Source organism: Oryctolagus cuniculus, chromosome 20, assembly GCF_051225735.1.
Source record: "Oryctolagus cuniculus isolate XC-2025 breed Fujian yellow rabbit chromosome 20, ASM5122573v1, whole genome shotgun sequence".
Taxonomy (NCBI): Eukaryota; Metazoa; Chordata; class Mammalia; order Lagomorpha; family Leporidae; genus Oryctolagus; species Oryctolagus cuniculus.
In genome coordinates, this window is record NC_142886.1 from 1,709,036 (window position 1) to 1,769,983 (window position 60,948).

A 60,948-nucleotide genomic window follows, 5' to 3' on the forward strand; every position below is an offset into this window, starting at 1 on the left:
CAATTAAGGATAGGGGAAATAAAAATTTATTTTTACTCTCATTTATTTCCTCCTTGACACTGTTCATTATGTAAATCTTTGCTTTATGAACTATACTATTTTTCTTTTCTATGAATAATTTATTTTATGATAAACCTCCTCTACTTTCTTGTCATATGTCTTTTTTCTACTTCCTGAAGAATAATTTCATTATCCATAAATTTCTAAGTCTGTTTTTCTTTCAATAGATTAAATATTTCACTCCTTGCTTACATGGCTTCTGAAGAGAAATCCAATACATTCCTTCCCCTCCCTCTCCTTTAAGGTTAATGTAATCATTTTCTTCCAGTTTATTTCATTTCAAGATTTTCACTTTAGGGTTTTTTCCAGTTTAATATAATTTGACCTTGTGTTAATTTGCATACCTTTTATCCTGAATGCTGTTCTGTAAGCTTCTGGGATCCATAGTTCAGAATCTATCTCTAATTTGGGAAAACATCCATTTTCAGTCTTTGGGATGTTTCTGTTGGCATGTCTCAAACTCACTGATATTTTTCACCACTTGACTGAGTGCAGTCTACTGATAAGCCTAAAAAAGGCATTGTTTTTTCATTTGTGTACAGTTATTTAGATGTTCAGTATTTTCTGCTGATTCTTTGTTAACATTATCATATCTCTGCTTACGTTACCCACTATATTTGCATTTGTAAACATGTTTTCATTTCAGTCCTTACCATGTAGTTGTATTTATTACATATTTCTTATCTACTAATTTCCAAAAACACATCCTGTCTAGATCTGATCCTTTTTCTTACTTGATCTTTTCAAACTAAGATTTCTCTTGGCTTCTAATATGGCTTACAGTTTTTGTTAATATGTGGAACTAATGTGTAAATTTTTTTCTTACTTTACATTATTCATTGGTTTTGTTTCCCATTTTTCCTGATTAATCCTTTTTTTTTCTTCCCAAGAATTTTTCTTAAATACAGTATCTGTTTTATAGCTCTTTCCATTTTTACTCATTACTGCTCTACTGGAGGAGTCCTGTTGATGTGACATAAAATATGGCTGAGCAAAGTATTCCATGATGTTACTGAATTCTGGGGATTTGATCTTTGTAGTTGTTAGATTCTTTTGCTTATCTTTCTGGGTGACACAGTAAGACTAAAGAGATTTGGAATTGTCTCATTGCCATTCTCCAGGTTCATGAGGTCCTGATAAACTTATTTTCTCTTGGGAAGGAGGAGCTTGTCATGAAGAAACTTTGGAGCATATTTCAAAATGGTTGTTTCCCTCTTCCTGCTGCTTGAATAAAGACCTTTCTCATCTCTTTACTGTGAGAAATTGATGTGGTTCCTGGAACTGAAATTCACAAAAAATGTGGAGTACCCCAAGACTGTGGCTCAAAGGAGTTTTCAGTCTCAAGCCAATCTACACTTAGCTTCCATCAATTCACTAAAACTGTCATAAAGTGTCCTTATCAGTGTAAATCTCCAGTATCTTTTTCCTCAGATAAACATCTCAGTGGTTGTTTTCAGTATGCTCTGTCTCTTGAGATTTCGAGAAGCACGTTTGTCCTGTGATCTCTGTTCTCTGATGGTTATCAGAAAAGTTGTTGGTTTTCAATTTATTCCAAATCTCTCTTCTCAGAAAATCAGGAATGTCAGTTTTTAAGCTCATACATGTCATAGCCAAAACAAGGATTCTATCTTCTTTCCTATGTTGTCACATTTAAAAAGCCTGAATTTTAGATACTATATTTCCTGAAAAACATTAATTGGTAAAGTGCATCTCCTTATGAAAAACTAGCCAACATGGTAATTCATGCCTTTAAAAGTCATGAAATGTACAGCAATAATGTCACCGTTTAGTCTTATAGAATATGATAAAAAATAGCCAATACATGCCATCTTGACAACAATTCTATCTGTTATTGTCAATGCTGTTCTTTATTCTATATAATTTATTCTTTAGAATATGCACATATTTCATTAATCAATTTTTGTTCATTATATTATGAACAATTACAACCACTCATACTTAATATATGCTTTACTGCTATATCAGAAGTTTTCATAACTTTCTCCTCCCTTTACGCCTTCAAAATAAAAATTGAAATAAAGTCAAATGGAAACCCACATCTCTTTATTATCTATCTTGCCTCAAAGTTTCAGTTTTTTGTATATTTGTCCTCAACACACTCAATTCTCCCATGTTCCTATATTTTTGGACATCCTCTACTCTTTTCTATATTACAGGTGTATAATTTCTCTGTTATTCCAAGCAAACACAGAGACCATAAAGACCATAAGCAATATAATTGTTGTCCAACACATCTATCCTGTTCAATAATAGCAGGCAGCCTGATTTTATTTAAAATAAATATATCTTGATATTCAAAAATCTTTAATAGCATCTCATCACACCTGAAAAGTCCAAGACTCCTTTCCCTGTCCTATGGTGTTCTCCTTGAAGAAGTTCAAATTTTTATTCTCTATCATGTCTACTACTTCAGAGCATTTTTATTGTTTTTTCAGTGCTGTTTAGCAGGAGAATCCAGGCAGTTGGCTGGCTTAGGATAGAAAATATAAAGGGCATAAAAAAAGGGCCATGTGAGTTTTGGAGGTGCAAAATATGGGGACAAAATAGGTGAAGCATCTATTGTATCTATATGATGCTGTGAGAAAACATGACACTTCATGGAGGTACTGACCCCCCAAAAAATTTAAAATTAAGGAAAAGTTCAGGCTCCTGTCACATGGAACCAAATATCAAAATATATACTCTGATTTCCTTTTCTAATTTCTATAGATTAACTGAGTAGATTTTTGCAGTTGTTCTTTCTCCCTATATCCATGGATTTCCTCTTTCTTTCTTTTCTATGAAATACACAAATTAGCACAAACTTAGAAGCTTAAATTTATAATTTTTTATTTAATAAATTCTTTGTGTCAGCACATCAGGGTATGAGGGAGCTGGCCATTTGCAAAGCAGCAATCAAGATGCTGGCCATGGCAGGGTTCTCATCTAAGTGCTCACCTCAGGATCAGTCTATTTAAAAGTCCACTAGGGTATCTGGGTGACTTTAGAAAGAATCTGTAAGCAATAGAGTCTTTTATAATACGAGGTAATAAGGTGAGCGACAACCCCTCACTTTCACCATAACTATAACTTTGAAGTAATTCACAAGCATTAGGAGAGGTTTATACAGTGGTATAAATATCAGGAACTGTGTGTCATGAGGGTCTCTTTAAAAATTTGTCCATGACATCCATTAATACTTTTTGTACTAATTTCATTTCTCTACTTCCTTCACAACAGATTAGCTGGAAATGTTTTAACTTGCTGGATTTGATTCCACACTTTCTTTGCAAGTATTCAAGTCATATGCTTCTCCATCATTCTACCAAAGTTGTACTATTCCAGGTCACCAATTATCTACCTAACCATGCAGAGTCAAATTGGCAATTATCAGCTCTCTTTTTTCAGCCTAACAGTGAAATCAGCTAATAATTATATCTCCCTGAAATATCCTCTGAACCTAACATCTGGAATATCCATATTCACTTATTTTTTCTCTTTCTTTAGCTATCTCCAATCTCATTTTCTGCTTATTCTTATTCTATAAAATCCATTTCCCTTGAAAAAACTCCTGCCTTTATTTTTTTTCCTCTCTGTACTCAATTAAGTGCATGGATAATATCTTCAATTCCATGGTTTTATATATCATCTATAAGGTTAGACATTATGGTAAAGTGGGTATGCCATCACTTGGGATGCCTGCATGTGATATTGTAGTGCCTGGTTTGAAATTAGGCTACTTCACACGTTTGACTCAGCTTTCTGGTTTTGTGCCTGGAAAGTTGCAGTTGACAACCCAGTGTTTGGGTTCCTGCTACACATGTGAGAACCTTGATGGAATTCTTGACTTCTGACTTCTTACTGGCCTAAAACTGCTATTGTGGACATTTGTGAGTGAACCAAGAGGTAGACACACTCTCTGATGTGCCCTCTTTATGTCTTTCTTGGCCATTGCCTTTCAAATAAATGCATTTTAAAAATAATATATATAGATGAGGAAAGGTTATTTAATGGATGCAAAGACAAAGATAGGATTAAGAAGTTCTGATATTCTATTGCACAGCAAGGTCACCCTAGGTAATGATTATTTACTGCACTTTTTAAAATTTTTAAAATTTTTTTAGATTTATTTATTTGTTCAAAAGTCAGAGTTACATAGAGAGGAGAGACACAGAGAGAGAGAGGTCTTCCATTGGATGGTTCACACCCCAGATGGCTGTGATGGATAGAGGTGCACCGATCTGTAGCCAGGAGCCAGGAGCTTCTTCCAGGTCTCCCATGTGGGAGCAGGGGCCCAAGGACTTGGGCCATCTTCTACTGTTATCCCAGGCCAAAGCAGAGAGCTGGATCAGAAGAGGAGCAGCCAGACTAGAACCAGTGCCCATATGGGGTGCTGGCGCTTCAGGCGAGGGCATTAACCAGTTGTGCCACAGTGCCGACTCCATACTGCACATTTTTCTATAAAAACACTATAAGAAATGATTTTAAACATTTCTATCAAAGTAAATGATAATGTTTAAAAAGATAGATATATTTAGCCTGATTGGGCATTAAATAATTTACGTGTATGTTGAAATAAATATATCTGATGGATACTTACAATTTTTATTTAATTTTTTTAAATAATGAAAATAGGGGCCAGTGTTATGTTGTGACACAATATGGTAAGCTGCTATTTGTAATACCCTCATCCTATGTTAGAGTGCTGATTTGAATCCCTGCTGCTCTGATTCAAACACATCTCCCTGCTAATGCACCTGGATAGACAGTGGAAAATGGCCCAAATTCTTGGGCCCCCACTATGCATGTGGGACATCAGGATGCAATTCCTGTCTTTTGGCTTCAGCCTAGCCCAAACCTAACTCTTGTGGCTATTTGGGAAATAAATCAGCAGATTAAAGACCTTTCTCAGGGTGTTTGGGTGCTGTGGTGTAGCAGGTAAAGCTGCCGCCTGCAGTGCCAGCATCCTATATGGGCGCCGGTTCGAATCCCTGCTGCTCCACTTCTGATCCAGCTCTCTGCTATGGCCTGGGAAAGCAGTATAAGATGATCCCTGTACCCATTTGGGAGACCTGGAAGAAGCTCCTGGCTCCTGGCTTCAGATGAGCACTGCTCCAGCCATTGTGGCCCATTGGGAATGAACCAGCAGATGGAAGACTTCTGTCTCTCTCTCTTTCTCTCTCCTTCTACTCACTCTCTGTGTAACTCTTTCAAATAAATAAATAAATCTTTTAAAAAGAGACCTCACTCTCTCTCCCTCATTTTCTGTCTCTTTCTCTGTCACTCTGCCTTTCAAATAAATAAATATATAAATAAATACTTAATAAAATTAAACAAAAGTTAGCTATGTACCAATGAATCCTAAATTTATATATTTATTCTGGACCTCTTCTTTTTACTCACTTCTATTAATCTGCTGTACAATAACCCATTTAAATGTTTAGTAAGAACATTCTCTAATCTGACATTCATCTCAATAGCTGAGAATTTCAATTTTCAATTGTTCAACTGCAAATAATCATAGTGATGCTCATCAACTCATCAATCATCTTCTCTCTCTTTTCCTTTCACATAAACTAATTAATACATAAAAACCTCCCTGTTACTGTCTTTGAAATATTTCCCTTATATGACAATTTTTGACCCTATCCTTTCCTAGCACTCTGGTCCATGTAATTACCATTTTTATTATGGGTTATTGAAACAGGCAGCTCTATTGTCTTTACTTCAATTGCATAGTTTTCCATTTTCAATACTCTCTATCTGGTTTTATTATTAATTTAGAAAATAGAGTAATTTACTTTCAAATGAAATTAAAGCATGTCATTCCACTTACAGAATTCTCAGATTGCCATTATTTCAGAACTAAACTTAAATCCTTTACCATGATCTAGAAGACATTCTCAAACTTACTTCCTGCTGTATTTTTATTGCTTTTATGCTAATGATGAAATTGGGTACTTTGAATTGGTCCTCTGGACCCAGTTCAGATGATTTCAATTTTGCTATAAAATCCAAGCAGCATAATCCAGAGCCATTTCATTAAATGCTTTCTTCTCTCCAGCAGCCTGATCAGGATGTTCACCTTGGCCACATCTAAGTCGGAGTTGCTTCACAGCTTGTCTGATCTGGTGTTAGCTGGCCTTGACATCCTCAAGCAATGCAAGTGTGTGTGGCCTTCCATCTTCCTCATGGAAGCTCTGCTGTCAGGGGAATTGATGGCATGCTAATCTAACTTGTTTCTCCTGGAGGTGCACTTTTAGGGATCTTTGGGCTTCATCCAGAGTTACACTGTTTTATTTGTTTTTCTTCATTCCTTTCTTCCTTCTTCCCTCCCTATTTTTTTTCCTTATCCTCCTCTTCCTCTTTGTCCACCCCGACTTCTACTACTACTACTGCTACTACTACTTCTCCTTCCTTCTCTTTTGCTCTTTCTCCCTTCTTCCCTCCCTCTATCTCTCTCTCTCTCCCTTTCTCTCCCTCTCTCCCTGTCTCTCTATTATAGGTGGCTGTGGATAGCTTTCAGTGCTGTTTTCTTGTCCTCAGCATTTGCCTTGACATCCACTTTGGAAGGGGCAGGAGCTTCTTTGTTTTGGTGCCATCTTGTTCAAAAAGGCCATATTTTCTCACTTTGTTTAAATATAATTTATGAGTCACTTTGTTTCAGAATTACACTGAAGGAGGAAAATCTAGTCACTCTGTATTTTTTTTTGAAGATTTTCTTATGTATTGGAAAGGCAGAAGATTAGTTTAGCATATATTAAGTAAAGATTTCAACAGTTTGCACCCACATAGAAACACAAAGTGAAAAATACTATTTGAGTACTAGTTATAGCATTAAATCACACTGTACAGCACATTAAGGACAGAGATCCTACATGAGGAGTAAGTGCACAGTGACTCCTGCTGTTGACTTAACAAATTGACACTCTTGTTTATGGCATCAGTACTCAACTCTTATCATGAGTTGCCAAGGCTATGGAAGCCTTTTGAGTTCACCGACTTTGATCATATTTAGGCAAGGTCATAGTCAGAATGGAAGTTCTCTCCTCCCTTCAGAGAAAGGTACCTCCTTCTTTGATGACCTGTTCTTTCCACTGGGATCTCACTCGCAGAGATCTTTCATTTAGGTCATTTTTTTCCCAGAGTGTCTTGGCTTTCCATGCCTGAAATACTCTCATGGGCTCTTCAGCCAGATCCGCATGCCTTAAGGGCTGATTCTGAGGCCAGAGTGCTGTTTAGGACATCTGCCATTCTATGGGTCTGCTGTGTATCTCGCTTCCCATGTAGGATCGTTCGCTCCCTTTTTTTTTTTTTCTATCAGTTAGTATTTGCAGACTAGTCTTGTTTATGTAATCCCTTTGGCTCTTAGTCCTATCATTATGATCAATTGTGAACAGAAATTGATCACTTGGACTAGTTAGATGGCATTGGTACATGCCACCTTGATAGGATTGAATTCGAATCCCTTGGTATGTTTCTAACTCTACCGTTTGGGGCAAGTCAGCATGAGCATGTCCCGAGTTGCACATCTCTTCCCTCTCTTATTCCCACTCTTATATTTACCAGCAATCACTTTTCAGTTAAGTTTCAACACTTAAGAATAACTGTGTATTGATTACAGTATTCAACTAAAAGTATTAAGTAGAACAAACAAAAAAATACTAAGAGGGGTAACGTATTAAGTTGTTCATCAACAGTCAGGGTGAGGGCTGATCAAGTCACCATTTCTCATAGTGTTCATTTCACTTTAACAGGTTTCCTTTTTGGTGCTCGGTTAGTTGTCGCCGATCAGGGAGAACATATGATATTTGTCCCTTTGTGACTGGCTTATTTCACTCAGCATAATGTTTTCCAAATTCCTAACAGGGATCACTTTTCACTTGAACTTTAAACACCTAAGAATAATTGTGTGTTAATTACAGAGTTCGACCAATAGTACTATAACAAAAAAAATACTAACATGGATAAAGTATTACATTGTACATCAACAGTCAGGACAAGAGCTGATGAAGTCACTGTTTCTCATAGTGTCCATTTCACTTCAACAGGTTTCCCCTTTGGTGCTTAGTTAGTTGTCGCCAATCAGGGAGAACATATGATATTTGTCCCTTTGGGACTGGCTTAGTTCACTCAGCATGATATTTTCCAGACTCCTCCATCTTGTTGCAAATGACTGGGTTTCATTGTTTTTGACTGCTGTATAGTATTCAATAGAGTACATGTCCCATAATTTCTTTATCCAGTCTACTGTTGATGGGCATTTGGGTTGGTTCCAGGTCTTAGCTATTGTGAATTGAGCTGCAATAAACATTAATGTGCAGACTGCTTTTTTGTTTGCCAATTTCATTTACTTTGGGTAAATTCCAAGGAATGGGATGGCTGGGTCAAACGGTAGGGTTATCTTCAGATATCTGAGGAATCTCCAGGCTGACTTCCATAGTGACTTCATCAGTTTGCATTCCCACCAACAGTGGGTTAGTGTCCCTTTTGCCCCACATCCTCGCCAGCATCTGTTGTTGGTAGATTTCTGAATGTGAGCCATTCTAACCGGGGTGAGGTGAAACCTCGTTGTGGTTTTGGTTTGCATTTCCCTAATGGCGAGTGATCTTGAACATTTTTTCATGTGTCTGTTGGCCATTTGGATTTCCTCTTTTGAAAAATGTCTATTGAGGTCCTTGGCCCATCTCTTAAGTGGGTTGTTTGTTTTGATGTTGTGGAGTTTCTTGATCTCATTGTAGATTCTGGTTATCAACCCTTTATCTGTTGCATAGTTTGCAAATATATTTTCCCATTCTGTCAGTTGTCTCTTCACTTTCCTGACTGTTTCTTTTGAAGTACAGAAACTTCTCAATTTGATGAAATCCCAAATGTTAATTTTGGCTTTGACTGCCTGTGCTTCTGGGGTATTTTCCAAGAAGTCTTTGCCAGTACCTATATCTTGCAGGGTTTCTCCAATGCTCTCTAATAATTTGATGGTGTCGGGTCATTTAAGTCTTTAATCAATGTGGAGTGAATTTTTGTGTAAGGTGCAAGGTAGGGGTCTTGCTTCGTGATTGTGCATGTGGAAATCAAATTTTCCCAGCACCATTTATTGAATAGACTTTCCTTACTCCAGGGATTGGTTCTGGATCCTTGATCAAATTTAAGTTGGCTGTAGATGTTTGGCTTGATTTCTGGTGTTTCAATTCTGTTCCATTGGTCTATGCATCTGTTTCTGTACCAGTACCTTGCTGTTTTTATTACAACTGCCCTGTAGTATGTCCTGAAATCTGGTATTGTGATGCCTCCTGCTTTGTTTTTGTTGTACAAGATTGCTTTAGCTATTCGAGGTCTCTTGTGTCTCCATATGAATTTCAGCATAATTTTTTCTAGATCTGAGAAGGTCTTCGGTATCTTGATTGCTATTGCATTGAATCTGTAAATTGCTTTTGGGAGAATGGACATTTTGATGACGTTGATTCTTCCAATCCATGCGCATGGAAGATTTTTCCATTCTTTGGTATCCTCTTCTATTTCTTTCTTTAACGTTTTGTAATTTTCATCGTAGAGATCTTTAACGTCCTTGGTTAAGTTTATTCCAAGGTATTTGATTGTTTTTGTAGCTATTGTGAATGGGATTGATCTTAGCAGTTCTTCCTGAGCCGTGGCATTGCCTGTGTATGCAAACGCTGTTGATTTTTGTGCATGGATTTTATATCCTGCTGCTTTGCCAAACTCTTCTATGAGTTCCAATAGTCTCTTAGTAGAGTTCTTTGGATCCGCTAAATAAAGAATCATATCATCTGCAAAGAAGGATAGTTTGAGTTCTTCCTTCCCAATTTGTATCCCTTTAATTTCTTTTTCTTGCCTAATAGCTCTGGCTAAAACTTCCAGAACTATATTGACTTGCAGTGGTGAGAGTGGGCATCCCTGTCTGGTACCAGATCTCAGTGGAAATGCTTCCAACTTTTCCCTATTCACTAGGATGTTGGCTGTGGGTTTTTAATAAATTGTTTTGATTGTATTGAGGAATGTTCCTTCCAAACCCAGTTTGCTTAGAGTTGTCATCATGAATGGGTGTTGTATTTTATCAAATGCTTTCTTGGCGTCTATTGAGATAATCATATGGTTTTTCTTCTGCAGTCTGTTAATGTGGTGTATCACATTGATTGTTTTGCACACATTGAACCATCCCTGCATATCAGGGATAAATCCCACTTGGTCTGGGTGGATGATCTTTCTGATGTGTTGTTGCATTCTATTGGCCAGAATTTTATTGAGGATTTTTGCATCTATATTCATCAGGGATATTGTTCTGTAATTTTCTTTCAGTGCTGCATCTTTCTCTGGCTTAGGAATTAAGGTGATGCTGGCTTCATAGAAAGAATTTGGAAGGATTCCCTCTTTTTTGATGGTTCTGCATAGTTTGGAAGACTTGGTGTTAGTTCTTCTTTAAATGTCTGGTAGAATTCAGCAGTGAATCCATCTGGTCCTGGGCTTTTCTTTTTTGGGAGGGCTTTTATTACTGTTTCAATTTCTGTCTCAGTTATGGGTCTGTTTAGGTTTTCTATGTCTTCCTGGTTAATTTAGGTAGGTTGCGTGAGTCCAGGAATCTATCCATTTCTGATAGGTTTCCTTGTTTGCTGGCATACAGGTCCTTGTTGTAATTTCTGGTGATTCCTTTTTTTTTCTGTGGTGTCTGTTGTTACGTTTCCTTTTTCATCTCTGATTTTATTGATTTGGGTCTTTTCTCTTCTTTTTTTAGTTAGTTGGGCCAATGGGTTGTCAATTTTGTTTATTTTTTCAAAAAACCATCTCCTCATTTGGCTGATTTTTTGTAATTTTTTTTTATTCAATCCTGTTAATTTCTTCTCTGGTTTTAATTATTTCTCTTCTCCTACTAGATTTGGGTCTGGTTTGCTGCAGGTTTTCTAGATCCTTGAGATGCATTGAAAGCTCATCTATTTGGTGCCTTTCCAATTTCTTGATGTAGGCACCTATTGATATAAACTTTCCTCTTAACACTGCTTTTGCTGTATCCCATAAGTTTTTATATGTTGTGCTGTCATCCTCATTTACTTCCAGAAAATTTTTGATTTCTCTTTTGATTTCTTCTATGACCCATTGTTCATTCAGGAGCATGTTGTTCAATCTCCATGTATTTGCATATGCTCTAGGGATTCCTGAGTTGCTAATTTCCACCTTTATTCCTTTATGGTCTGAGAAGCTGCATGGTATGATTCTAATTCTTTTGAATTTGCTGAGACTTGCTTTATGACCTAGTATGTGGTCAGTCCTAGAGAAGGGTCCATGTACTGCTGAGAAGAATGTAAATGCTTTCTGTGTAGGATGAAAAGTTCTGTAGATATCTGTTAGATTCATTTGGGGTATAGTGTCATTTAAATCTACTGTCTCCTTGTTGATCTTCTGTCCTGTTGATCTGTCTATTTCTGAGAGTGCAGTATTGAAATCCCCCAGTACTATTGTATTGGAGTCTAAGTCTCCCTTTAAGTCCCTTAACAAATCTTTTAAATAAACCGGTGCCCTGTAATTAGGTGTATATACATTGATAATTGTTATATTTTCCTGTTGAATTGATCCGTTGATCATTATATGGTGCCCCTCTTTTTCTCTCTTAACAGTTTTTGTGGTAAAGTTTATGTTGTCTGATATTAAGATGGCTACGCCCACTCTTTTTTCATTTCTGTTGGCATGGTATATCTTTTTCCATCCTTTCACTTTCAGTCTGTATGCATCTTTGCTGGAAAGATGTGTTTCTTGTAAGCAGCAAATAGATGGGTTTTGTTCCTTAACCCAGTCAGCCAATTGGTGTCTTTTAACTGGACAGTTCAGGCCATTCACGTTCAATGTGACTATTGATAAGTAGTAACTTTGCCCTGCCTTTTGCCAAAGATATGTTTTGAACTTCCTGTGATCTTTTGCTGTGAGGTTTCCTTCATTTACCTTCTTTCATATTGATGACCGTGTTTCTGTGTTTCTGTGTGTAACACATCTTTAAGCATCTTTTGCAGGGCTGGACGAGTGGCAACAAATTCTTTCAATTTCTGTTTTGTGAAAGGTCTTTATTTCACCTTCATTCACAAATGAGAGCTTTGCAGGGTATAATATTCTGGGCTGGCAATTTTTCTCTCTTAGTACCTGGGCTATGTCTTGCCATTCCCTTTTAGCTTGTAAGGTTTCTGATGATAAGTCAGCTGTGAGTCTAATTGGAGATCCTCTGAGAGTAATCTGACGTTTCTCTCTTGCACATTTTAGGATCTTTTCTTTATATTTCACTGCGGTGAGTTTAATTACAACGTGACATGGTGAGGATCTCTTTTGGTCATGTTTATTAGGGGTTCTATGAGCTTCCTGTACTAGGATGTCTCTGTCCTTCTCCAAACCTGGGAAATTTTCTGCTAGTATCTCACTAAAAAGGCCTTCTAATCCTTTCTCCCTCTCCATGCCTTCAGGAACTCCTAGAACCCGAATGTTGGGTTTTTTAATAGTATCCTGAAGATTCCCGACAATATTTTTTAGATTTCTAATTTCCTCTTCTTTTCTTTGATTTGACTGTATCCTTTCCTGTTCTCTGTCTTCCAAGTCCGATATTCCCTCTTCTGCTTCACTCATTCTGTTTTGAAGGCTCTCTAATGTGTTTGTCATTTGATCAATTGAATTCTTCATTTCATTATGATTTCTCATCACTATCACAGTTTCTTGTTCCACTAGTTGTTTCATTTCATTTTGATTCCTCCTTAATATTTCATTTTCACGAGAGAGATTTTCTATCTTGTCCATTAAGGATTTCTGTAGTTTAACAATTTGTTTTTGAGAACTTCTTAATGTTCTTATCAATGTTTTGAGATCCTCTTCTTGCATTTCTTCTATCTCATCATCTTCATAATCTTGAATTGGGGTGTCTATTTCATTTGGGGGTGTCATAGTGTCTTTCTTGTTCTTGTTACCTCGGTTTCTGCGTTTGTTGTTTGGCATATTGGAGATATTCTTTGGTTTCTTCTCGTTATACTGTGACTCTAGATTAAGTGGACTGTCTGCTTTTGATGGATCCTTAGAGGCTTTGATGGGTGTGGCCAGAGAGCTCTGTTTGGTTCTTCAGGGTTAAGGGTGTGCCAAAGGTGACTCACCCAGATTGTTCTCTCACTTGCTTGCTCTCTCTCTCTTTTTTTTCTGACTCAGTTGGGAAGTAATTCCACACAGCTGAGTGGAATTGAGGGTAGTTGATGTATTAAATCTGGCCCCTGTGGGTATTTGTCTGTTTACCCTTGGGACCACACAGAGTTTATGCAGCCCTCAATGTTGTCTCAAATTTCTCAACAGTCTCACCAGTTTGCCCAAGTTACTGAGTTTGTGTACTCGGCGAGTTCTCTCGCCAGCCCCTCAGATTTTCACAGTCTCAGTTCATTAGCTCCTCACTTTCACTAACTAGGTCTTAACCTCCTGTTATTTCTCCCCACCGGAGTCAGGTTTTTCTGCTTGGCTAATGGCGGGCACTGCTTTACATACACAAAATGGCACCTGCTCTTTGTCTTGCTCGGCTTTGTAAGGTGAGTGGAGAGAGAGGCTAATGTCCATGCCGGTTTCCCTTAAGTTCATTTTTTCTCTCCTCCAGTCCACCTGATGAACTTTTCCCAGTGGGGCTTTCATTCCCTCTAGGCTCTTTCTGCCTTTCCCCGCCAATGTCTTGGGTTACCGAAGTTTTTATCTCACCTCCCCTTCCAGCACTGGCTGCCAGACTCTGCTGCACGGCTTCCACGGTGCTGTGGCTCCTGCTGCTCAGCTTCCACGTGGTGGGTGACCTTGCTCTCCCCGTAGGTCCTCTGTTTCACATCCACTAGATCCAGAAGAGTTTCCTCTGCAATTTTTTTGCTGAGCCTTTTCTTGTGGCTACAGTAACTCCACTTTTATTAAACTATCTTTTCCCAGACTATCAGTGCGTGCCCTCACTGTTCCACCATCTTGGCTCCACCTCCACTATCTCATAGTTTTAAATAAAAATACCAGCTGGCGCCGTGGCTCAGCAGGCTAATCCTTCACCTGCGGTGCCAGCACACCGGGTTATAGTCCCGGTCAGGGCACCAGATTCTATCCTGGTTGCTCCTCTTCCAGTCCAACTCTCTGCTGTGGCCCGGGAGTGCAGTGGAGGATGCCCCAGGTCCTTGGATCAGCGCAGTGCACTGGCTGCAGCGCGCCGGCCGCAGTGGCCATTGGAGGTGAACCAACGACAAAGGAAGACCTTCCTCTCTGGCTCTCTCTCTCACTGTCCAGTCTGCCTGTCAAAAAAAAAAAACTATAAAAAAAATAAAAATACCATGTTATGTTGAAAGAATCACATCACCTCCTAAGTTATAATAGGAAAATAAACAATGCAATATTAAAATAAACTTGTATATGCTCCAAAAACATATTTAACCTCTCTTAATGGCATAAATAGTAATTAAAACATTAAACATTGATACACATATATATGTAAAAAATTTACTCATAACAGAAGATAAATAGTATAAATGGTATAGAATATTAGCAATGGGTTTCCATCCTCAAGCAAGTTTAATTGTTTGGTAGTGACTAGTTCAAACATGTTGATTGTGAGTAATGACTTCTCAGGAATGATTGCTATGGAGTTCAGAGGGAAGAACTGAATTAAAGATAGTGTGCTTCACTGTGTGTCTTATCAGTCATGGTAGAGGGACCTAACATTATTTTTCCCTCAGACATGTAGTTTACCTATTTTCCAGTTGAAAACACATAGATATGAATACAAAAAGGATAGTAACAAATATATAATATAGGCATTATGTATATTAAATTTCATGTACTGGTATTAAAATGAATAGGTATCATTAAAAAGTGAGTATGACTCCGAAGATTATGCAATGCTAATTTGTGTTTTTTGATACTGATCTTCTGTAATTTGAATCTTGCTTCTACAACATACCAAATACATGATACCAGTAAATATTCTTAACAAAATATGAATAACAACTCACTTCATAGGGTTATGTTAGGAAAAAATCACCTTAATGCAATAAGTAAAATCAACATTGTTATGAAAATTAAAGTGTATTTTAAAGGCATCTGCCTAAATAACCTGGCTATTTTGCTACCAGTTACAATGAAAGTGGATATAGAACTTGTTAGCTTCCAAGATGTCTTATTAATTGCAAAGGGGGACCCTAGATTTTATCTTTTTCTAATTTTTTAAAATTTAAAGTAAACAACATTAATGTATTTAATATATACAGATTTAGGGACATAGTGATACTTTCTACCCTACCCTCCCTCTGACCAACACCTCCATCCTTCCTCATTCTTCCTCTCTCATTCCCTCTCAATTTTTACAATGATATATTTTCAGTTTTTGTTATGCTCATAAGATTAACTTTTTCATATGCTGATTTCATTTCCCTTGGGTAAATTTTCAAGAGTGAGAATGCTCATCTTATAGTATATCTATTTTTATCTTTCCAAGGTATCTCCATTCTTTTGAATTCCTTTTCAGGCATTTCATCAATCTCTTGATCTTCACATTTTTTTAATTAATTAATTTTTTTTGACAGGCAGAGTGGACAGTGAGAGAGACAGAGAGAAAGGTCTTCCTTTGCCGTTGGTTCACCCCCCAATGGCTGCTGCGGCCGGCAGGCTGCGGTTGGTGCAACACGCTCATCTGAAGCCAGGAGCCAGGTGCTTCTCCTGGTCTACCATGTGGCCACAGGGCCCAAAGGCCTGGGCCATCCTCCACTGCACTCCTGGGCCACAGCAGAGAGCTGGCCTGGAAGAGGAGCAACCAGGATGGAATCCAGCACACCAATTGGGACTGGAACCCAGAGGATTAGCCTATTGAGCCGCGGTGCTGGCCTTCATCTTCACATTCTAATATTGATATGTTGTCGTGTTTCTTTGGGGAAATCATGCTTTCTTTCTTATTCTGATTTCCTGCCTTTCTGCATTTATTTTTAGTCTTTTGTAAAAATACTTGGTGTTCTCTGATGGATTTCATCTTTAAACCATGCCTCTGTGGCTTAGTTAATTGTCTGCTCTTTCAGATGCTTCTCCCAAACCGGTACTAGAACCCCAGGGTACTGGCATTGCAGCCGGAGGATTAACCTAGTGAGCCGTGGCCCCAGCCCAATATGATGTTCTAATACATGAATACCATTTGCAATGATCAAATCAGAATATTTAGCACACCCATGAACTCAGATATTTATTTCTCCATTGTGGTGAGTACAATAAAAATTATGTTAATTTTTACAAGATCATTTTGATTTGAATGTCAATGCTTAACATAAGGTTAAGTTACAGCTATGCAAAACAAGGAGGATATTATTGCACCAATGAAAGAGATAATTGGGAGGTTGTTACAGTACTAAGTTCATTTTCTGTTGCTGTAACTGGGTAATTTATAATGAGGTTGATTTTGGCTGCTGATTCTGGAAGCCAGTGGGTTCTAGAGCAAGGCCACAGCATCTGGCAGATAGGTAACTATATGCATACAGGAGACAAAGCATGTAGAGTTCCCAGGCTTCAAAGCAACTTGTCCTTGAAGTAACTAATCCAGTGTTGCAAGAGCAATAACTCACACACCTCTGAGAAGAAACCCAGTCCTGCCAGGACAACATGAATCCTAAATGACCTAATGACCCCTGAAAGTCCTCACTTCCTGATACCATCTAAAAGACAATCATATTTCAACATGTGTTATGGAGAAAACCATATTCAAACCTAGCATAGTGCAGAGAAACTAACAAATTATAAAGGAAAAATGATTTTGAAAGGTAGGAAGTTTCTGATTGGATGCTGGAGATGAATCAGACTCTACAAAAAGGATTAATGAATATAAATCGTATTTAGGGCATAATAAGAGATGCTAGGGAAGAAAGTAAGATAAATGAGAAATATCCAAATGAGAACTTTTCAGTTTTAGTCCTTTCCAAAAACATGACCACATATCTAGGAATAGTTCCAATTCTTTGAAAACCTGAAAGTCACATTTGAAGAATGCTTAATGAATATGAAAGTAATTTATCACAAAAGACAAAGGATCTTTTAGGTAGTAAAGTAGCTGTTAGATTGATGTGAGATATTTTTTCAAATTGGACAATGAGTAGATATCATAGGTAAAGACTTCTGAATCCAACTTAATAATAATCAAACATAAAATAAATTTACATTTGATTTTTGTATATAAAATCAACAACTAAAAATACATGATAGTGGCTGGCATTATGACACAGTTGGTTATGTCAGCTTGCTGCTCTACTTCTCATTCAGCTCCCTGCTGATGCACCTGGGAAAGAAGTACAATGGAGCTTGAATGCTTGGCCCTTGCCACCTATGTGGGAAATCCAGATGTTTTTCAAGTTTCTTGGCTTCAGGCTGTCCCAGAGTTGTCCCTTGCAGCTATTTGAGTAGTGAACCAGCAGATTGAATATCTCTGTCTGTCCCTCTGTCTCTGTAAACTCTGACTTTTAAGTAAATAAATAAATAAAATATTTTAAAAAGCATGTGAAATAAATCACATATTGCTGCTTATCCCTTATCTTAGAAAAATACTGTTCACAATTTTGTAATTTAGTTCATTCAGATGAAATCTTAGTAATTACCATCAAAGTTTCTATTATCCAGTCAAGGCTTCTCCCACTTTTCAGAATTGCATGGTGTTATTAATTTATTATTTTTGATTTATGTTTATTCTTTCAATAGAACATATTACTCTCAAGCTTTACTATGAACAGAGAGAGTGCTTAGCAATAAAGAATATACAAATTTCTGCTCTAAATAAGATTACATTATACATTTGATTTTGCAAATCAGCTAATATTAAAGAAACTGGTAAATAATTCATATTATGCATAAATGCTTCTTATTAACATTTCTATGGTCCTGTTTCTAAGAGGAACTATAAATAATTAGAATTTGCAGACACTAAACACACAAAATATGTCATTAAAACAAAAATTATTTTAACACCCATTATAAATTAAACCTGTTTTATTTAAAATGACCAAAAACTCACAATTGTAGCCAAATTTACATACACACAGATTTTATTTGCTTTTCATATCCAATGTAGTGCACCTCACTATAGTATGCTACTTCAAGACCAAAGATGCTTCTATCTTATAAGTTCACCTAGGCAGAATACATTGGTTTCATTTGCGCAGGCCAAAATGAGAAATTTTGGAAAGCATGAAAGTAATTTCTTAACAGTCTTATAGAAATAGGCATATGATATTTTGATGTTTCTACTGGAAGTCAAGATTGTCCAGTTGAGCTACTTAGTGCCATAGGGGCTATATAATATGAATCATGTGAATATTTAGAAAGTATAAGTCTTCTAGTCACCAAATAGCTTTTTGATTCTTTTAATGTAAAACGATTCTCATAATGTAAAAAGACAAATTGTATAATCAACTTTAAATATGAAATGAGAAAAAATTGTAGAGTCACTAACATACATGTACACATGTTTCAAAATGTCTGTAGGCTATTAATATAAAAGTTGTTGCAAAAAATTAAATTCATGCATTATGAGAAGTCTTATAAAGTTCAGAAAAAATACTTATTATGAAAAAATTGCATGGAATTCAAAGTTTTCAACAAAATAGATATCTTTTAGTTTCATTTACTCATGATTTTTAAAATTAGTCTCATATATAATATATGCATCAAAACCATATATGGTGGAAAAACCTTCATGTATTTATTTTTCTAGATACATACATGCATACTCTAACATTAGTACAGGATAATGATAGGAGTCAGTAATCTGGAGGAATACAAATGTTCTCAGGAAGTCATGAGTAGAAGCTCTCAGAGTTTACAATAATTGGTAGGAACTTTCTTCATTAGATCCCCTGATCTGGCTTCTAAAAGTGGCTTCCTAGACTTTACCTAGTCCCTCAGATAATTTTTTAAATATCTGGAATCTTCCTTTTTTCCTGATCAAATATAGCAGTCTGAAATTATTGTTGGACCTCATACTCCTTGAGGGTCTACATAGCCTTGCAAGCATGCTTTATGGACGTGAGTGAGAAGACACATAGCATTGTTTTAAACAGTTTCTTTTTTAATGATATATATTCATTTGAAAGTCAAATTTAGAGACAGAGGGAGAGACAGATCTTCCATCCACTGTTTCACTTCCCATATGGGCACAGTAGTCAACTGGCTGGATCAGACTAAAGCCAGGATCCAGGAACTCCATCCATGTCTCCCAAGGTATGCAAAGGCCCAAGTACTTAAGCCACCTTTGGTTTCTCTCCCAGGTGTATTAGCAGGGAGCTTGATTGAAGTGGAGCAACTGTGCCACAGAAAAGTACCCATACAGGATATCTGCATTGCAGGTGTTGGCTTAATCTTTTGTGCCAAAGTGCCAGTCCCAGATACTGTGATAGTTCACAATATGTGCTACTCAAACTGTGTCAATTTTCTTATTGTTTTGTATTGAATTATCACATTGTAAATATAGATATATTTTAATATATAGTAAGTATATAGAGATTTCTCAAATCTCTATAATTTTTGAGTCCTCATATATCCATCTCTTTCATCCTCCTCTTTCCCTCACTCTACATTATTATTGTCAATGTTTAATTATATGAGAAACAAGTGAAATGCCAGATACCAAAGCAAATTTAATTCTTGAATTATTACCTTGAGTTGGGGTTTTCTTGTGGCAACTATTTATTTTGAGGTTTTGGTTTTTTAAATTTAAGAATAGACTTAGCAATCTCTACACATGATTACCTAAGTGTGTCAATTGTTTCCATTTTGCAGCTTTGGCAGCATGTGTGTATGTATTTTTCCCAAACCATTGAAGAGAAGTGAAGACTACCCTTTTACTATCAAGTAGTTCTGTGCCTAGTTTCTAAGAAAAATATGCCTTTTTAAAGTAATATCCATATAATAATGATTATGAAAGCCAAAAAACTTAATATTCATGCAACATTATTACCTAATTCAAAGTAATCTCTTCTAAAGCATAGCCATATGAATACTAATGTGGTAACTCTACAAAAGCACAAGGACATCCTTCTTGAGTATTTGTGGAAAATTATGTAGTTAAAAGTGATTGTGGGTGACTTTTGACAATTCTTTATCTAATCATATAACTGCATGCACACACCAATATATGTAAAATATTATCAATATAAAAATTTGGAAAGTTCAGAAAAATTAAAAAAGAAACTATATCATTTGAGATAAACCTTTGTGCCTTTACACACATATATATTTCAGTGTGAATATAATATATAATAGACTTTTGATATTTTTATTTTTGTTTACATATAGTTTATTTATATAGTGTATATTTGATGAGAGCAGTATTTTTATTTCATATTATATATTCAACAGGCAGAGAGATGGTAGGATGGATGACATAAAGACAGACAGAACTCTCACTGTCTGGTTTGTTCCCCAAATGCTTGCAAATTCTGGGGTTGACCTGGGACCAAAACCAGAGCCATGAGCCCAGCCTATGTCTCCATTGTGAGTGGCAATAACTCAGCTACTTGAATTATCACCTGCTACCTCCAAGTATGCATACTAGTAGGGAGCCTGAAATGGCAATAGAACTGAGACTCAAAGCCAGCCGCACTGACATGGGATACAAGCACCCAGATAGGCATCTAAATGGCTAAGCTACAGGCCTGACCCTGAGAACAGTATTTTAATATGTTGCAACATATCATAAAATATTTAACCAGTCCATACCACACTATTCAGCAATATATATTTCGAGGTTTTAAAACAATGAAGACATTTATACATATGCATTTTTAGCTCTTAATGCTTCCTTAGGTTAATTATTAAAAATATAATTTGATTTTAATTTCACTGATTGCTAGTGGTCTTGAACATATTTTCATGCATCTGTTGGCCATTTGGATTTCCTTTTTTGAAAAATGTCTATTGGCTGGCGTCACAGCTCAATAAGCTAATCCTCCACCTTGCAGCGCTGGCACACTGGGTTCTAGTCCTGGTTGGGGTGCTTGATTCTGTCCCGGTTGCCCCTCTTCCAGGTCAGCTCTCTGCTATGGCCCGGGAGTGCAGTGGAGAATGGCCCAGGTCCTTGGGCCCTGCACCCGCATGGGAGACCAGGTGAAGCACCTGGCTCCTGGCTTCAGATCAGTGCCATGCGCCAGCCACAGCGCGCTGGCTGCGGTGGCCATTGGAGGGTAAACCAACGGCAAAGGAAGACCTTTCTCTCCGTCTCTCTCTCTCTCACTGTCCACTCTGCCTGTCAAAAAAATTAATTAAAAAAAAGAAAAATGTTTATTTAGGTCCTTGGCCCATCTCTTAAGTGGGTTGTTTGTTTTGTTATTGTGGAGTTTCTTGATCTCTTTGTAGATTCTGGTTATTAATCCTTTGTTGGTTGCATAATTTGCAAATATTTCTCCCATTCTGTTGGTTGCCTCTTCACTTTCCTGACTGTTTCCTTTGAAGTACAGAAACTTCTCAATTTGATGCAATTAACTCCAAATGTTAATTTTGGCTTTCACTGCCTGTGCCTTTCGGGTCTTTTCCAAAAAGTCTTTGCTTGTGCCTATATCTTACAGGGTTTCTCTGATGTTCTCTAATAATTTGATGTAGTCAAGTCATAGATTTAGATCTTTAATCCATGTTGAGTGAATTTTTGTGTAAGGTGAAAGGTAGGGGTCTTGCTTCATGCTTCTGCATGTGGAGCTCCAGTTTTCCTAAGACCATTTGTTGAAGAGACTGTCCTTGCTCCAGGAATTGGTTTTAGGTCCTTGCCAAATATAAGTTGGCTGTAGATGTTTGGATTGATTTCTGGTGTTTCTATTCTGTTCTATTGGCCTATCCATCTGTTTCTGCACCAATACAATGCTGTTTTGATTATAATGAATGGCTTACAGAAAGAAATCAACTAACAACAAATGCTGGTGAGGATGTGGGGAAAAAGGGACACTAACCCACTGTTGCTGGGAATGCAAACTGGTAAAGCCACTATGGAAGTCAGTTTGGAGATTCCTCTGAAACCTGAATATAGGCCTACCATTCAACCCAGCCATCTCACTCCTTGGAATTTACCCAAAAAGGAAATTAAATTGGCAAATAGAAAAGAGCTGTCTGCACCTCAATGTTCATTGCAGCTCAATTCACAATAGCTCAGACATGGAATCAAACAAAATGGCCATCAACAGAAGACTGGATAAAGAAATTATGGGATATGTACTCTAGAATACTATACAGCAGTAAAAAAAAGAAATCCAGTCATTTGCAACAAAATGGAGGAATCTGGAAAACAAGTTGAGTGAACTAAGTCAATCCCAAAGGGACAAATATCATATGTTCTCCCTGATCTGTGACAACTAACTGAGCACCTAAAAGGAAACCTATTGAAGTGAAATGGACACTATGAGAAACAGTGACTTCATCAGCCCTTGTCCTGACTGTCATGGAACAACTTATTATTTTATTCCTTTTAGTGTTTTTTTTTATTCTTCTTAATACTTTGGTTGAACTCTTTAATTAACACACAATTATTCTTAGTCATTTAAATTTAAGTGAAAAGTGGTCCCTGTTAAATATAAGAGTGGGAATAAGAGAGGGAGGACATGTACAGTTCGGCACATGCTCAATTAGAATTACCCCTCACAATAGAGCTAGAAATGTGCCAGGGGAATTCCCATTCAATCCAATCAAGGTGGCATGTACCAATGCCATCTTACTTGTTAAAGTGATCAGTTAAAGTTCATAATTGATTGAAAAGATAGGATTAATTGTCAAAGGGATTACATAAATCAGACCAGTGTATGCAAATAATTGATAGAATAAAAAGGAGAGAATGATCCTACATGGGAAGCAGGATACACAGCAGACTTATAGAATGGCAAAAACCCTAAGCATCACTCTAGTCTAGGAATCAGCCCTTAAGTCATTCTGATCTGACTAAAAATCCCATGAGAGTTTCTCAGGCATGGAAAGCCAAGACATTGTGGCAAAAAAATTGACCTAAATGAAAGATCTCTGTGAGTGAGATCCCAGCGGAAAGAATGGACCACCAAAGAAGGCAGTACCTTTCTCTGAATGGAGGAGAGAACTTCCACTTTGACTATGGCCTTGTCTAAATAAGATCAGAGTTGGTGAACTCAAGAGGCTTCCATAGCCTTGGCAGCTCATGTCAAGAGCCTTGGGTGATTACTGACATAAATAAGAGTGTCAATTGTTAAATCAACAATGGGAGTCACTGTGCACCTGGTCCCCATGTAGGACCTCTGCCCTTAATGTGTTGTAATATGCAAATTAATGGTAAAACCACTACTCAAACAGTACTCTGTACTTTGTGTGTCTTTGTGGGTGCAGTCTGTTGAAATTTTTATGTAGTATATACTAAGTTGATCTTCTGTATATAAAGATAATTGAAAATTAATCATGATGAAGAATGGGATGGGAGAGGGAGTGGGGGATGGGATGGTTGCAGGTGGGAGGGAGGTTATTGAGGGAAAAGCTGCAATAATTCAAAAGTTGTACTTTGGAAGTTTATATTTATTAAATAAATGTTGAAAAAAATATAATTTGGGGTGGGTGCAGTGGTGCAGCCTGTAGTGCTGGCATCCCTTATGGGCACCAGTTTGAGACCCAGCTGTTCCAATTCTGATCCAGCTCTCTTCTATGGCCTGGGAAAGCAGTAGAAGATGGCTCAAGTCCTTTTGCCCCTGCACCCGCATGGGAGACCCAGAGGAAGCTCCTAGCTTCTGGATTCAGATCAGCACAGCTCCAGCCATTGCGGCCAATTGGGGAGTGAATCATCAGATGGAAGACCTCTCTCTCTCTCTCTCTCTGCCTCTCCTCTCTCTGTGTAACTCTGACTTTCAATAAATAAATAAATCTTTTAAAAAAACAGAATTTTGAGTTCAAATGCATCAGGAGCTTTCAAAGGTTGACAATATATATATTGTAAAACTGCATGGAGAAGTATTTCCCTTGATATATTCAGCATTGATGATCATTCTTTTTTCTCCTTTCAGCTGAAAGAGTATGCTGGAGAAAACTAATAACTTTGTTTATTTACTCATAGACAATTATAGCATTATTAAAATTCTTGGTGTGAAAAGCAATAGGAATTTAGAATATGAGTATCATATATAATTGACCTTAATAAATCAATTATTTACTTTCTGATATTTGTATTATAAGCCAATTGATGCTACTTTTTATATTTCCAAAAATGCAAAAAGATTATCATACAACTGACATATCAGAGTTTTCAACACTTCTAAAATTTATCATATTATTTTATGTCGCTCCCCCTCTTCGTGGAGGAACGACACTAGACCCTGCGCTGTTCTTTTGTCTGCTCGGCCCTTCCCGGGTTTGCTGCTGGTCCTTCCCGGGTTGGCTGCTGATCCTTCCACTTCCGTGGAAGGGCGGCTCCCCCTGCCACTTTCCCCACTTCCGCGGGGGAGCTGCACACCGCTGGCCGGCTCTCTCGGGGGATGCTCAGATGTTATCTGGATGTTCCCTTTAGATGTTCCTGGTGCATGTTGTCTCTCTCCTCCTTTATAGTCCTCTTCCACCAATCCCAACTCTGCTACCCACATGCCGAGCACGCTGCTCTCCTCCAATCAGGAGCAGGATCAGCTCCTGCAGGTTATTGGTCGAACTGGAGGCAGCTGTGTAGAAGTTGTTTACTCCTCTCCCAGCACCATATTGTGGGAGAGCAGATGCATAGAATAAGTCTTAATTCCAGTAACTTAGTCTAGTCCAAGTTGCTCCCCACAATTTTATGATAATATATGATATTTTATCATTTATTTGAAAGGCAGTGAGAAAGAGAGTTTCCATCCTCTTGTTCACTCTCAAAGGGGATGCAACAGCTAGGGCTAGCCAGGCTGAAGCCAGGATCTGGGAGTTTCTTTTGGGTCTCAAATATTTGGGCCATCATCTTCCGTCTTCCCAGATGCATTATCAGGGAAGGGAGATGGCTCAGAAATGGAGCAGCCAAGACTTGAACCTATGCCCATATGGGGTGTCGGTGCTGCAGATGACAGTGTAATATACTGTGTAATAGTGCTGGCTTTCCTTGTAACACTTAAAAATAATCCTCTTAACACTAAAAACATTTAACACTTTTCCTTTTAACACTAAAAATAATCACCTTCTTGCACATGGTATATATTAATACTAGGTGTATTTCATACTTCTTCATATGGTGATGCACAATTCAAATTTATAAGCTAATTTACATGTTTGAAACTTCAATACAATAGTTTGTTATACTATAGATATAATAGCCAACTTGGCAAGTGTTATTCATCTTGAACTGGTCTATACTCAATAGTTTAGTAAGGAAACAAATTGCTGTTCCTATTCACTTAGGGGAAATGTAAGTGTCTCTAGTTTTTGTTATTATTGCTTATTAGGCTACTGAGTGTGTGCATGTGTGTGTGTGTGTGCATGTGTGCACACACGATATTACTTATTTCTGTGGCAATATGTGTTTTTGCGGCAATATGTGTTTTTGCATATGGCAAGTGGTTAGAAGAAAAAAATGACTAAACTTTGTTGAACATTTTGAGTTCTTTTTATTTTATCCACTTATTCTCCAAAGTTATACCATCATAGTTACTATTCATTTTCCTCTTCCCTTAGCTGGAGGCGAGGTGGGGCTTTCGTTGTGTATACTTATATTTGAACTGTCAGCTGTTCTTTTTTGTGCATTCATTATGTATGTTGTATTTTGCTTTTGTTTTTACTTTTATTGCAGTTTCACTTGTTAAAATGGGTGTTCTTAATTTATTTTTAAATATAATTCTTTATTAGTTGCATGTTTGGCAATGTTATCAGGCTGACATATTAATTATTATATGGTATTATTTTTGAATCAAATTTTATGTTTTAGGGTTGTCATGTTTGTGAGTACTTTAATGTATTATTGACAGTTTCATTTTTTGCAAAAAAGAGAGTTTCTTCAGCATTAAAAATGTGTTTACTTATACTTCTTTCCCACTCTAGTATGTAAAGTTTTCTGTGTTAACACAGATATGTTTCTGGCCTACTTGGCTTTTCCATTAGTGATTCAAACATCACATACTTTCCTAATTACTATAAATAGTTACATTGAAATTCATAAGAAGCTTTAGCAGCTACTAGGATATTTTCATACACTCATTCATTTTGAAAATGATCTTGACAGTTCTTGATCCTTTTAATCTTTAAGGATGTTAGGGCATGCTTGAAAAATAAATAGAAAGCATTAGCATTACTTTGATCTCATAAGCATTGAATTAAAGATAAATTTATAGACAATTAAGGTCTCCAGCGATTTTTCTTAAATTTTGCATTTTTATCACTGTTTTATTTTCATTGCCTTTATGCTGCAGTGGCATCTTTTTTTAAAAAAAAAATAAAAACTCATAAAATTCCAATTTTCAATAGATTGTGCTAAACTCTATTACTGTCGAGTACCAGAATAGATTGTGTTACTACCCAGTTATTGCTCATTCCATATCTTACTGTGTTCTGAGAGAAATTTGCTGTATGTATATTAGCAAGAATGAGACAGTTTTCAGTCAGCCATGTTACCCACTATCCTGCACAGAATGTTTGGAATCCTGCAGATTGGCTTTTTTTAAACTTTTATTTAATGAATATAAATTTCCAAAGTGCAGCTTATGGATTACAATGGCTACCCCCCATAACTTCCCTCCCACCTGCAACCCTCCCATCTCCCACTCCCTCTCCCCTTCCATTCACATCAAGATTCATTTTCAATTCTCTTTATATACAGAAGATCAGTTTAGTATATATTAAGTAAAGATTTCAACAGTTTGCACCAACATAGAAACACAAAGTGAAATATATTGTTTGAGTACTCGTTATAGCATTAAATCTCAATGTACAGCACATTGAGGACAGAGATCCTACATGAGGAGTAAGTACACAGTGACTCCTGTTGTTGACTTAACAAATTGACACTCTTGTTTATGGTGTCAGTAATCACCCTAGGCTCTTGTCATGAGCTTCCAAGGCTATGGAAGCCTTTTGAGTTCACTGACTCTGATCATATTTAGACAAGGTCGTAGTCAAAGTGGAAGTACTCTCCTCCCTTCAGAGAAACGTTCCTCCTCCTTTGCTAACCTGTCCTTTCCACTGGGATCTCACTTGCACAGATCTTTCATTTAGGTCATTTTTTTTTTTTGCCAGAGTGTCTTGGCTTTCCATGCCTGAAATACTCTCATGGGCTCTTCAGCCAGATCCAAATGCCTTAAGGGCTAATTCTGAGGCCAGAGTGCAGTTTAGGACATCTACCATTCTATGAGTCTGTTGTGTATCCCGCTTCCCATGTTGGGTCATTCTCTCCCTTTTTTATTCTATCGGTTAGTATTTTCAGACACTAGTCTTGTTTATGTGATCCCTTTGGCTCTTAGTCCTATCATTATGATCAATTGTGAACAGAAATTGATCACTTGGACTAGTGAGATGGCATTGGTACATGCCACTTTGATGGGATTGAATTGGAATCCCCTGGTATGTTTCTAACTCTACAATTTGGGGCAAGTCAGCTTGAGCATGTCCCAAATTGTACATCTCTTCCCTCTCTTATTCCCACTCTTATATTTAATAGGGATCATTTTTTCAGTTAAGTATCAACACCTAAGGATAACTGTGTATTAATTACAGAATTCAACCAAAAGTATTAAGTAGAACAAACAAGAAAAAAATACTAGGAGGGATAAAGTATTAAGTTGTTCATCAACAGTCAGGGCAAGGGCTGATCAAGTCACTGTTTCTCACAGTGTCCATTTCACTTCAACAGGTTTCCTTTTTGGTGCACAGTTAGTTGTCACCGATAAGGGAGAACATATGATATTTGTCCCTTTGGGACTGGCTATTTCACTCAGCATGTGTTTCAGATTCCTCCATCTTGTTGCAAATGACTGGGTTTCATTTTTTTGACTGCTGTATAGTATTCTAAAGAGTGCATATCCCATAATTTCTTTATCCAGTCTACTGTTGATGGGCATTTAGGTTGGTTCCAGGTCTTAGCTATTGTGAATTGAGCTGCAATAAACATTAATGTGCAGACAGCTTTTTTGTTTGCCAATTTAATTTTCTTTGGGTAAATTCCAAGAAGTGGTATGGCTGGGTTGAATGGTAGGGTTATATTCAGGTTTCTGAGGAATCTCCAGACTGACTTCCATAGTGGCTTTACCAGTTTACATTCCCACCAACAATGGATTAGTGTCCATTTTTCCCCACATCCTTGCCAGCATCCGTTGTTGGTAGATTTCTGAATGTGAAGCATTCTAACCGGGGTGAGGTGAAACCTCATTGTGGTTTTGATTTGCATTTCCCTGATTGCTAGTGATCTTGAACATTTTTTCATGTGTCTGTTGGCCATTTGGATTTCCTCTTTTGAAAAATGTCTATTGAGGTCCTTTGCCCATCTCCTAAGTGGGTTGTTTGTTTTGTTGTTGTGGAGTTTCTTGATATCTGCAGATTCTGGTTATTAACCCCTAATCTGTTGCATAGTTTGCAAATATTTTTTCCCATTCTGTCGGTTGCCTCGTCTGACTGTTTCTTTTGCAGTACAGATCTCTATGATGAGATCCTTATGATGAGAATTACAAAATCTTCAAGAAAGAAATAGAAGAGGATACCAAAAAATGGAAAAATCTTCCGGGCTCATGGATTGGAAGAATCAACATCATCAAAATGTCCATTCTCCCAAAAGCAATTTACAGATTCAATGCAATCCCAATCAAGATACCAAAGACATTCTTCTCAGATCTGGAAAAAATGATGCCGAAATTCATATGGAGACACAGGAGACCTCGAATAGCTAAAGCAATCTTGTACAACAAAAACAAAGCCGGAGGCATCACAATACCAGATTTCAGGACATACTACAGGGCAGTTGTAATCAAAACAGCATGGTACTGGTACAGAAACAGATGGATAGACCAATGGAACAGAATAGAAACACCAGAAAGAAACCCAAACATCTACAGCTAACTTATATTTGATCAAGGATGTGGGGACCCATGGGTAGGCCTACCATGGGACCTCTGAGTTAAGGCTTGGCCTGGCAGCCATGTTGCGTTTGCTAAAGTGGACATTTTTAGTTTCAGTTGGGATAGTTCTTTCCACTGGATGTAACTGACTAAGAGGGACTTTCCAAAAAGGGTATAGAGTGTTGTAAACAACAAGATGGTGCCGAGGACCACACGAAGAGCCTGCCCACCACGTGACATCTCATTTGATTGGCCCAGGAGTGCATGAATTCTGCGTGAACAGGCATCGGATTGGAGTGCTCTGTGCATGGACTTTAGCCCACTTCTGATTGGTTGGATTTTGTATATAAGTCATATGCTGAGGAAGGAGGCTCTCTCTCTCTCTCTCTCTTTTCCTCCTTCCTTTCTCTCTACCTCTGTCCCTGCTATTTTCTCTCTCATAATAAAAGTCTATGTAAGACCGATCAGCTGCGAGTAGCGTCATTCCTTTGCGGGCGAGGGAGCGACAAGAGTGGTGCCATGACTTGGATCGCTTCGTGAATCGCAGGAATAGGGCAGAAACGAAGGTAAGTGTGCGTACACACAGGAATGCAGGCAGTATAAAAGGAAAGGACAGAGACTGTGGTACTGTTGGTGAAGACGGAAGAAAGAAAATATATAGCTGCCAAAGCGGGCTGTAAGAGACCCCCTAATAGGCAGGGAGTAGAACGCCAGTAACAGGGCGGAAGTTGTGAATGAACGCCGGATTCAAGGTGGGAGTTGTCTTTAGCAGTAATGGGTAACACTCCATCCACTACTAAGTTGCGCTTGCTGCTGAGCCACTCGTTAAAGACCATGGGGATGCCCATTAAGGTGGCTACGGTATGTGCATTCACTAGGGCCATTGCCAAGGCATCACCATGGTTCGTGGAAAATGATGAATTAGATGAGCAACAGTGGAGGAGGGTAGGAAGGCAGCTGAGAGCAGCTGGAGAGTCAGTAGAAATACTTAGGTTGAGGATCTCCAATTAGACTCACAGCAGACTTCTCATCAGAAACACTACAGGCTAGGAGGGAATGGCAAGACATAGCCCAGGTGCTAAGAGAAAAAATTGCCAGCCCAGAATATTATATCCTGCTAAGCTCTCATTTGTGAATGAAGGTGAAATAAAGACCTTTCATAGCAAACAGAAATTGAAGAGTTTGCTGCCACTCATTCAGCCCTGCAAAAGATGCTTAAAGATGTGCTACACTCAGAAACACAGAAACATGGCCATCAATATGAAAGAAGGTAAAGGAAGGAAACCTACCAGTAAAGGAGCATGGGATGCTCAAAGCATATACTAGAAAATATCTTTGGGAAAATGGCAGGGCAAAGTCACTACATATCAATAGTCACATTGAACGTTAATGGATTGTACTCTAAAGTTAAAAGGTACAGACTGGCTGAATGGATTAAGGAACAAAACCCAACTATTTGCTGCCTACAAGAAACACATCTTTCTAACAAAGATGCATGCAGACTGAAAGTGAAAGGTTGGAAAAAGATATTCCATGCCAACAGAAACCAAAAAAAGCAGGTGTAGCCATATTAATATCAGACAAAATAAACTTTAACACAAAAACTGTTAAGAGACAAAGAGGGGCACTATATAATGATTAAGGGAACAATTCAACAGGAAGATGTAACTATTATAAATGTATATGCACCTAATTACAGGGCACTGGTCTATTTAAAAGATATGTTAAGGGACTTAAAGGGAGATTTAGATTCCAATACAATAGTACTGGGGGACTTCAATATGCCACTCTCAGTAATAGACAGATCATTCGGACAGAAGATCAACAAGGAAACAGCAGATTTAATCGACACTATTGCCCAAATGGATCTAACAGATATCTACAGAACTTTCAATCCTACATCTAAAGACTTTACATTCTTCTCAGCAGTGCATGGAACCTTCTCTAGGATTGATCACATACTAGGCCATAAAGCAACTCTCAACAAATTCAAAAGAATTAGAATCATACCATGCAGCTTCTCAGACCACAGCAGAATGAAGCTGGAAATTAGCAACTCAGGAAACCCTAGAGAGTATACATACACATGGAGACTGAACAACATGCTACTGAATGAACATTGGGTCATACAAGAAGTCAAAAGAGAAATCAAACACTTTCTGGAAGTAAATGAGGATAACAACACAACATATCAAAACTTATGGGATATGGCAAAAGCAGTATTGAGAGGCAAGTTTATAGCAATAAGTGTTTATATCAAGAAATTGGAAAGGTACCAAATAAATGAGATTTCAGCACATCTCAAGGACCTAGAAAAATCTGCAGCAAACCAGACCCAAATCTAGTAGGAGAAGAGAAATAATTAAAACCAGAGAAGAAATTAACAGGATTGAATCCAAAAAAAAAATTACAAAAAATCAGCCAAGTGAAGAGCTGCTTTTTTGAAAAAAAAATAAACAAAATCGACACCCCATTGGCCCAACTAACTAAAAAAAAGAGAGAAAAGACCCAAATCATTAAATTCAGAGATGAAAAAGGAAATGTAACAACAGACACCACAGAAATAAAAAGAATCATCAGAAATTAATACAAAGAGTTGTGTGCCAGCAAACAGGAAAATCTATCAGAAATGGATAGATTCCTGGACATATGCAATCTACATAAATTTAATCATGAAGACATAGAAAACCTAAATAGACCCATAACTGAGACAGAAATTGAAACAATAATAAAGGCCCTCCCAACAAAGAAAAGCCCAGGACTGGATGGATTCATTGCTGAATTCTACCAGACATTTAAAGAACTAATTCCATTTCTTCTCAAACTATCAGAAGAATCAAAAAAGATGGAATCCTCCCAAATTCTTTCTATGAAGCCAGCATCACCTTAATCCCTAAGCCAGAGAAAGATGCAGCACTGAAAGAAAATTACAGACCAATATCCCTGATGAACATAGACACAAAAATCCTCAATAAAATTCTGGCCAATAGAATACAACAGCACATCAGGAAAATCATCCACCCAGACCAAGTGGGATTTATCCCTGATATGCAGGGATGGTTCAACATTCGCAAATCAATCAATGTGATACACCACATTAACAGACTGCAGAAGAAAAACCATATGGTTATCTCAATAGATGCAGAGAAAGCATTTGATAAAATTCAACACCCGTTCATGATGAAAACTCTAAGCAAATTGGGTATAGAAGGAACATTCCTCAATATAATCAAAGCAATTTATGAAAAACCCACGGCCAGCATCCTATTGAATGGGGAAACGTTGGAAGCATTTCCACTGAGATCTGGCACCAGACAGGGATGCCCACTCTCACCACTGCTATTTAACATAGTTCTGGAAGCTTTAGCCAGAGCCATCAGACAAGAAAAAGAAATTAAAGGAATACAAATTGAGAAGGAAGAAGTCAAACAATCCCTCTTTACAGATGATATGATTCTTTACTTAGAGGATCCAAAGAACTCTACTGAGAGACTACTGGAACTCATAGAGGAGTTTGGCAAAGTGGCAGGACATAAAATCAGTGCACAAAAATCAACAGCCTTTGTATACACAAGCAATGCCATGGCTGAGAAAGAACTGCTAAGATCAATCCCATTCACAATAGCTACAAAAACAATCAAATACCTTGGAATAAACTTAACCAAGGACGTTAAAGATCTCTACGATGAAAATTACAAAACCTTAAAGAAAGAAATAGAAGAGGATACCAAAAAATGGAAAAATCTTCCATGCTCATGGATTGGAAGAATCAACATCATCAAAATGTCCATTCTCCCAAAAGCAATTTATAGATTCAATGCAATCCCAATCAAGATACCAAAGACATTCTTCTCAGATCTGGAAAAAATGATGCCGAAATTCATATGGAGGCACAAGAGACCTCGAATAGCTAAAGCAATCTTGTACAACAAAAACAAAGCCGGAGGCATCACAATACCAGACTTCAGGACATACTACAGGGCAGTTGTAATCAAAACAGCATGGTACTGGTACAGAAACAGATGGATAGACCAATGGAACAGAATTGAAACACCAGAAATCAACCCAAACATCTACAGCAAGTTATATTTGATGAAGGATCTAAAACCAATTCCTGGAGCAAGGACAGTCTATTCAATAAATGGTGCTGGGAAAACTGGATTTCCACATGCAGAAGCATGAAGCAAGACCCCTACATTACACCTTACACAAAAATCCACTCAACGTGGATTAAAGACCTAAATCTATGACCTGACACCATCAAGTTATTAGAGAACATTGGAGAAACTCTTCAAGATATTGGAACAGGCTTGGAGTTTCTGGAAAAGACCCGGGAGGCACAGGCAGTCAAAGCCAAAATCCACTGTTGGGATTGCATCAGATTGAGAAGTTTCTGTACTGCAAAAGAAACAGTCAGGAGAGTGAAGAGACAACTGACAGAATGGGAAAAAATATTTGCAAACTATGCAACAGATTAGGGGTTAATAACCAGAATCTACAAAGACATCAAGAAACTCCACAAAAAGAAAACAAACAACCCACTTAAGAGATGGGCCAAGGACCTCAATAGACATTTTTCAAAAGAGGAAATCCAAATGGCCAACAGACACATGAAAAAATGTTCAAGATCACTAGCTATCAGGGAAATGAAAACCAAAACCACAATGAGGTTTCACCTCACCCCAGTTAGAATGGCTCACATGCAGAAATCTACCAACAATGGATGCTGGCGAGGATGTGGGGAAAAAGGGACACTAACCCACTGTTGGTGGGGATGCAAACTGGTCAAGCCACTATGGAAGTCAGTCTCGAGATTCCTCAGAAACCTTAATATAACCCTACCATTCGACCCAGCCATCCCACTCCTTGGAATTTACCCAAAGGAAATAAAATTGGCAAACAAAAAAGTGGTCTGCACCCTAATGTTTATTGCAGTAAAATTCACAATAGCCAAGACCTGGAACCAACCTAAATGCCCATCAACAGTAGACTGGATATAGAAATTATGGGATATGTATTTTTTAGAATACTATACCACAGTAAAAAACAATGAAATCTGGTCATTTGCAACAAAATGGAGGAATCTGGAACACATCATGCTGAGTGAAATAAGCCAGTCCCAAAGGGACAAATATTATATGTGTGGGGAGCAGGGCCCAGTGGGGAGCAGGCCCTGTCTCCCATAACATGGCAGGGCCCGTTGCCCGAGAGACAAATAAGTAGCAAAACTGTGGACAAATAATACTGAGGACAAATACTGAGATTACCAAGACTAGACTAAACTACTGGAACTGCTAAGACTAACTCAATGCGCCTGATCTCCCACCATATGGTGCTGAGAGAGAGTAAACAAATCCTACACAGCTGCCTTACCAATAGCTGATTCCCGATCCAACCTCTGATTGGAGGAGAACAGCATGCTCAGCACGTGGACTGCATGAACGCCAGCAGAGCACAGTTTGGCGGAAAGGACTATAAAGGAGGAGAGACAACATGCGGGGGGAACACCTGAGGAACCCCTGAGGGAGCTGGCCAGTGGTGTGCTGCTCCTCCGTGGAAGCGGGGGAAGCGGCAGGGGTGCCACGCCTCTGCATTGGCAGGGGGGCAGCAGCTAATCCAGGGAGGACCAGGGAAAGAAACAACAGCAAATCCGTTGCCGCTCCTCTGAGAGCCTGTGGAGCGAGCGACAATATGTTCTCCCTGATCGGTGACAACTGACTGAGCACCAAAAAGGAAACCTGTTGAAGTGAAATGGACACTATGAGCAACGGTGACGTGATCAGCCATAGCCCTGACTGTTGATGAACAACTTAATACTTTATCCCTCCTAGTATTTTTTCTTTGTCTGTTCTACTTAATACTATTGGTTTAATTCTGTGATTAATACACAGTTATCCTTAGGTGTTGAAATTTAACTGAAAAGTGATCCTGTTAAATATAAGAGTGGGAATAAGAGAGGGAAGAGATGTACAATTTGGGACATGCTCAAGCTGACTTGCCCCAAACGGTAGAGTTAGAAACATACCAGGGGATTCCAAATCAATCCCATCAAGGTGGTATGTACCAATGCCATCTCACTAGTCCAAGTGATCAATTTCTGTTCACAATTGATCATAATGAAAGGACTAAGAGTCAAAGGGATCACACAAACAAGACTAGTGTCTTCTAATACTATCCGATAGAATAAAAAAAGGGAGAGAATGATCCAACATGGGAAGCGAGATACACAGCAGACTCATAGAATGTCGGATGTCCTAAACAGCACTCTGGTCTCAGCATCAGTCCTTAAGGCATTTGGATCTGGCTGAAGAACCCATGAGAGTATTTCAGGCATGGAAAGCCAAGACACTCTGGCAAAAAAAACCAAAAAAAGACATAAATGAAAGATCTCTGTGAGTGAGATCTCAGTGGGAAAAACATGTCTTCAAAGAAGGAGGTACCTTTCTCTGAAGGGAGGAGAGAACTTCCACTTTGACTACAACCTTGTCTAAATAAGAGTCAGTGAACTCAAAAGGCTTCCATAGCCTTGGCAGCTCATGACAAGAGCCTAGGGTGATTACTGAGGCCATAAACAAGAGTGTCAATTTTAAAAGTCAACAACAGGAGTCACTGTGCACTTACTCCTCATGTAGGATCTCTGTCCTTAATGTGCTGTACATTGTGATTTAATGCTATAACCAGTACTCAAACAGTATTTTTCACTTTGTGTTTCTATGTGGGTGCAAACCGTTGAAATCTCTACTTAATGTATACTAAACTGATCTTCTGTATATAAAGAGAATTGAAAATGAATCTTGATATGAATGGAAGGGGAGAGAGAGCAGGAAAAGGGAGGGTTGCGGGTGGGAGTGAAGTCACTGGGTGGGGGAAGCCATTGTAATCCATAAGCTGTACTTTGGAAATTTATATTCATTAAATAAAAGTTAATAAATAAGCCAGCACCGCGGCTCACTAGGCTAATCCTCCACCTAGTGGTGCCGGCACACCGGGTTCTAGTCCTGGTTGGGGCGCCAGATTCTGTCCCGGTTGCCCCTCTTCCAGGCCAGCTCTCTGCTGTGGCCAGGGAGTGCAGTGGAGGATGGCCCAGGTGCTTGGGCCCTGCACCCCATCGGAGACAAGGAAAAGCACCTGGCCTTGGCTCTTGCCATCGGATCAGCGTCGTGCGCCGGCCGCAGCGCGCTGGCCGTGGCGGCCATTTGAGGGTGAACCAACGGCAAAGGAAGACCTTTCTCTCTGTCTCTCTCTCTCACTGTCCACTCTGCCTGTCAAAAAAAAGTTAATAAATAAATAAATAAATAAATGCTTAATTAAAAAAATCAAAATTATGGGACACGCATTCTATAGAATACTATCCAGCAGTAAAAATGATGAAATCTTGTCATTTGCAACAAAATGGAGGAATCTGGAAAACATCATGCTGAGTGAAATAAGCCAGTCTCAAAGGGAGAAATATCATATGTTCTCCCTTATTGGTGACAACTAACTGAGCACCTAAAAGGAAGCCTGTTGAAGTGAAATGGACACTTTGAGAAACAGTGACTTGATCAGCCCTTGTCCTGACTGTCGAGGAACAACTTATAATTTATCCCTTTTAGTATTTTTATGTTCTACTTAAATCTTTTTTTTTTATCTTTTATTTAATGAATATAAATTTCCAAAGTACGACTCATGGGTTACAATGGCTTTCCCCCCCATACCGTCCCTCCCACCCACAACCCTCCCCTTTCCCACTCCCTCTCCCCTTCCATTCACATCAAGATTCATTTTCGATTATCTTAATATACAGAAGATCAGCTTAGTATACCTTAAGTAAGGATTTCAACAGTTTGTTCCCACACAGAAACATAAAGTGAAAAATAATCGATGATTTTTTTTAAGTGATGATGAAATCAGATCAGACCTATTGTCATGTTTAATCCCAGTGAGAGTCAAGTTGGGAATTGATAATTTCTTTTTTTTTTTTTTTTTACAGAAGATCAGTTTAGTGTACATTAAGTAAAGATTTCAATCGTTTGCACCCCCATAGAAACACAAAGTGAAATATACTGTTTGAGTACTCGTTATAGCATTAAGCCTCAGTGTACAGCACATTAAGGACAGAGATCCTACATGAGGAGTAAGTGCACAGTGACTCCTGTTGTTGACGTTACAAATTGACACTCCTGTTTATGGCATCAGTAATCTCCGTATGCACCAGTCATGAGTTTCCAAGGCTATGGAAGCCCCTTGAGTTCTCCGACTCTTATCTTGTTTAGACAAGGTCATAGTCAAAGTGGAGGTTCTCTCCTCCCTTCAGAGAAAGGCACCTCCCTCTTTGAAGACCTGTTCTTTCCACTGGGATCTCACTCACAGAGATCTTTTTGCCAGAGTGTCTTGGCTTTCCATGCCTGAAATACTCTCATGGGCTTTTCAGCCAGATCTGAGTGCCTTTAGGGCTGATTCTGAGGTCAGAGTGCTATTTAGGACATCCGCCATTCTATGAGTCTGCTGAGTATCTCACGTCCCATGTTGGATCACTCTCCCCTTTATTTATTCTATCGGTTAGTGTTAGCAGATACTAGACTTGTTTATGTGCTCCCTTTGACTCTTAGTCCTTTCATTATGATCAATTGTGAACTGAAATAGATCACTTGGAATAGTGAGATGGCATTGGCACATGCCACCTTGATGGGATTGAATTGGAATCCTCTGGTATGTTTCCAACTCTACCAATTGGGGCAAGTCAGCCCGAGCATGCCCCAAATTATACATCTCTTCCCTCTCTTAGTCCCACTTTTATGTTTAACAGGGATCACATTTCAGTTAATTTTCAACACTTAAGAATAACTGTGTGATAATTACAGAATTAAACCAGTCATATTAAGTAGAACAGACAAAAAAATACTATGAGGGATAATGTATTAAGTTGTCCATTAGCAGTCAGGGCTATGCTGATCAAGTCACCATTTCTCATAGTGTCCATTTCACTTCAGGAGGTTTCCTTTTTGGTGTTCAGTCAGTTGTCACCGATCAGGGAGAACATATGGTATTTGTCACTTTGGGACTGGCTTACTTCACTCAGCATGATGTGTTCCAGATTCCTCCATTTTGTTGCAAATGACTGGATTTCGTTGTTTCTTACTGCGGTATAGTATTCTAAAGAATACATATCCCATAATTTCTTTATCCAGTCTACCGTTGATGGGCATTTAGGTTGGTTCCAGGTCTTGGCTATTGTGAATTGTGCTGCAATAAACATTAGGGTGCAGACCGCTTTTTTCTTTATCAATTTAAACTCCTTTGGGTAAATTCCAAGGAGTGGGATGGCTGGGTCGAACGGTAGGGTTATATTCAGGTTTCTGAGGAATCTCCAGACTGTTTTCCATAGTGGCTTGACCAGTTTGCATTCCCACCAACAGTGGGTTAGTGTCCCTTTTTCCCCACATCCTCGCCAGCATCTGTTGTTGGTAGATTTCTGTATGTGAGCCATTCTAACTGGGGTGAGGTGAAACCTCATTGTGGTTTTGATTTGCATTTCCCTGATTGCTAGTGACCTTGAACATTTTTTCATGTGCCTGTTGGCCATTTGGATTTCCTCTTTTGAAAAAATGTCTATTGAAGTCCTTGGCCCATCTCTTAAGTGGGTTGTTGGTTTTGTTTTTGTGGAGTTTCTTGATCTCTTTGTAGATTCTGGTTATTAACCCTTTATCTGTTGCATAGTTTGCAAATATTTTTTCCGATTCTGTCAGTTGTCTCTTCACTCTCCTGACTGTTTCTTTTTCAGTACAGAAACTTCTCAATTTGATGCAATCCCAATAGTTGATTTTGGCTTTGACTGTCTGTGCCTCCCGGGTCTTTTCCAGAAATTCTTTGCCTGTGCCAATATCTTGAAGGGTTTCTCCAATGTTCTCTAGTAACTTAATGGTGTCAGGACGTAGATTTAGGTCTTTAATCCACGTTGTGTGGATTTTTGTGTAAGGTGTAAGGTAGGGGTCTTGCTTCATGCTTCTGCACGTGGAAATCCAGTTTTCCCAGCACCATTTATTGAATAGACTGTCCTTGCTCCAGGAATTAGTTTTAGATCCTTCATCAAATATAAGTTGGCTGTAGGTGTTTGGATTGATTTCTGGTGTTTCAATTCTGTTCCATTGGTCTATCCATCTGTTTCTGTACCAGTACCATGCTGTTTTGATTACAACTGCCCTGTAGTATGTCCTGAAGTCTGGTATTGTGATGCCTCCGGCTTTGTTTTTGTTGTACAAGATTGCTTTAGCTATTCGAGGTCTCTTGTGCCTCCATATGAATTTCAGCATCATTTTTTCTAGATCTGCGAAGAATGTCTTTGGTATCTTGATTGGGATTGCATTGAATCTATAAATTGCTTTTGGGAGAATGGACATTTTGATGATGTTGATTCTTCCAATCCATGAGCATGGAAGATTTTTCCATTTTTTGGTATCCTCTTCTATTTCTTTCTTTAAGGTTTTGTAATTTTCATCGTAGAGATCTTTAACGTCCTTGGTTAAGTTTATTCCAAGGTATTTGATTGTTTTTGTAGCTATTGTGAATGGGATTGATCTTAGCAGTTTTTTCTCAGTCATGGCATTACTTGTGTATACAAAGGCTGTTGATTTTTGTGCATTGATTTTATATCCTGCCACTTTGCCAAACTCCTCTATGAGTTCCAATAGTCTCTTAGTAGAGTTCTTTGGATCCTCTAAGTACAGAATCATGTCGTCTGCAAAGAGGGATAGTTTGACTTCTTCCTTCTTGATTTGTACTCCTTTGATTTCTTTTTCTTGTCTGATGGCTCTGGCTAAAACTTCCAGAACTATGTTGAATAGCAGTGGTGAGAGTGGGCATCCCTGTCTGGTGCCAGATTTCAGTGGAAATGCTTCCAACGTTTCCCCATTCAATAGGATGCTGGCCGTGGGTTTTTTATAAATTGCTTTGATTATATTGAGGAATGTTCCTTCTATACCCAATTTGCTTAGAGTTTTCATCATGAAAGGGTGTTGAATATTATCAAATGCTTTCTCTGCATCAATTGAGATAACCATATGGTTTTTCTTCTGCAGTCTGTTAATGTGGTGAATCACATTGATTGATTTGCGAATGTTGAACCATCCCTGCATACCAGGGATGAATCCCATTTGGTCTGGGTGGATGATTTTCCTGATGTGTTGTTGTATTCTATTGGCCAGAATTTTATTGAGGATTTTTGCATCTATGTTCATCAGGGATATTGGTCTGTAATTTTCTTTCAGTGCTGCATCTTTCTCTGGCTTAGGGATTAAGGTGATGCTGGCTTCATAGAAAGAATTTGGGAGGATTCCCTCTTCTTCGATTGTTCTGAATAGTTTGAGAAGAAATGGGATTAGTTCTTCTTTAAATGTCTGGTAGAATTCAGCAGTGAATCCATCTGGTCCTGGGCTTTTCTTTGTTGGGAGGGCCTTTATTACTGTTTCAATTTCTGTTTCAGTTATGGGTCTATTTAGGTTTTCGATGTCTTCATGGTTCAATTTTGGTAGATTGCATGTGTCCAGGAATCTATCCATTTCTGATAGGTTTTCCTGTTTGCTGGCATACAGGTCCTTGTAGTAATTTCTGATGATTCTTTTTATTTCTGTGGTGTCTGTTGTTACGTTTCCTTTTTCATCTCTGATTTTATTGATTTGGGTCTTTTCTCTTTTTTTTTTAGTTAGTTGGGCCAATGGTGTGTCAATATTGTTTATTTTTTCAAAAAACCAGCTTCTCGCTTGGCTGATTTTTTGTAATTTTTTTTTTGGATTCAATCCTGTTAATTTCTTCTCTGGTTTTAATTATTTCTCTTCTCCTACTAGATTTGGGTTTGGTTTGCTGCAGTTTTTCTAGGTCCTTGAGGTGCGCTGAAAGCTCATTTATTTGGTACCTTTCCAATTTCTTGATATAGGCACCTATTGCTATAAATTTGCCTCTCAATACTGCTTTTGCTGTATCCCATACGTTTTGATATGTTGTGTTGTTGTCTTCATTTACTTCCAGAAAGTTTTTGATTTCTCTTTTGATTTCTTGAATGACCCAGTGTTCATTCAGTAGCATGTTGTTCAGTCTCCATGTGTTTGCATACTTTCTGGGGTTTCCTGAGTTGCTAATTTCCAGCTTCATCCCGCTGTGGTCTGAGAAGCTGCATGGTATGATTCTAATTCTTTTAAATTTGCTGAGACTTGCTTTATGGCCTAGTATGTGATCAATCCTAGAGAAGGTTCCATGCGCTGCTGAGAAGAATGTGAAGTCTGTAGATGTAGGGTTGAAAGTTCTGTAGATATCTGTTAGATCCATTTGGGCAATAGTGTCAATTAAATCTGCTGTTTCCTTGTTGATCTTCTGTCCGGATGATCTGTCTATTTCTGAGAGTGGAGTATTGAAGTCCCCCAGTACTATTGTATTGGAATCTAAATCTCCCTTTAAGTCCCTTAACATATCTTTTAAATAGACCAGTGCCCTGTAATTAGGTGCATATACATTTATAATAGTTACATCTTCCTGTTGAATTGAACCCTTAATCATTATATAGTGTCCCTCTTTGTCTCTCTTAACAGTTTTTGTATTAAAGTTTATTTTGTCTGATATTAATATGGCTACACCTGCTTTTTTTTTTTGGTTTCTGTTGGCATGGAATATCTTTTTCCAACCTTTCACTTTCAGTCTGCATGCCTCTTTGTTAGAGAGATGTGTTTCTTGTAGGCAACAAATAGTTGGGTTGTGTTCTGTGAGCCAGTCAGCCAAACGGTGTCTTTTAACTGAAGAATTCAGACCATTAATGTTCAGTGTGACAATTGATACGTAGTGACTTTGCCCTGCCATTTTCCCGGAAATATTTTCTAGTATATGCTTTGAGCTTCCCATGCTCTTTTACTGGTAGGTGTTCTTCCTTTCCCTTCTTTCATATTGATGGCCGTGTTTCTGTGTTTCTGAGTGTAGCACATCTTTAAGTATCTTTTGCAGGGCCGGACGAGTGGCGGCAAAGTCTTTCAATTTCTGTTTGCTATGAAAGGTCTTTATTTCACCTTCATTCACAAATGAGAGCTTGGCAGGATATAATATTCTGGGCTGGCAATTTTTCTCTCTTAGCACCTGTGCTATGTCTCGCCATTCCCTCCTAGCTTGTAGGGTTTCTGATGAGAAGTCAGCTGTGAGTCTGATTGGAGATCCTCTGAGAGTAATCTGACGTTTCTCTCTTGCACATTTTAGAATCTTTTCTTTATGTTTCACTGTGGTAAGTTTAATTACCATGTGTCGTGGTGAGGATCTCTTTTGGTCATGTTTATTGGGGGTTCTATGAGCTTCCTGTACTAGGATATCTCTGTCCTTCTCCAAACCTGGAAAGTTCTCTGCTAGTATCTCACTAAAAAGGCCTTCCAATCCTTTCTCTCTCTCCATGCCTTCAGGAACTCCTAGAACTCGAATGTTGGTTTTTTTAATAGTATCCTGTAGATTCCCAACAATATTTTTTAGGTTTCTAATTTCCTCTTCTTTTCTTTGGTTTGACTGTATGTTTTCCTGTGCTCTATCTTCTAAGTCCAATATTCTCTCTTCTGCTTCACCCATTCTGTTTTTAAGGCTTTCTAATGTGTTTGTCATTTGATCTATTGAGCTCTTCATTTCATTTTGATTTCTCTTGACTATTACACTTTCCTGTTCTACTAGTTTCTGAGTTTCATTTTGACTCTTCCTTAAAATTTCATTTTCACGAGAGAGATTTTCAATCTTGTCCATTAAGGATTTCTGTAGTTCAAGGATTTGCTTTTGAAAACTTCTAAATGTTCTTATCATAAATTTTTTGAAATCTGTATCTTGCATTTCTTCTATCTCATCATCTTCATACTCTTGGCTTGGGGTGTTTTGCTTATTTGGAGGCATCATAGTGTCATCGTTGATCTTGCTCCCTCTATTTCTGTGTTTGTTACTCGGCATAGTTAATTCTTCTTGCGTCACTGTGCGTTTTTTTTTTCTTTTTTCTTTTTTTTTATACTGTGTCCGTGTTAAGTGGACTGCCTGCTGTTGGAGGAGCCTTGGAGGCTTGAGATGGGTGCGGCCTGAGAGCTCTGCCTGGTTCTTCCTGGTTAAGGGTGTGCAAAGGTGACACCCTCAGGTTATGCGTGGTAAATCTCTCTCTTTTTATTTATTTATTTATTTTATTTAGTCAGGGGGTAAGTAACACCGCTGGGCAGGGCTATGCAGAATTGATAGTATTTAGCTTCCAGTCTTTGGCTCCTCTGGACTCCCACTGGGTTGCCTAGGCTACTGAATTGTAGTGACTCAGTTCCTTAACTCTCCCCCATTGATATGTAAATCCAAAGAGGAGGCCTGCTCTTTGTCTCTTGGGAATTCTTCAAGCCTTGCAGCCTTGTAACCTTTGCAAGGTTAGGGGGAAGAGAAACCCCGAAGCTTTTTTTTCCTTCTTTCCGGTAGTGAGTTTGCTGCACTTTCCGGCCCCCCTCTAGATTCTGACCCCCGTTTCCCCACCAATGTCTCGCGTTATTGAGCTCACCTCCCCTTCCAGCGCCGATGTGTGGACTTGGAGCCCTGAGCGTCCCAAGTCTCCCCGCTGTTGTCTGTGTGGCATGCACTCCCCTTGGAGCACTGTCGTGCAGACCCTGGGGCTACTGCGGCTGGGTCCCGCGACTTGGCTTCCTCGCGGTGGGCGACCTTGTTCTCCCAGTAGGTCCTCCGATTCACGCCTGCTCCATCCAGAAGGGTTTCCCCTGCAATTTTTTTGGTTCTATTTTCTGTGGCTACCGTAACTCCCCTTTTATTAAACTAAATTTCCCCGGACTATCGGTGCGCGCCCTCACTGTTCCGCCATCTTGGCTCCGCCCCTATGTTCTACTTAAATCTATTGGTTGATCTCTGTAATTAACACACAATTATTCTTAGCTGTTGAAATTTAACTGAAAAGTGATCCTGTTAAATATAAGAGTGGGAATAAGAGAGGGAGGAGATGTACAATTTGGGACATGCTTAAGCTGACTTGCCCCAAACGGTAGAGTTAGAAATGTGCCAGGGGATTCCAATTCAATCCCATCAAGGTGGCATGTACCAATGCCATCTCACTAGTCCAAGTGATCAATTTCTGTTCACAATTGATCATAAGGATAGGACTAAGAGTCAAAGGGATCACACAAACAAGACTAGTGTCTGCTAATACTAGCTGATAGAATCAAAAAGGGAGAGAATGATCCAACATGGGAAGTGAGATACACAGCAGACTCATAGAGTGACTGATGTCCTAAACAGCACTCTGGCCTCAGAATCAGCCCTTAAGGCATTTGGATCTGGCTGAAGAGCCCATGAGAGTATTTTAGGTATGGAGAGCCAAGTCACTCTGGCAAAAAAACAAACAAACAAACAAACAAACAAAAACAACCCAAACCTAAATGAAAGATCTGTGCAAGTGAGATCCCAGTGGAAAGGACAGGTTAGCAAAGGAGGAGGAACGTTTCTCTGAAGGGAGGAGAGAACTTCCACTTTGACTATGGCCTTGTCTAAATAAGATCAGAGTCAGCAAACTCAAAAGGCTTCCATAGCCTTGGAATCTCATGACAAGAGCCTAGGGTGATTACTGACACCATAAACAAGACTGTCAAATTGTTAAGTCAACAAAAGGAGTCACTGTGCACTTACTCCTCATGTAGGATCTCTGTCCTTAATGTGTTGTACAGTTTGGGTGAATGCTATAACTAATACTCAAACAGTGTTTTACACTTTGTGTTTCCGTGTGGGTGCAAACTTTTGAAAGCTTGACTTAATATATGCTAAATTGGTCTTCTGTATATAAAGAGAATTGAAAATGAATCTTGCTGTAAATGGAATGAGAGAGGGAGCAGGAGATGAAAGCGTTGCGGATGGGAGAGAAGTTATGGGGGGAAGCCACTGTAATCCATAAGCTGCACTTTGGAAATTTATATTTATTAAATAAAAGTTAAAAAAGCAACCATTTGTTCTAGATAATTCTAAAAATTAAGAAATATAGTGTTTATACTTTGGCACTTTAGAAATGGAACATTGAAGTGAAAAGCAGGGAGAGTAGTAAAATAATGGATTTAACATCTCAATAAAACTAATTATATTTATGTATTCTTATTTGATTGTATTTTCTTAGTCCACAGTAGTCATGATATACTGTATTCAAATTATAAAAGTGGCCAATGATGGAGCTACTATCCTAATACACAGTATTCACTCCTACTCTCTGAATCAGTGCCATATTGAATGTATTGGATTGAAACCAACAGATGGGGAGAACCAGTACAGCCATGGCAGTGGATATTCACAGGCCTGAGAGGACCTTTTCTCAGTGTGACTCTAGTTCATAAACCTTTGCCCAAGATTATTTGAATGAGCAAAAAGAATTAAGTCTGCATAAAGGGATTACCAACATGAGCTACTTCTCTTCATATGAACTATCTTATTCTTAAGGTGGGTGAGAAAGAGAATTTTTGAAATATTGTGGAATACAGGACACATAAATAAAAACATTGTGATAGATAATTGAAAGTCTGTCTTCCACAGAGAAGTAGGTAAAACTATAGAAGAAAAAATAAGGAACTGAGGTAACAATCTATGAATACTCTTTATAAACATGTAATAGGAATTTTACATATATTTTGGTGGTTTTTTAAAAAGTGAAATTAGAAGTAAGCTAAGAGTTTTCTTATATTCACTTTTCATTAAGTGGCATTAAAAAAAGCATTATTGTATGACACAAACTTGTAGAAGCATGTGCAGTCATTCTAAGAAAACAGTGCAGAATGGTATAGGTTTGTCAGTGTTCTAAACTTTTCAGTGATTGCAAATGAACATTTCAACTTAAGCATATAAAACTACAAAGTAAATTGCATTAATTCTCAGTAGTAAAATGCTTGTTAGGGCTATGGCTGTTAATAGAATGTTCAAGTTTTCAATTTACATTGCTTTTCAGAATCTAAGGGTAACTGAAATTATTCCATGAAATGTAAAACAATATGTTGACTTTTATATTTTGCTACTCATTACCTTATATATGATATCAGCCATGCTGGTATTTTTTAATGATTTTATTTATTTATTTTCAAAAAATTATTTATTTGAGAAGTAGAGTTACAGAGAGAGAGACAGAGAGAGAGAATGGTCTTCCAACCCTGGTTCACCCCCTAAATGGCTGCAATGTCTAGAGCTGAGGCAGTTCAAAGCCAGGAGCCAGGATGTTCTTCCAGTTCTCCAACGTGGGTGAAGGGGCCCATGCACTTGGGCCATCTTCTCCTGCTTTCCCAGGCCAAGGCAGAGAACTGCATGTGAAGAGGAACAGCCAGGACAGGGACCGGCACTCACATGGGATGCTGGCACTGCAGGCAAAGGCTTACACTGCTGTGCCATAATACCAACCCTGCTAGTAGTTTTAATAGTGATATGTGCAGTGCCATGGCTCACTAGGCTAATCCTCCACCTGCAGTGCTGGCACCCCAGGTTCTAGTTCTGGTTGGGGTGCCAGATTCTATCCCAGTTGCTTCTCTTCCAGTCCAGCTCTCTGCTGTGGCCTGGAAGTGCAGTGGGGGATGGCCCAGGTCCTTGGGCCCTGCACCCGCATGGGAGACCAGGAGGAAACACTTAGCTCCTGGCTTCAGATCAGCACAGTGTGCTTGCCACAACGCACCAGCCGTAGTGGCCACTTGGGGGGTGAACCAATGGAAAAAGGAAGACCTTTCTCTCTGTCTCTGTCTCTCTCACTGTCTAAATCTGCCTGTCAAAAAAAAAGTGATATGTAAGAGGCAGCTTAAAGCACATTGCAGTTGCACTATTTTCTATTGCATCAATACAACACAACACTTAGTGCTCAAAGCAGACCATGCTGTTTTATTTTTTCATGCCATTTGCTCTTCCAGGAAAACCTAATTCTCCTGATTCCCGCTTTTACACCCCAGGTCTTACTTAATTGACTTTTAGTCCTACTGCAAAGTAACATTCATATCACCTCTACTAGAAAGATTTTGCTAACAGCCTGCCACCATCCACACGCTTTCTCCCATACCTACTGTGACTATGGAAATTCTCCAAATTTTTGCACTTATCATAGCACCTTGAACTTTCTTATTTCCTGAATCTAATCCATTCAAGTAAACTGAATAATAATTTTTTGATAACAATAGCCTGTATTGCTTTATCTTAGATGGAAGAAAATGCAACCTATATAATAATTTGCTAAGGGTATTTGCAATACATAAAGCTTTCAAAAACTAACTTCCTAGAGTGAGCATTTGCCTTGGCAGTTAAGATGCTGGTTAAAATGCCTGTATCCAGGGTCACTGCTGCAGTGTAGTAGGTAAAGCCACCACCTGCAGCACCAGCCTCCTATATGGGCATTATTTTGAGTTCTAGCTGCTCCACTTCCATCCAGCTACATGATAATGTGCCCAGGAAAGCAGTGGAGGATAGCCCAAGTCCATGGGTCACCCACCCACATGGGAGACCCAGAAAAAGTTCCTGGCTTCTGGATTCAGATCAGCCCAGCTCTGGCCATTCTCTCTCCTTCTATAACTCTGCCTTTCAAATAAATAAACAAATCTTAAAAAAACTTACCTGTATCCCATATAGGAGTAACTCACTTTAATTCCCAGCTCTAGCTCTTCATTCCAGCCTCCTGCTAATGCAGATTCTGGAGGATGAATTCCTGCCACCCACTGAGAGATCTGGATTGAGTTCTTGGCTCCAGGTTTTGGCCTCCCAGCCACTGCAGACATTTGAGGAGTGAACAAGGGGAGGGGAGCATGCTCTTTCTTTTTCTCTCATTCTTTCTTTCTGCCTTTCAAATGGGTAAATCTAAAAAAAACCCTTTTAACCCATTAATGGAAATATTTGAATGTAGTATGAAATTATGAATGCACAGTATCTGATGTGAATCTTTTAGCCTATTATTGCAAAGAGGACCAATACAATGTAAATAAACATGAAATAATACATTAAATATGAATAATGTGAAGCACTTTTGAAATATAGGAATAAGAGACACACCCAGAGCCTCCCACCCACTGCTGCTGTGCCTCTTCATTTGCTGCCTGTGGGTCCCATGTGCTGGGGACTTTCTCTGCCCCACACTCTGCTTTGCGCCTCATGTGCCCGGAAGAAAGAGGACGTGCTCCCTGGACATTCCACGGTGATGATAGCATTTGAAGACCTGGCTGTTTACTTTACCTGGGAGGAATGGCAGAACATGAACAAAGCTCAGAAAATCCTGTACAGGGATGAGATGCTGGAGACCTACAGCAGCCTGCTCTTCTTGGGACACTGCATTACCAAACCCGACTTGATCTTTAAGTTGGAGCAAGGAGCAGAGCCATGGATGGTGAGCGAATTCCTAAATCAGAACCTTCCAGTTGCCATGAAAAGTGATGACATTATTAGAACCAACCAGGAAATTCAAGAAAACATTTTTAAGCAGAATGTTATTACAAATAACAAGACATCAACTCCCAAAAGAGTTATGTCAATAAAAAGACTTAATTTAAGTTCAAGTCATGTTTCAAAGCTGATTAACAAAAAAAGAAATTATTCATCAATGAAACCTGAGGAATGCAATGTGTGTCACAATGTGTTTCCCCACTGTGGGCATGATGAGCTGTAAGCTAGAGAGAAATTTGATGCCGCTAAGGTACCTGAGAACTCTGCCCAGTGCTGTGAGCCTCTTAGTGAGTATCACAAGATTCAGACTATGAAGCCTTCATTTGAACATAGTGCACAAGGGAAAGACTTCAAAAAGAAGAAGATATTCTTTAGATTTGGCACGGTCCATATGGGAGATTCCTGTAATAAGTCAACTGTCACTGTTGGAAAGACAACTCAAATAGAAAAGACTCTTCATAAAAATACTAACCTCAGTAAGCATCAACAAATCAACACAGGAGAGGAACTCTATGAAGATATGGGATATGTGGAACCTCTTATTTACAAATCAAATCTTGCAATAAATCAGAGACAACATATACAGAAAAAACCCTATGGATGTAAGCCTCGTGGAAAATCCTTCAGGTTTAAGTCCTGCCATACCATCATTCACAGTACTTCCACATAGGAAAACTCCCATGTGTGTAATGAATGTGGAAAAGCCACCTACCAGAAGTTAGATGTCATTAGACATCAGGAAATTCACACAGAGGACAAACCTAATGAATGTAAAGACTATGGAAAAGCCTCTGGCAAGAAGTCACATTTCATGATGCAACAGAGAATTCACACAGGAAAGAAACCTTATGAATGTAATAACTGTGGCAAAGCCTTCAGCTATAAGTCACAACTCATAATCCATCAGAAAATTCAGACAGGGGAGAGACCTTATGAATGTAAAGACTGTAGAAAAGCCTTTGTCCAAATGTCAGACCTCAGAAGACATCAGAGAATTCACACAGGGGAGAAAGCTTATCAATGTAATGACTGTGGAAAAGCCTTCAGCTATAAGTCACAACTCAAAATTCACCAGAGAATTCACACAGAGGAGAGACCTTATGAATGTAATGACTGTGGAAAAGCCTTTCCTATAGGTCACAACTTTTAATCCATCAGAGAATTCACACAGGGGAGAGACCTTATGAATGCCAAAATTGTGGGAAAGCCTTTGGCCAGAAGTCACATCTCATAATGCATCAGAGAATTCATACAGGTGAGAAACCTTATGAATGTAATGACTGTGGAAAAGCATTTGGCTCTAAGTCACAACTCATAACCCATCAAAGAATTCATACAGGGGACAGGCCTTATAAATGTAATGACTGTGGAAATCCCTTCAGCTATAAGTCACAACTTATAATCCATCAGAGAATTCACACAGAGGAGAAACCTTATGAATTTAATGATTGTGGGAAAACATTTGGCAAGAAGTCACATCTCATAATGCACCAGAGAATTCACACAGGGGAGAAGCCTTATGAATATAATGACTGTGGAAAAGCCTTCAGCTATAAATCACAACTCAAAATCCATCAGAGAATTCACACAGGAGAATAACCTCATGAATGTTATGACTACAGAAAAGCTTTTTGCTGTAAATCACAACTCATAACACCTGACAGCTTTTGTAAGGCTGGGTGAGTGTTGACAAATTCAGTTTCTTTTTGTTTGATAGGTCTTTACTTCACATTCAACATAAATGAGTACTTTGCAGGGTATAGTATTCTCAGTGGACGGATTTTTTTTCTCTTAAGACTCACACTATGTCTCTCCATTCTCTCATAGGCCATAGAGATTCTAATGAGAAGTCACCTGTGAATCTAGTTGGAAATCCTTTGAAATTTATCTGACATTTCTGTATTGCACATTTTGGTATTTTCTTTTTGTTTTATTGTTAAAAGTTTGCAATATCTTTTGGCAGCCTAGAAAGTCCTTCTCATGAACCTGACCTGGTGAATCAAGGGAGCATAAGATTACATTTCCTGCACTGCAGCCATCCATAACTAAACAAGGAGGATGATCCCTATATTTTCTTTGCAGACAGCCCATCTTCCTGGAAAGCAGATAGGATACAGCAGAACTCATGGACAATTCTAACTTTTTTATTAATGTGTGGTTTAGTAAGTTCATATTTGAAATAAATGTGCTATGAATGAATACATTCAAATATAGAAAGAACATTTTGTATTTTCACTAACTTTACTTCTATTTAGTTTTGATAATTATACTGTGGTTTGAAAACTCACACCAGATTATTGCCGATAATTATTTAGAGAAATGCTTGTTTGATGGATAGAACTGAGAATGCATGGAGGCTGTACTGCAGATCCTTAAATAAATCTCCATATATTTCCATATGTGCAAGTTATACTGCCAACTGTCCAAGCTATATTTTCAAGAGAATATTTGCATTTCTTTTTTTTCTTTAACCAACTCAATATAGACTCACTTTAGCATTTAAGAAATTTACCAATAACTAATTTCTAGTCAGATTTAAAGACTACTTTCTACCCTTTGTACTTGAATGTATTTTTAATTTTTTACATATTTGAGAGCTAGAGAGACAGATTGACCAAGTGAGAGAGACAGGCATATACAGAGTTCTCATCTACTCTTTCACTCCCCAAATGCCCAGAGCAGCTAGAATTTGATGGATACTGGCCCAAGTCACCCAAATTAGGGGTACACTCTGCTAGACTACAATGGTCTACATGATCAGGAAGGTGTAATGAGGAGCCGGAATAGGGAATCAAACAAAACCTCTCTGATGTGGAACTAGGGCAGCTTAACTAGCATCTTATCTACTATGCTACATGTTTGTCCCATTTTAAAATCTTTTTGCCATTTTTGCAACTACTGTCCATGATTTTCTCTTGGCAATTCTTCTTCATTAGTTTCTACCAAGAACTAACTGGTGTTATGATTCTTTCATGGACTCCTCAATGACCTTCATTGTATGACCCATCCTAATGCTATATGTAGTTTCTCATTCATTCCACCCCCTAATTCACCATGACTTATTTGGCCATATGTTGTTTTACATTCCTGTTTCTTTCTAGCTTGGGCATCTTTCCAAGCTCTGGATACTTTCAACTTTCTGTTGAATTCTTCTTTGTAGATTTCTAAATGGTACCTCAAGTTCAATAAATCCAAAATGAGAACCAAAAAAAAGAAATATAGGAATAAGAGAATTGAAAATGAATCTTGATGTGAATGGAAGGGGAGAGGGAGTGGGAGATGGGAGGGTTGCGGGTGGGAGGGAAATTATGGGGGGGAGCCATTGTAATCCATAAGCTGTACTTTGGAAATTTATATTCATTAAATAAAAGTTAAAAAAATAAAAAAAAAATCCTTCAAACACCAGCAGAATACAGACTTCTGAAAGGTTCATGGAATATTCTCTAAAATAGTCCTGTTATAAAATTGGTTATTAAGTAAGTCTCAGTCAATTTAAATAATTAAAATCATGCAAATTCCAAAACTTAATGAAGAAGAAATAAAAATCGGAATAGATTGTGTAACAAGTAAAGAAATTGAATTAGCAAACTTTCTACCAGCCCAGGCCAAGAAAGATTCACTGAGAAATTGTAGCAAATGTTTAAAGAACAGTAACATCAAAACATCACAAACACTTCCAAGAATACCTGAGGAGGGAACACTCCCCACTTACTCTATAAGGCAGTGTTGCCCTTTTACCAAAGCTAGACAAAAACATCAAAATATACTCCTAACCGGTAGTCTTTATTAAATATAGATGAGAAAGTCTTCAATAAAATACCATCAAACCAAATCAGCAATATTAAAATAATAATTTAAACATATTATGACAAAATAGGATTCATGTCAGGAATATGTTTGGTTTGACATCTGAAAATCCATTAATATAATATATCAAATTAGCTGAATCAAGGACAAAGTTACCTGATTATTATAGATGTAGAATAAATGATAAAATTCAGCCTCCTTTCATGATAAAATCACTCAACTAACTAGAAGTACCCAGAAAAGTGCTCAACCTGATTAAAAGCCTTTATGAAAACCACACAGCTAATATCATCTTTTGTGGAGAAAGACTGCTTTTCGGGAAGATCAGGAAAAACATGAGGATATCTACTCTCAAATACTAGTATTTTACATTGTACTAGAACTTCTAGCCAGGGAATTTTAACAAGAAAAATGCATTCAGATTGGGAGAAAAAGAAGATGGAAAACTAGTTTTTGTATAGGAAGCTAAAGAATACACACACACACACATAAGATTAGATCCAACAATTCATCATTGTTGCAGGATTGAAAATAAATATTTAAAAATAAACTGTATTTCATTCAAATTTAAGTAGTTCTTAACAATGTGGTCCCAATTTCAAAGCTTATCACAAAGCTGTGGTAATCAGATTCTGGTCTAGCATAAGGACAGACAGATGAATGAATGGGATTGCAGAAACAAACTGTTACATTTATGGTTAATTGAATGCTGGCTGTCCTGCAAGATAATTCAATGGGAAAATAACATTGTATCCACATAAGATGAAATTTGTCTCCTACCTCAAACAATATCTCAAAGTGGATCCAATTCCTAAATTTAAAGGTTAGTACTAAAGAACTTTTTTAGCAGAAAACATAAGAATAAATCTCTGTGTGTGTGTGTTTAGCTTTGACACCAAAAGCACAAATGACAAAAGAAAAAATAGCAAAATGGACTTCATCGCAATTAAAACCTATGCTTCAAAGAACTCCATTAAGAAAATGAAATGACAACCCATAGAACTGAAGAGATTAATTATACATTATACACCTCATAAGTGGCCTATAAAAGGAGTATATTCTTTAAAAAATCACAGCAATAAAAGCACCAAATCACTGTACTTAAATCTAAAATGTTTTGAAGTTTTCAAAAGCTTATATACAAATGATCAACAATCTTTGAACAATTAATAAAAGAAAGACAAAGCAAGCATTGACAATGGTGTGCAGTAGTTGGAGCCCTCATATATTGCTAGTGGGAATGTAAAATGGCACAGCCAAGTTGGAAAGCAGTTTTCCAAAATGAGTTAACATATGACCCAATAAATTCCATTCTTAAGCAATGCTAACCAAGATGAATGAAAACATGTCCACAGAAAAACTTTTACACAAATATTCCTTCCCATAGTTTTTCACTGTAGTTGGTGAACAAAAATCTACTTAGAGGTAGAAATGGGAAACAAGCCAGAGTGTTAGGGGTATGTCAAGACTTTTCCTAGGAACTGATAGAATCAGCCATTGTTTCCTGGGTGGGTTCTGGGTAGCTGGGCAATATGTTGAGAGGAAATGGGATCCCAGAGGAATATAACTTCTTCTAGTGGTAATACCCATTTTTCTGGATCTGAGATAGGTGGGGCTTCCTTTTATAATATGGATAATACATCTATTCTTGATACTTTTAATGATTCTTTTTCACAAGTTATTTTATACTTTTTCTATACTGGAACAGATTCTAAACATGAAATCTCTTCAGTAACAGATTAAGTACTTAAGAAATCATAATTTTTCTGTTTTTTAGAGGCAACTTAAGCCAGTAAATTTAGTCTCAGTAACTGCTGATTTGTAAGGATTTATTGCTGAGTATCAAAATAGGTTTTTCTCCATCTTCAACAGCTTTAAAAATATGGTAGTGGGGCTGGTACTGTGGAACAGCAGGTTAAAGCCGTGGCCTGCAGTGCTGGCATCCCATATGGGTGCTGGTTTGAGGCTCGGCTGCTCCACTTCCAATCCAGCACTCTGCTATAGCCTGGGAAAGCAGAAGAGGTGGCCAAGTCCATGGGCCCCTGCATCTGCATGGGAGACCTGGAAGAAGCTCCTGGCTCCTGGCCTCAGATCAGCTCTGCTCTGGCCATTGCAGTCATCTGGGGAGTGAACCAGAAAATGGAAGACCTACCTCTGGCTCTATCACTCTCTGAAACTCTTTCAAAAAATAAAATAAATCTTTTAAATAAATAAATAAAATATGGTTGTTATGCAATTTCATAGATGTTATAGGGGTATCAATTGTCATGTGCTTTGAAATTCTAACACAAAATGAGAATCATATTACTTAACATATCCAATGAAACATGTTAAAAATTAAAAATAACATAAAAATCCATCAACTGATGAATGGAAAATCACAAATATATCTGTTCAATGAAACATTATGTGGCCATAAAAAGGAATGAAGAAGTTATACATGCTACAACATGAATTTTTTAATGATTTTATTTATTTATTTGAGAGGCAGAGTTACAGAGAGAGGGAGAAACAGAGAGAAAGGTCTTCCATCCACTAGTTTAAATGGCCACTATTGCAGGAGCTGGGCCAGTACAAAGCCAGGAGCCAGGAGCTTCTTCTGGGTCTTCCATGCAGGTGCAAGGGCCCAAGCAATTGGATTAGGGTGTATTCTACTGCTTTCCCAGGCCATTAGCAAAGAGCTAGATCAGAAGAGAAGCAGCTGGGACAAAAGCCTGTACCCCTAATGGAATATCAGCACCGTAGGCAGAGGCTTAGCCCCCTGCACCACAGCACTGACCCCCATGGATGTGTTTTGAAAGCATTATGCTAAATGAAAGAAGCTGTTCACACACAAAAAAAAACATGTTGTATGATTCTACTTATATAAAATGTTTAGAATCAGCTAAGCAATAATATTTTGAATCATTGAGTTTCTTCCTTTTGTGGCTCATGTTCCCTCCAGCCCTGCTACCAATTCCTATATATTCCTCCTGGTTGAAAAAGTCTACCTTTTCCCTCAGTATGTTATTTGTTTCTTATGTTATGCATCAGCAATTATTTGAATTTTATTTAAATTATTTTGACAGGAACCAATTTTAGTACATATCCTTAAATATATTTATGGGTGAATAAACATGATAGTTTTTCTTGTCCCTAGCTATAGATACAAAGCCAATTTGGGAAACATTTGGCTACATATCACTACTTTTTTTCCCCTAATAAGTCTATCACTTTACTGATCAACTTGTATGCCCTAGGGACATTTCCTGATGTAGTATCCCCAGCAGGGTCCTTTTAAGTCATTCAGAGTTGCCTTCCAGCATGAGACCTGTTTGTCATTCCTGAGATGAATGTAACTGAAGTCTAGAAAATTTTAGAATATGACATTTTGTTTCATTATATCTCTTGGAGAGCATGTCAATAAAAGGCAATTTATTTTGTTATATTATTTTTTTAACTTTTATTTAATGAATATAAACTGCCAAAGTACAGAATATGGATTACAATGGCTTCCCCCCCATAACATCCCTCCAACCCGCAACCCTCCCCTTATCCACTCCCTCTCCCCTTCCATTCACATCAAGATTCATTTTCAATTCTCTTTATATACAGAAGATCAGTTTAGCATACATTAAGTAAAGATTTCAACAGTTTGCTCCCACACAGAAACATAAAGTGAAAAATACTGTTTGAGTACTAGTTATAGCATTAAATCTCAATGTACAGCACACTAAGGACAGAGATCCTACATGAGGAGTAAGTGCACAGTGACTCCTGTTGACTTAACAAATTGACACATTTGTTTATGGCATCAGTAATCACCCTAGGCTCTTGTCATGAGTTTCCAAGGCTATGGAAGCCCCCTGAGTTCACTGATCATATTTAGACAAGGCCATGGTCAAAGTGGAAGTTCTCTCCTCCCTTCAGAGAAAGGTACCTCCTTCTTTGATGACCTGTTCTTTACGCTGGGATCTCACTCACAGAGATCTTTCATTTAGGTCATTTTTTTTTCCAGAGTGTCTTGGCTTTCCATGCCTGAAATACTCTCCTGGGCATTTCAGCCTGATCCGCATGCCTTAAGGGCTGATTCTGAGGCCAGAGTGCTGTTAGGACATTTGCCATTCTATGGGTCTGCTGTGTATCTCACTTCCCATGTTGGATCATTCTCTCCCTTTTTGATTCTATCAGCTAGTATTTGCAGACACTATTCTTGTTTATGTGATCCCTTCAAATCTTAGTCCTTTCATTACCATCAATTGTGAACAGAAATTGATCACTGGGACTAGTGAGATGGCATTGGTACATGCCACCTCGATGGGATTGAATTCGAATCCCCTGGTATGTTTCTAACTCCACCATTTGGGGCAAGTCAGCTTGAGCATGTCCCGAGTTGCACATCTCTTCCCTCTCTTATTCCCACTCTTATATTTACCAGCAATCACTTTTCAGTTAAGATTCAGCACTTAAGAAGAATTGTGTATTGATTACAGTATTCAACCAAAAGTATTAAGTAGAACAAACAAAAACAATACTAAGAGGGATAACATATTATGTTGTTCATCAACAGTCAGGGTGAGGGCTGATCAAGTCACCATTTCTCATAGTGTTCATTTCACTTTAACAGGTTTCCTTTTTGGTGCTCAGTTAGTTGTCACCTATCAAGGACAACAAGTGGTATTTGTCCCTTTGGGATTGGCTTATTTCACTCAACATAATGTTTTCCAAATTCCTAACAGGGATCACTTTTCAGTTAAAATTTAAACACCTAAGAATAATTGTGTGTTAATTACAGAGTTCAACCAATGGTACTAGAACAAAAAAAAATACTAAAATGGATAAAGTATTACATTGCACATCAACCGTCAGGACAAGAGCTGATCAAGTCACTGTTTCTCACAGTGTCCATTTCACTTCAACAAGTTTCCCCTTTGGTGCTCAGTTAGTTGTCACCAATCAGGGAGAACATATGATATTTGTCCCTTTGGGACTGGCTTAATTCACTCAGCATGATGTTTTCCAAATTCCTCCATCTTGTTGCAAATGACTGGGTTTCATTGTTTTTGACTGCTGTATAGTATTCAATAGAGTACATGTCCCATAATTTCTTTATCCAGTCTACTGTTGATGGGCATTTGGGTTGGTTCCAGGTCTTGGCTATTGTGAATTGAGCTGCAATAAACATTAATGTGCAGACCACTTTTTTGTTTGCCAATTTCATTTCCTTTGGGTAAATTCCAAGGAGTGGGATGGCTGGGTTTAATCCACTCAACATGGATTAAAGACTTAAATCCATGACCTGACACCATCAAATTATTAGAGAGCATTGGAAAAACCCTGCAAGATATAGGTACCGGCAATGACTTCTTGGAAAACACCCCAGAAGCACAGGCAGTCAAAGCCAAAATTAACATTTGGGATAGCATCAAATTGAGAAGCTTCTGTACTGCAAAAGAAACAGTCAGGAAAGTGAAGAGGCAACCGACAGAATGGGAAAATATATTTGCAAACTATGCAACTGATGAAGGGTTAATAACCAGAATCTACAAAGAAATCAAGAAACTCCACAAGATCAAAACAAACAACCCACTTAAGAGATGGGCCAAGGACCTCAATAGACATTTTTCAAAAGAGGAAATCCAAATGGCCAACAGACACATGAAAAAATGTTCAAGATCACTAGCTATCAGGGAAATGCAAATCAAAAGCACAATGAGGTTCCACCTCACCCCAGTTAGAATGGCTCACATTCAGAAATCTACCAACAACAGATGCTGGCGAGGATGTGGGGCAAAAGGGACACTAACCCACTGTTGGTGGGAATGCAAACTGGTTAAGCCACTATGGAAGTCAGTCTGGAGATTCCTCAGAAATCTGAATATAACCCTACCATTCAACCCAGCCATCCCACTCCTTGGAATTTACCCAAAGGAAATGAAATTGGCAAACAAAAATGCAGTCTGCACATTAATGTTTATTTTGTTATATTATTAAAAGTTAAATCTTAAACTTCCGAAGAAGTTAAAGTATTTTTTTTTGATAGGCAGAGATAGACAGTGAAAGAGAGAGACAGAGAGAAAAGTCTTCCTTTTCCATTGGTTCACCCCCCAAATGGCCGCTACAGCCGGCACACTGCACTGATCCAAAGCCAGGAGCCAGGTGCTTCCTCCTGGTCTCCCATGCAGGTGCAGGGTCCAAGCATTTGGGCCATCCTACACTGGTTTCCCAGGTCACAGGAGAGAGCTGGACTGGAAGAGGGGTAACCAGGACAGAACCAGCACCCCAACCGGAACTAGAACCCGGAGTGCTGACGCCACAGGCGGAGGATTAGCCTAGTGAGCCGCGGCACCAGCCAAGAAGTTAAACTTTAATATAATGATAATAGTTGTGGATGGTTAGATTTATATAATGTTTCCCTTGAACCTGAAAAATCCTCCTTTTTATTTTGTTTTTGAAATTGAAATCATCGTTACCAGAAGGAAAGAAACTGTTAATTTCTGTGGCTTAGGAGCTAAATATTACCCTCTGTCTCCCTCTCTCTCTCTTGTTTTTGTAATAATAATTTTCTTAAATCATTCAAATCTTGGAAAAGAGATGAATTAGTGTTTAAACTTGCTTCATTTTTATCTTTGGTAAATGGAATAGTGGCAAACAGAATTGCTTCTTTTGAATAGCTATGAAAGGTCAGAAGTGAAGACTTCCTATTTACTTAACTGTCATATTGAAAAGAAAACTGGAAGGATTTCTTTTAGTACAGTGTAATGTGAAAGTTCATACAGTTAGAAATAATTTCCATCCCAACTTAAAACTCATAGGTAACTTTTAAAAAAGATTGAATTACAGTTGTCATTTCTGTGATTTCAACAGAGAAAGCAGTAGGGAGAATACCTCACTGAATGTTCTCCCTCATTCCTGAATAATTACTACATTCTTTGATAATTTCCTTGTCAGGTGACACTTTACTGGGAAGGCCAGAGAGCATGTGATTTTTGAAGGGCTTGAATTCATGCATAGTAATTTCACCTTTTTTTTTTAAAAAAGTAGCATTTTGACTAAGTGAATCCTTTAAGTTTTATTGGTACTCTAATATTGGCTCAAGTGAGTATTTGCCCTTGATATATTGATTGAAAAACAACAAAATCATTTTGAGCTTTGATGTTTGGGGAAACTTTAAATTTATTGGTTCATGGCATTTTTGTGTGTTAAAATATATTTTAATCTCTAAAAAGAAAGATGGAGACTAATCAAAGCAGTGCCTATTTGACTTTTATATAAGTTAATAAATTAATATTTTGTTCTGATTGCTACAGAATTTTTGATAATAATAATGTTACACTGTAGATAAAATTCATTACCAGACCCATCACCTTTCTTAGCAGTTACACCATGAACTTAGTATTTTTTAAAGATCTTTTGTTTTATTCGAAAGGCAGTTACAGAGGGATAGACAGAGACAGAGACTTCCTTCCACTGGTACACTCCCCAAATGCAACAGCCAGAGCTGAGGCATACTGGAGCCAGGAGCTAGGAACTTCATCCCTGTCTCTCACATGTGCGCAGGGGCCCAAACATTTGGACCATCCTCCACTGCCTTCCCAGGCATTAGCAGAGAGCTGGATCAGAAGTGGAGCAGCTGGGGGCCAGCACTGTGGCATAGCAGGTAAAGTCACCACTTGCAGTGCCAGCATCCCAGATGGGCTCTGGTTTGAGTCCCGGCTGCTCCACTTCCAATCTGGCTCTCTTCTATGGCCTGGGAAAGCAGTAGAAGATGGCCCAAGTCCTTGTGCCCCTGCACCCACATGGGAGACCCAGAAGAAGCTCCTAGCTCCTGGCTCCTGGCTTCAGATCCATGCAGCTCCAGCCTTTGTGGCCATGTGGGGTGTGAACCAGCAGATGGAAGATCTCTCTCTCTGCCTTTGCCTCTGCCTCTCTGTATCTCTGACTTTCAAATAAACAAATAAAATCTTTGAAAAATTGCCAGCACCGTGGCTCACTAGGCTAATCCTCCTGTGGCACCGGCACCCCAGGTTCTAGTCCCGGTTGGGGCAGCGGATTCTGTCCTGGTTGCTCCTCTTCCAGTCCAGCTCTCTGCTGAGGCCTGGGAAGGCAGTGGAGGATGGCCCAAGTGCTTGGGCCCTGCTCCCACATGGGAGACCAGGAGGAAGCACTTGGCTCCTGGCTTCGGATCAGTGCAGCGTGCTGGCCATAGCAGCCTTTTGGGGGGTGAACCAACGGAAAAGGAAGACCTTTCTCTCTGTCTCTCTCTCTCTCACTGTCTAAGTCTGCTGTCAAAAAAATCTTTGAAAAAAAAATGGATCAGCCAAACTCAAACTGGCACCCATGTGGTATGATGGCACAGTAGGCAGAGGCTTAACCTACTATACCATAGCCCCAGCCCCTTAAGTTAGTGCTTTTTATTCCTAAGAAATTATTATATGGTTATTTATCTGAAGTACACTGGTGTACTTTTTATCTCCATAGATTTCCTTCTCCTAACATTTGTATGTATTATAGACAACATGCTGTACTTTGTCTCTTGAAACTGGCTGCTTTCATTTACCACAATATTTCTGATGTCCGTTCATATTGTCGCATGTGCCTGTGTTTCATTATTTTCTTTTGTGGAATAGTACTACCACATTTCATTTATTCGTTATCATTTGATGACTATTTGGGTTATTTCTGCTTCCCGGTGAGAGTGAATAATCATACTATG

General features: G+C 38.5%; 1 pseudogene; it reads left to right on the forward strand.

The window, feature by feature from the left end:
- The first annotated feature begins 29,885 nt into the window (after positions 1 to 29,885).
- On the forward strand, positions 29,886 to 50,194 carry LOC149120014 (uncharacterized; annotated as a pseudogene).
- The last annotated feature ends 10,754 nt before the right edge of the window (positions 50,195 to 60,948 follow it).